Source organism: Melanotaenia boesemani, chromosome 14 (assembly GCF_017639745.1).
Source record: "Melanotaenia boesemani isolate fMelBoe1 chromosome 14, fMelBoe1.pri, whole genome shotgun sequence".
Lineage (NCBI taxonomy): Eukaryota > Metazoa > Chordata > Actinopteri > Atheriniformes > Melanotaeniidae > Melanotaenia > Melanotaenia boesemani.
Genome location: NC_055695.1, coordinates 29,308,511 through 29,373,995, shown reverse-complemented (window position 1 = coordinate 29,373,995; position 65,485 = coordinate 29,308,511). Strand labels below are relative to the sequence as shown.

Genomic DNA, 65,485 nt, shown 5'->3' with positions numbered 1-65,485 from the left:
GAACTCCATTGTCTTTTTTGTCTTTGAGCCTTAAGTTTACACTTCTTTAACTAATGACTGCAGTAAACCTTAAAACCACTGGGGGTCGCTGTAAGCACATAAAGCATCGATCACACACTGAGGACTAGATCTCCTTATTCTCCTAATCATGGTATTTCTGAGGGATAATCTTTCTAATTCTATTGCACTTCTTTTGTTTGAGAGCTATTATAAATGACTTTACGAGATTTCACTAACAAAATAAGAGTAGTTTCTAAAGTTTATGTGGTCACAGATTAAACAAACCAGAAGAGTTAAAATCACCTGAGCAGCGGTGACCTTCACAACGTCTCCACAAAGACAGGAGCTGCTGCTACAGGTAACAATGGTACGTTATTACTCTTGTCAAGGAATTATAATTAAATTAGGAAATAAAAGTAATCCAGTATTTTTCAATTAAAAGGGCTTATATGATAAACAAATAAATAAATAAGAAAATAATAATAATTATTAAAATGAAAGACTCTTTAAAAGTGTCATCATACCCTGAAAAAAAAGGAAACAAACGAACTAACTAACTAACTAACTAACTAACTAACTAACTAACTAACTAACTAACTAACTAACTAACTAACTAACATTTTTGTTTGATTAAAAAGCTTGTGGGGTGACACTGAATAATAATAGATTATAAAGGTTTTGAATGAATGATAAATAAATAATAAAATAAATAAAAATAAATTTGTTTTACATAGCAAAAATATATTTTAAAAAGTAATTTTTTTTCTTTAAATGAATAAAGCTCTTAAGCTGGATGTGTACTAAAATAAAATAAAATTCAAAGATTTAAATGAGTGAACAAATAAATAAATAAATAAAAGAAGATTACAAAAAGCATATATATACTGTATATATATACATGCTTTTTGTAATGTACATGAAAAAGCTCTAACGCTTTACACACTGCAGCTTCTTTCCAGCTTCAAATTGAAATCTTTCTCTAATAATCAGGTGGAGACCAAGCACGAGGCTAATGGTCAGTTGAATTCTGGACACAGATTTAGCCGAAGCCTGGAAACACAAAACCACATCAAAATGTTGATTTGCATCAGCTGGTAATGGTAAAAGTAATGTGCTTTACCACAAAGCTCATCATCCAAACAGCTTTTCACTTAGATAATGCCAAGAAAAGAAAAGAAAAGAAAAAAAAAAAGGAAAAAGGGATCTAAAATCATTAATGGGTGAGGAATGATTGAAAACGTCCGGCCACCACTTTAACAGTAGTTTCCAGTTTACTAACAAATTAAAACCAAAACACATAATATCTGCTGAGTGCTTTCCACTGAATCTTTAATATGATTAACATCCTCATAATGTCCTGATATAAGTATGTCTAACTCTGATAGCATCATGGTGCATTTCATGACCTTCAAGGTATAAATTACCCTCAGAGTGTGATCCAGCTGCTTGGTTCAGGACAGGACATGGGAGGTTGCATGTAGGACAGAGTCGTAGTTTGGATGGGAAGAGTATTTTATCACAGCAGTTAAGTGATTCCTGGAAGATTGCCATACTGTGAACAGAGACAGGGGTCACCAAGGCAATAAAGACTGAGCTGAACACACACATCTTTGGTTCTTCTTTACATCTGGCATCCCCCAGAGTTCATCTGCCCAGCACTGGAATTTGTTTATATGAGGTGTTTTTAAAGGATCAATTTCCTAGCTGTGCTGTATCCATCCTAGTGGCTCTGGGAATGACAATAATGGACAATGATCCCAAGATTCAGCACTCCCAGAGGATGAATACTTGATGTCAGTAAATGTCAGATGTATGTGGTCCTCATGAGATGAACACACATTATCATACAAACTCTAGATGTCATCTTCTACTCGAGTTGAAAGCCGAGGAAGGAGGTGAGACGTAAGCAACCATTTAAATATATGGTCTGGGTGGTGCATATATAAAAAGGTAAGCTAGGGCAATCACTGAAAATGTTTGATCACCTCAGAGTTTTAATGTGGATCTTTGAACATCTGAGAAAAACTGGCAGGTTGACCTCAGTGCTTGTATAGGGTGTCGATGTTAAGAAAGGCCGATCCAATATAAACTTTAAAAGTAAGCAACAGAATCTTAAAATCCATCTGGAAATTGACAGAAAGCAAATGAAGGAATGCTGGAGTTATATGTTCAAGCTTTTTCAAGCCACATAAAAGATTTATCCAGACTGATCAGGTCCACCTTCTAGTACCAGGTTGGACCTCTTTTTTCCTCCAGAACTGCCTTAATTCATAGTGTCATAGGTTCAACAAGGTGTTGGAAACATTCCTCAGAGGTTTTGCTCCATACTGACATGACAGCATCACACAGTTGCTGCAGGTTTGTCGGCTGCATCCATGATGAGAATCTCCTGTTCCACCACATCCCAAAGCTGCTCTACTGGACTGAGATCTGGTGGCTGTGGAGGCCGTTTGAGTCCAGTGAACTCATCGTCATGTTCTAGAAAGCAGGTGGAGATGATCTGAGCTTCTTACCACCAGCAGACTGAAGCATTCATCAAATCAAATCATCAAATCAAACTTTATTTATTAAGCACTTTTCATACCAAAGGCAACACAAAGTGCTTTACATGATAAAAAAAATCAAGCATATTAAAATAAAACAAGCCTTCATATAACATAAGAGATAACAGATAACATAGCTTTTAAAAAAAAACAAACCACACACTCATTAAAGTGTCTTTCACACACAGTCACACCCCCCCCCAAAAAACACAAACATGACTCCCTAATTTCTGTCTTCAAACTGAATGCAGGTATAAAAGTGCTAAATATAATAAACATCTGGCCTGATGCTGCTGTGAAGAAACAATACCCAAGGCAGGATGGATCCATGTTTTCATGATGTTTCTGTAATAAAAGACAGAAACAGTTTCCATCACACTCGTACCCTGAATTGTAGCCTTTTTCTGATCATCTGCAGGGACAGGTCTGAGCGGCACAAAATCTTTCAGAACTATTGATTGTTTAGGACCCAATTCCTTTACATGATATGGACCGCTGTTGTTTAGAGCTTTATGAAATTTTATTTGACTTAAAAAACACCAACAAGGAGAGTGATAACGTTGATTTGACATGTGAAATACTTCAGTTTCCTCGATCAGCCATCAGTCAGGTGAACATAAGAGCTAAAATTGCTTGTCTGTGTTTGTCTATCTGTGTTATCTGTGGAGTGTAAGTCTCTGCTGGCTGGCTTCCTGTGTCAATGGGAAGTTAGACTGAAAAAGTGCAATAACACTTTGTCTGAGCCACACCTCACTTTGGAGCAGAAAGGAGTAAAACAGATGGCCTTGGCTCAGGAAAAAAAAAGCCTTTATTAGTTTTTTGGAATCAAAAGCATTACATTGCATTTTGGAAGAGAGGTTTATACAAACACTTCCCATAATGCAGAGCTTTATCTGCTTCACTGGACCGGGTTATTTACGAGGCAGCTTTGGAAATTGAAAATATCCTGATTTAAGCTTGTTAAAACAGTGGTTCATCAGCCAGGTCAGGCTGGCCTTAATGACCAGAATAAATGAAGCTTCCTTTGATAAAACCCAAATGAAACTCTACTAGCTTCTGCAGAATTAGTCTCCTGTCTTTCTTTGGACTGTAGGTCATCCAAAAAGTAATTACAGAAAATGAGAGAAGACTGTCAGGAATCCTTCATTTCAGCAGCGGAGGCTGTTTAATGATACCATCAATCTTTTACATCACTGCTCATAACACACAATGGAACTTGCCTACAGGAGCACCACACAGGTCACATGTTGAGACTGAAGCTGTGCACAAAGTAACACTCTTGTGCGAGTACACAAGAAGGTGCAGAAACAAAAAAAGAAAAGCTGATCAGTTTGTCTGGTTAACTTTCTGGCCTTCAAATTGATGAATAGAGCATCAGTGCGAGGACAGAGGAGTCATCATTATCTCTATCTTTGCATGAGGTGGCAGCAGTGGTCAGTAATCTAAAGGCAAAGAAAAGCTGACTGAGTGGCTGTCCCACCAACACACACACACACACTCACACACCCCAGTCTACCCCCTAAACACACCCTAGTACCTCCCCCTACGATCCCCTGAAACCCCCTTCATACCCTTCATACCACTCCTCCTGACCCCAGGCCATACCCTGGGTTGCGGGGCAACAACCAGATATCAGTGAATGCACTAACCCACCTTGTGGCAGCACACCCGGGCATGCCCAGAACCACTGGCACCGACTGACTCCTCTGTAAAGTGTCTTGTGACCAATGCAGCACCAAACATGATTTCATCTACAAGAATTCTTCAAAATCTGCATTCATGTACACTGCATACATTCATGTAGAAATCGTGTTATTAACACACTACACTTACATCAATCAGACACAAATCTGGGCTAAATGTAACATACTCCAGATCAAGCACCACAGCCAAAGAGAAGCTTGCAGTAACAGATGGGACAGCCAACCCTGAAAGCACTTTTCCAGTCAGTTTGACCCCTCAAAGTGCTTTACATTACATGTCACATTCACACCCCCATAGGCACATCGGGAGGCACCGTGGGGTTAAATGTCTTGCCCAAGGACACTTTGACATGTAGTCAGTAGAAGCCAGGAATCGATCCATTGACTTTCCTGGTGGAAGACAACTGCTCTTCCTCCTGAGCTACAACTTATCAATGAGGTATCAAAACGTTGGAACAGCACATATCAAATGCTGGCAAGGCTAAATGATGAGAAGGAACCAGTGTAGGTATCTCTTGCCCCACTACAAACAGACATAACTCCACTGACTGCTGATGAGTTTACCATCATAGGAGAAGCACTTCTTGTGTTTGCTCCTTTTCATCAAGCTACTGTGGAGGTGTCTGAGGAGAAGAGAGTTTCAGGATCAAAGGCCATCACCACGATGAAAATGCTTTATCATGCACTTGAGTGTGCACATTAAATTTGCACACACAGGCAGCAATCCACCTCCATGAATGTCTTAGACCTGCGTGAAGTTGGCCCCCCACCCCACGCAAAACTCAGCGGAAATGGTCTCTGTGAAAATTTTCATTTGTGCTGCTAGTTGAAAGAGAGATATCTAGTTAGTTTAATCACTTTAATATTTTTACTAATTTGCATCCAACATTATTGAGGACTTTATTTATCCCTCAGTAGAGGAAATTAAATATTGACGTCATACTCTTGTATGAGTTATAGTAAACTATGGTAAATACTATTAAATATTAAACATTGATTTATATTTCATATAGCTTAGAAAATACATGTAAGAGGCTTGATTTGGTTGCAGGTAAGGCCTAAATAAACTTGAATGGTTTTGAATTTATTGACATAATTCTGTCATGTATATGCCATCAACAACTTTAAGTAGTTATAACCTAGTATTCTTGTTAATCTGTTAAGAATCTAGTGCAGTCAAATGAAAGAATGAAACATCCAAAGTTACACATTTTGACAATTTTTAGTCATATGGGTGTATTATACTAAAAATATGTGAATCCCCAAGAAAATGTAATTGCTTTGTCTTTGCCTTCATTAGATGAACCTTTTTTGCATTATGCTAAGTTACTGCATCTAAATAAGAATAATGTAGCTCTATAAAGTCAGCATTGTATAAACTGAGAGTATTACCTCATTTTACTTACCTTTAAATCTTTTGAGAACCAGTAAAAACTGATCTGCTGTTTAAGGCTAAGGGAAAAATAGCTAAGGTTGCAGTGACTTTCCGTTATTAAATGTTAGGGCTGACAAGTAAACTACAAGTAAACTGCTGAGCCATAAACTGGTTTTATGCCACAAACTTCAGGTCTTTCGGCACAAAAAGAGACACAAACATTTATCAGATTTTTTCAACAAACTTTATTGAATACTGGATTAAAACAAGGAAGAAGCTGGATGATGAAATTGTCGATGGCTATCATCCAAACATTATTCTAAAAACACACTACAACATACTTCTCTGTAAAGTGAATTATTTGTCCAGTTTTCTGTATGAAATGTTGCAAATCGGATGAATCACAAACAAGCATTTTCGTGGGGTTGCATTAACGGTTTGACCTTTTAAAATATTATTTAGCCTTTAGAAACCAAAGCGGCACAAACCAACATTTTTATATTGGTGTTAAGCGTTTATTATTAGTGCAGCTGGAATGGTGGGCTTGAGTAATTAGTCTGAGAAAACGCTGTCTGAACACAAGATGCTGTTTGTTGCCAGTTGGCATCACCGTCACAACAGAACATGATTCGTCTAAACAAGTGATACAACCTCATGAAAATGCTCGTTCATGATTTGTCCGATGGGCCACAGCCTGGACCTTCTTCACAACAGATATCAGTACCCACTTCAGGCATGTTATTCAGTATGATCAGTTTTTGTGTGCATTTGGTTGCTTGCAAATCTTGTACTGATTTGTAATTGATGACTAAAACTAAAATGACAATTTGTTCTTTTTTTTAGATAACCTGTGGCAGCAGCTGCATGAGGGCGTTGGCAGGCAGACCACCAATGCCACAGACAATTCAATTTTTGAGTTCCAAAGATACCCGGCAGAGAGCAACACTGCAAGATCCCAGGACCCTTTAAAATATTTGGAATACCAAAGGCACACATACTTAAACCTCTTCCAGCTGTCCGTACAGTTTTTCTGCTAACCAGCCTCATCAGCTAGCTTCTGCAGCCGAGGATTTGAGCCGCACTTCCTCTGGTCCCTCCCCTAGACACCTGTTTGCCATTGGTGACCCTACCAGGGGCATGAGCCCCCGACAACATAGCTGCTAGGATCATCAGGACACGCAAACTCCTCCACCACGGTAAGGTGGCGGCTCAAGGAGGAGTAATTGTTATATTTTATTTGTAAATTTAATGTTTGTTTTATTTATATGTGTGTGATGGTGTGTATATAAACATTTTCTTATTTTTTGTGAAAATGTAATTATTTTGTTGAGTTTTTTGTATTATTTTAATTCATACACGTTGTATGTATGTTTAGTCTTTTTGTTGGAGATTTTCATTGAGGCTTTGTTGTGCTTTAACTTTGTTTTTAGTTCATACAGCCACCAAAAATGGCTGTGAACCAGTTATTTTTCCTACTTGCTTGTTTTTGCCTGGTACTCTCGTTGTTTTATTTGCGCATTTTGGCAAGAAAAATGCTTACTGGAGTTTTTATCAGCTCAGGCTCAGAGTATTCATTCCCCCTTCTCTGTCTGCTTTCCTCTAACAATCTCTTTACGCTCCCCAAGTCACGTTGTAAACTTTTCACTTTCGCTCTATAAGCCAGGCAGCGTTGATGAAGTTTCCGGGTTTCCTCAGTTTGATCTCGTAGCTGCTTTTTAAGATCTTTGATCATACACTCGTATTTAATCTCCTGGATTTTGAGCTCTTTCTGCATTTCTTTAGTCTTAAGTTTCTCACTGGTTAACATGTCTTCTGCCTTCGTCTTCTCAGGGCTGAAGGAGTCTTGTTTTTCTTGCAGGGTGGAGTTAGCACTTTCTAAATTTTTATTGGCCTTCTCCACCTCTTTTTCCAGAAGTTTACCTTTCTCTCTCAGGTTGGTACATTCCTGAATCAATTTGATCTTCTTATCAACGTTATGTTGTAAGTCTTTGACTTTGCTTCTTAAAGTCAGGTTTTCTTGTTGAACTTCCAGGTATTTGGCACGATCATCACGTTGAACTTGTTGCTGCTTTTCTAACGTTTTCATTAAAGCGTCAAGTTTACGCTCTTGGTCTTTGAGCTCTCTGTGCATTCTCTTTGTCTTAATTTCCTCGCTGTGTAACACGTCCTTCATCTTGTTTTTGTCAAGGCTGACGGAGTCTAATTTTTTTCGTAGGTTGGAGTTAGCACTTTCTAAATTTTTGTTGGCCTTCTCCTCTTTTTCCAGAAGTTTAACTTTCTCTCTCAGGTTGGTACATTCCTGAATCAATTTGTTGTTCTTATCAACGTTATGTTGTAAGTCTTTGACTTTGCTTCTTAAAGTCAGGTTTTCTTGTTGAACTTCCAGGTATTTGGCACGATCATCACGTTGAACTTGTTGCTGCTTTTCTAACGTTTTCATTAAAGCATCAAGTTTACGCTCTTGGTCTTTGAGCTCTCTCTGCATTTTCTTTGTCTTAATTTCCTCGCTGTGTAACACGTCCTTCATCTTGTTTTTGTCAAGGCTGACGGAGTCTAATTTTTTTCGTAGGTTGGAGTTAGCACTTTCTAACGAGGAAATCTTTTGGTGGAGGCGTTCATTTTCTTTCCTCTGGTGGTCATCCTTACCTATTTGGAACTTTTTCAGAAATGTATTGGTGACATGAAGTTCTTCTTCCAGAAGTTTAACTTTCTCTCTGAGGATGGTACATTCTTGTGACAATGTGTTGTTCACTGCCAAGTTACACCGTACATCTTCCACTTCCCTTTGTAAAGACCGGTTTTCTTGCAGAACTGCCTGGTGGTCCAGACAAGCAGCCTTCCAGTCTTGTATCTCGTCCTCTAACTTCTGAATGTGTCTTTGCAAGTCTTCTTTAGATTCGTTATTTTGACGTTTCTGGTCATCAAGCTCATCCTGCAATTTTATCCTTTTAATTTCTACATCCTGGAAATTGTCCCTTATCTGGTTGTAATCTAAGGTGACATTGTCCAAGTCTGTCTTGAGCATGAAGTTGACGTGTTCCAGAGTGGCAATCTTCCTGAGATGTTCATTCTCTTCTAGCTGGTAAACCGGAACGTTTTCCTGTGTAATTTCTCCGTCAGTCTGAGTTTGCTGAGGCTTTCTCTCAGGTTCCAGCTTTTTTAATTCCTCCTGCAGGCAGATGGGATCATTAGTTTGCGTAGCCTTACTGCAGCCTTGCACAGTCAGACGCAAAATGCTATCTAAATTATTTCCATTAATACAAATGTTATCTCCAGATTCAGCCTCTGAAATCTGTGAACTAGTCCGCAGCTTCAAAGCTTGTTCCTTAAGTTCCACACTTTGCTTTATCGCTGCTTCTTTGCCATAATTTAGTTGCTTAAAGGTTAAAACGTCATCTTTGCTCTGCTGACTTGCCTCAAAATTCATTTCTGCAGATGCTTCAAGATCATTTTGCAAACATCCAATATTCGTATGCAGGCTCAGGTTCTCCTCTTCAAGCATTTTGGCCTGGTTTTGTTTATAATCCAGTTTCTGTATTAAGGACAAACATTTTTGATCTAATCCATTGTTGTCAAGGCCAGCTCCCTCATTTTTATTTTCTAATCTGATGTCGTTCTGATGATATATTTCTTTGATGATCTTTTCCAGATCCTTAATCATATTCTTCTGCCGTGCATTCTCTGTGAACAGTTCTTTATTTTCCATAAATAATGTTTTGATCGTGTCAATGCAATCTTTTGAATTCTTGCAAAGCGCATTGACAAATTCATGAAGTTTCAGAATGCCATAATGTACGGTATCCATCTTCTCACAAAGTGCGTTGTGTTTTTCTTCAAGTGCCTGAATTTCTATTGAATGCATGTTTAAATACTTGTCAAATCAAAGTCTACGATTGATTGAACCTCTTTCTTCAGCTCTGTCTTAAGACTAAATGGCGAAAAAAGCTGACAGCTATTTATATCACACTGTTTGGAAACGCCCACTGCTTTGATACGCCATACTGCTTTAATGCGTCACTTATTCGAGAACGTCATGATGACGCCAGACTATGTTAGTCTGGACGAACTACACTTATAATCACCACAATTCCCATGAGCACCTTCGCCATGACGTGTCATACGTCCACTGGTTTGCGTGCTCGCTGTAGCCACGTGTGATTGTTTACGTGCGACCGGCTGCCTGAACAGCTTGCAGCTAAAAGACGGACCGAATCTAAACAAATGAAGTGACAGATAGGAGAAAATCCATAAAAGCTGCAGTGGTTTGACTGTAAACAACGAGGCCGTTGCAAGAAACACAGGAGGCAGCGCTCGCGGAATCCAGAGTTTGTACGGTGTTCAGGTAAACTGTATTTCTAACTGACTGGTAAGTTTAGGAACCTAACACAACAAACAAGTCCATTCATTGCCTCACCGCGTAGTTTTATAAATGAACACAACCTTAACGCGGTTTTAATAGAATTTTACACAGTGTAAGGAAATTCGTTTCTGTCGCAGTCCATATTTTCCAACATGTAGATTAATGAAACTTCCGCCGGTCAGAGCGGGACCTGAACGCCTCCAGATGCATGTGTCCCGTAGAGATGGGATTTATGGCTCTTTGAAGGGAGCCAGATCTTGAGGAACCGTTCCTTTCAAAGAGCCATTCAAAAGACCGGCTCGTTCTCACAATATCTTACAAAATTTCACAATATATATGAATCACAAACAATCAAAATATGTACCTATATAAAATCTACTATACAAGATTAAATAATTATAGGAAAAATATAGAAAAAAAAGGATAAACCGTGGCGTGTGTGTATACGTGTGTACGTGTGACAGTGTGAAAGATTTCATCAGGTGTTTTTATTCTTATGTTTTTAATCATGTAAAGAACTTTGTGTTGCCTATGGCATGAAAGGCTCTTTATAAATAAAGTTCGATTTGATTTGTTTTCGTGAAGGCAGTGTAAAAAACTTGTATATAAAAAGAATAGCTCACATATGAATGGCTCACAGCTGTGAATCGGTTCCCATCGTTCATTTAAAAGAGACTTGATAAGCTAACATTTACTTTATCTGACAAAGAACAACAAACTACAATGCTGATACGTTTTATTATGCTGTTTTGATTGTGATGAAGGTTTAAAGAAACACATTCTGGTGAGGGTGAAATGTCACCAGACTCTGGTGAGGAGTAATTCACCGTTTCTAGTTCTTGTTAGCGCTTTGATGCGATGTAGTTTGATCTAAGTTGTTTGTGGGATCACGTAAGAGGAAAGGAACTGTTAACTTTTGTAATTGCTCAGTAGAAAATGACTCTGTTCACAGTGTAGTGAAGAAGGTAATCTGATATGTAGTAAGTGAGGCAGCTGGGAGTAGTTCCTAAACCTGCAGGCTGATAGCTTGATGGATTTGCTCCTTTCTGCTGGGTTAGTTAGCATTGTTAGCTTTGGCTAATGATAACATTCTAATGTTTTTACTAGTTTATTACTAGACAACTATATCTCATTTACTGTTTTGTTGGTACATTTGTGTTTCCGTTAGATATTAATCAGTGCTTTAAGTGAAACAAAATAAGTGGTGGTACTCCCTTAATGACTTGCTGTCAGTTTGTCATACAATACAAAACATGGGTGATACTTATATGTAGATCTATAAATCGATCTATAGATCAATAGTTTTATTGCATTGAAATGACAAAGAACAAACTAACAAAGCAAGTTCTACATCAAATACACATTTGCCAAATTCAAAGTGCCATGGAGACACTTTTATTAACTATAAGCCACATGGCATTAAAATGGACATTAAAAATAAAACTGAAAAGTAAATACATAAAGTAAAAGTTTCTTAAAAACATAAAGAAGTGATAAGCTTAAACATGTTGAAAGTCAAATTGGTAATCAGATAATATGAATTGTAATACAGAAGTGTGTGAAATTCAAAATGGCCTGAACTTGAGGGCAACAAAAACAAGCGGAGTCCACTTCCATCACACAGCAGGGATAGATATATAGATGGAAAGGAGATGGCAATGGCTGAAAGAAGAAGCAAAAATAAGCAGGAAAACATTAGCTACTAATATGAGGAAATTTCATTAATCGGGAATGTATAAGTCCATTTTTAGTACTTTAAATAACTGTATGCTGCGTGACGTCGTACAGCAAGCATTGTGTGTCAAAACAAAATATTTCTTTTGAGGCAACTTTTTTTACTTTTAAATCACCAAATACAAGCTGTAAACTGTGGTGAGGTCGGAGGAGGGTATACTGACTGCTGAGGAGAGCTGATAAAAGTCCTGGTATGCTAAGGGATAACATTTGAAAGTGCCGGTACTGCGTACCGGTGCATACCGGCCCACTTAAAGCATTGATATTAATGTGACTGAGCATTTGCAGTAAGCAGGCTGGGGTCCGAGGCCAAACTAAAACCTGCTTTCAGGGACAAACAGTTCTGAGAAAGTAGAGAAAAAGCTGCCATTGTTCTGTGTTTTCACCTGGTTCGTCTTCCCTGCAAGGAGTTTAAGGTCAGGGAATAAAAACTGAGCTCACGCTGCTTTCAGGTGTTTGATGAGTGTATGGCATCAAAATTAAAACACTTTAAGTTTGTTCGGCCTTGCAATTATTTTTTTTTATTTTAATTATATTTATTTCTCTCTGGACATTTGTCAAAGAGAAAAAAATGAACTGTAAATGTTGCTGCCGGCAGGACGAGTGTCCGCTGGAGACGGCCTGGACGTGGCGGCTGGATTTCCCGCCTCCTTTCCTTGGTAAAGTGAAATCATCGGAGAACTGGCTGAACGTCTCTGCTGGTCACCGCTCCAGTCAAACAGATTGAGGAACTGAGAGAGTTTTATTTAAGGATCACTTCCAAGTTATTCTGCATATGGTGTTTTTGTTCATGTTTTCCTAATCAATGCCCATGAAAGCAATTAACATGATCTAATCACTAGAAACTAGAATCTGGATCAAACTAGCAGTGATGAAAACTCAATATTCTGCAGAACAGTTTTAGACTTTAAATAGTTTGGACAGAGCTGGAAATGTACACCTGTCTTTTTCTAAACGAATAATTTTTCTACACGTAAAACATTTACAGATCAGTTCCATCTTAACATAGAAGCCCTTCTTTTCCATCACATTAACAACTCTCATCCACTGACTGGATGTCCAGGCAAAGTTTCTGCTTTGGTTCTCCCCTGAAGATTTTAAAATGTCCTCCCAAAGTGTCTGGTTGGACATGTCCTGCTCCCAACCTTCATAGGTCTTCTTCTCAATGATGCTTCACAGGTTCTTAGGGCTGAGGTCATGGGGATGGTGGTGACCACATCATGAGTTTTTCTCACTTTATATTCAGCAAAGATTCAGTGATATTTTTGCAGCTTGGGATAACTCGTTTTCTTCACTGCAGAAGAAACAGTTCTTATATCATGGCAGAAAATCCAATCCAGTTTATTTATAAAGCACCTTTAAAACAACCATCTTACCAAAGTGCCGTAAAGTCACCTGATATAGCTAGAGTAAACAATAAAACTTAAAATTCACGGTAAGAATCTATTAGTAGAATTCATCTACAGTACCACTGAAAAGTTTGCACACTTTCCCACGGCATGTGTCCAAACCTTTGACTTGTAGCATTTGTACATCAGTACAAGCAAATGTTTACCACACAACAACAGTAAACAGTCAGATATTAGAAAAAGCTGCTGAGAACACGTCTGCTTTTAAAAGCACTGTAAAACCAGGCAGAAAAGTCTGGTTGAGGACCCGTCACTGCAGCAGCCACATCCAGTCTGAGTCTCATCGCTGGGCCATACCAGCTGCTCCGCGGATCTCTGGGACCAGGGAGGGATGCAAGGCTGAAGAGGCTGACCAGCAGGGCGGAGCAAGGCCATCTTCACATTTAGAAGCTACAAGGAGAATTTTAAAACAAAACCTACATCACTCAGGATCAAACATTTGTACCGAGCACAGACGTGTTTGCAGGATCTTCAAGTTGAGCTAAAAGTCTTTGAAAATAGGGAATGTGATCACCTAATATATTTAAAATATTTAAATTGGATTAATTAGTTGATCAGCTTCTCTGACTAAGAAGCGGTGTGTGGTTTACAGCAGTTTGACCATAATCAATCAGTTACTGGATAGACTCCATTCATGTGAGCAGCTTTCTGTGCAGTTGGACCAAGTAACAGACATTTTCAGTGCGCTGTCGCTGGGAATGGATATTTTGGAGGACTCTTTGTTTTGCAAGGAGGTACCAGGCAGGACAACAAGGAAGGAAATATTTAAGCTTCTGGATGTTTTTATGACTGAAGCGAGACTTGACTGGGAAAATGTGTGGTCATTTGTACTGATGGTGCCGCGGCAATGGCCGGCTGCAGGAGTGGAGTTGCTGTGTGGAAAAAATTTGCCAATCCAAGGATTATACACACACACAAACTGGAACCAGTTTGCTTAAAAAGCAAACACACAACGAGGGGTGTGTACAATATCAGCTCTGTCATTAGACAAGTCGCCCTGCAGATGCAAAGTAGTGTTGTCTCTTTGCGATAGACTGCTCTTTTTTTTTTTTTTATGAAAAAGTGTAAATATGTAAATAGTTTCTGTTGTGTGTTTCAGTGTCAACATTTTTTTCTCCTGAAAGCCAAGATTTAAGAGAATGATGTTGCAAATGAGAAAAGGTTTGGTCACTGTTGATCTCTGTGTTATTTCTACAAAGTTCTGTTAGTAATAAATTCTGTTGTTCCGGTTAGTATATCTGTTGATACATTCATTTTACACCATTTTAGCCTCATAATCTGACAACTGAGGCTGTCCTGGAAACATCATGTGTCATGTAGTTTTAATGCTAGCTTCAGTTAGTGAATGCAAAGTTGCACTTCCCTCTCCCTCATCCCTTTATCCAACCTCTCTCTGTTTGCCCTTTCATCTGTTTATCATCCCTCTTCCCCTTTGTCTTTTCCATTCCCATCCCTCCGTTTGTTATTAATCCTTCTAGCTCCCTTCGTCTTCAGGTTGCATCTGGGAGGGGAAGGGGGGGAATAAAAGTTGGCTTGCTGACATCCACTGCCTGTCACCTCAGTGTAAATGCAGAAGACCCAGGGTTCAGAGTCTTTTAGCTTCTTCTTCATAAATTACATGTGATATTTTATGTTCCAATTTTTCAATGAACAGTAAGATTGGAAAAATGACAAAACATCAATAACAACCAAAACAAGCAGAAAGGAAAAAAGAGAGGCTAAAGAGAGGCTTCTAGGCCACTTCATGCCACTGCCAAGAGTTTTGAATCTGCTCTTCAAGTTCATGTTATTATAACATCTCCTTGAGCCATCAGGTTGAGTTTGTGGACTTTCATTAAGAGGAATGAGTTTATAAGCTTCACCATTCCTCGCAGCAGAGTGGTTTCATGTGCTGTGGTAGTTCAGGGATCTATGAAGATAGTCTTCATAGATCCCTGAACTACCTAGTGATGGTGTTGGTTGGTCCCGGTGGTGCTGAATGTCTCTAGGATAGACTGTACCTCAGAGAAGATTGCAGACTTGGGACTTCATTTATATGGTGTAGGTACAAAAACCAGCTTACGCCAAATATAGTCAAGCTTTTGAGATTTATAAAAAACAATCTTGGCAGAAGAATGTTCCTACCTCCATGCAAATTCTGACCCAAGCGTACACACAAAGTCTGGGAAAACAGGCAACTGTAACAAAGGGCTGCACGTTATGACCAAAATAATAATCACAATTATTTTGATCAATATTGTAATCACGATTAATAATCACGATCATTCACTGTGTTTTGAAAAACATGTACTTTTATTGCACCAATTATAAACACACTATGTATTTAAGCAACAATTTTTAGTGAAAAATTCAACTTTAAATTAGAATAGATTATAAATAATGCAAAAAAAAAAGCATTTACCATTAATTTTTTAGAAGTTAATGTAAATTATGGGGCTACAAAAGATGCTAAGTTAAGAGCCAATCAAGCCGGTGTTCTGTCAGTTTAGCATACGCATCAGAGTAGCATACATTACTTTAATGCGCATGCAGGTTAAGGTTAGGGTTAGGGTTAAGGTTAGGGTTAGGGTTAGGTGCAGTTAGTTTGCACTATGCGTATGCTGATCTGACAATGTATGCTAAACTGACAGAACACCGGCTCTCTGAAAAGAGCCGAACATCCCATCACTAGTACGGTTGTAATGGATGCTACCATCTTCATTAATAAACATTGATATCTGACGGTAAGCCAGTGCGGGATCAGCCAGCAGCAGCTATGTACGTTTCATTTTCAGCCTGGTCATGAAACAGAGGCGATCATCTCCTGCTCTGAATGCAGCTCTGCCACGTGAGGAAAAGCCTCTTCTGAGTGCTTTGGACGGGATAGGGGTTGGCACAGCACCCAGTCCTCGTTGAAGAGTAAACTACACGCTCTTTTACGTCAGTCTCCAAAAGTCTCCAATATCACCCGAAAAAGTTGCTAGATATGTCGCTAGTCGCATTTTTGAAAATAAGTCGCCAGAGGCGATGGAAAACTCACTAAATATACCGACAAAGTCCCTAAGTTGGCATCACAACTAGCTGCCGACTGTAAAAGGTGTGCGCCCTTGTTCTTTAGGCAGCTTAATGAAGCCTTGGCCTTGCGCTTGCCCCCTGGTGGTTGGCGGACTACTGGTTGAGAACGTGTGTGATCAGAGATGCATGCCGCAGAGTTGCATTTAAATATCGCTGACGATCAGGTTAATTTAATTGTGGCCACCAAAATCGTGATCACGATCAAAATCCGATTAATTGTGCAGCCCAGCTGCGACACCAACGGTACGAAATAAAATCAAAGAAATGTTGACGTGGAGGAGTCTGCTGCAAACATTTACCAGTCAGTAAAATAAAATGCGAAAAGTAATCTTTGGTCATTTATTCCGAGATGCAGCAGAGTGGGACAGACTGGAGGCTGGAGCATCTAGATGTGATGCAACGCTTTTGAAACACACAAGAGGTGGATTTCCTTTTATTTATTTATTTTTACACAATCTTTTTGTAATTGTTGTCCCAATTTCCATCAAGACTGTCTTCATTTCCCACAATTTCTTGGCCGCATTGTTAATAGTGGTGATTGTGCCCCTCTGCACCTGCAGGACTTCTCTGAGGACACCATGGTGCTGCGTGGAGTCTCTGGCCTCATCCTCTCCAATCACAACTGCAGCACCGCCGACCCAGTTGGGACACCCAGGAACTATAAAGAAATATTATTTAACAAAAAATATAACAATATATGTTTTAACAATATGTTTTATAACATTAAAACATTAAATTAAAACAAAAGACTTCATTACCAGCATCATTACTTTTCCTTCCGGAGCCATCATGGAAATGATGTGATGAATATTAATTATAGGCATTCACCTGACCTTTTATAGCCACCACGTGGGCGTGGGAAGGCGTTCCCTTACATGCACACACTTTAGAGTTGATTCTGATTTATAAACAGAAACAGGCGTAGGATGTGCGTGCGCACGCTTTTATAAATCCGAAAGTTGAAGTGCGCCACATTTCCTTTATGCGCCGCAGATGACAACTGTAGTTTGCTATGCACAATGTTATGAGCGAGGCCCCTGGTGTTGTATAATGTGAGAATGAACCAAAATGAGGTTCACCAAGGTGTGTTTTTTTTAGTGTAATCTATGTAAAACTTTGTTCTGAATGAACCTGAGAGATGACAGAACAGTGTTGAATCTGAGTTTAAAAAGCTCCTTTTGTTTGTGATTCTTAAGCTCAGCATTTAAGGAACTTTCAGTTTCAGGCTCCCAAAACACTGCTTCCATGTGAATGAAACGTCCTAATGATAAAAATAAAAAAAGGAGAAGTAAAAAATTTTTTAAGTGAATACACCACTTGTTTCTGTGACCTTCATTTTAACAATCACCCAGTCACCTAACATGTCTTGTGCTCTTCGGGGAACCCAGGTTGGGAACCAATGCTCTGTTGGACTGAGATCTGGTGACTGGAGGCCATTGTCCAGTGAACTCATCGTCATGTTCTAGAAAGCAGTTGGAGATGATCTGAGCTTTGTGACATGGTGCATTATTCTGCTGGAAGTAGCATCAGAAGATGCTACACTGTGGTCATAAAGGGATGGACATGGTCAGCAACAATATTCAGGTAGGCTGTGCTGGTTAAACCAGACCATGTTGGTACCAAGAAAATATCCCCCACACCATTACACCACCAGCAGCCTGAAGTGTTGATCGAAGGCAGGATGGATCCATGTTTTCACGTTTCCACCAAATTCTGAGCCTAACATCTGAATGTGGAGCTGAAATGGAGACTCACCAGACCAGCAACGTTTCTCCATCTTCTATTGTCCAGTGTTGGTGAGTGTGTGTGAATTGTAGCCTCAGTTTCCTGTTCTTAGCTGGCAGGAGGCACCCGGTGTGTCTTCTGCTGCTGTAGCCCATCTGCTTCAAGGTTGGACGTGTTGTGTGTTCAGAGATGCTGTTCTGCAGACCTTGGTTGGAACCAGTGCTTACTGGACTTCCTGTTGTCTTTCTATCATCTCCAACCAGTCTGCCCATTCTGCTCTGGCCTCTGACATCAACAAGACATTTTGGTCCGACAACTGCTGCTCACTGGATATTTTCTCTTCTTCAGACCATTCTCTGTAAACCCTAGAGATGGTTGTGTGTGAAAATCCCAGTAAATACTCAGACCAACAACCATGCCACTAGGGCTGGGCAATATGTCGAGACTTTCAAATATATCAAGACTTATAGAAGACAAGGGAATATCGTTTATATCGAGATAGCTTGTTTTGAGTTAAAAGCATCTTTTCTTTTGCATTTTGGACAGCTGTATTTTTATTATAGTCATTGAAAAGTATTTTTAATTTATTTTGTTTTAGGAGCATTTAATTTAATATAAAGGTACTTTAATTTCAGTTAGCTGTTTTAATGCACATGTGCTGCTGATCCTTAATAAAAGTGTATTTAGCACTGAAGGCTTTAAACTAGAGCTGTCTCTTTGGTTACTTGACAAAAAAATATATATATCAAGATACATATCGTATACCATGATTCAGGTAAAAAATATCGAGGTATAAGATTTGGTTCACATCGCCCAGCCCTACATGCCACATTTAAAGTCACTTAAATCTCATTTCTTTCTCATTCCGATGTTCAGTTTGAACTTGATCTTCACCATGTCTACACGACTAGATGTGCTGAGTTGCTGCTATGTGATTGGCTGGTTAGATATTCGTTTTATTAAGTTAATAAAACATACCCTATAAAGTGGCCAGTGAGTGTTTATACAATCTAGCAGACCCCAAAATATCTCAGACACTTGAAGATCAGAACCAACATTTGCTGTGTTTATAACTACTGTTTATATCAAGGTAAGTTATCCTTTAGTTTATCCACTAGCCTTCTAATTAATCATAATCGTCTTTGCAAACCAATGTCCAAAAGGCTAAAACCACAAAAGAAGAATATAATCCTCTTCAAAGAAACAGATAAAAGAAAAACTAATACTTTATTATATTTTTGCTTTATCTTGTTCACAAGCAGCCATGTACAGCAAATTTCCAATTATTCCAAAGGTCAGCGACTTGATATGAAATACTGTAATTCTGAACATAATTTGGTCATCGCTGGAGCTCTTCAGCATGTCGTGTCTTCTAGCTCCATACAAAAACCAGACAACAGCTTCAAACAGTATAGTTCAAGGGCGAAAAGCAGAAAACTCCCTCTGTATGCAACAATTACAGTAAAACTGCAAAACATACAGCGGGTCGAAGAGCCAAGAAAAAAATAAAAGCTCAGACACAAAATAATTATGGCAATGAGTAGTGCAATGAGAAAGAAGTTAAAGTGGATATGCTGGAATGTAGCATTGATCACACTTAAGCTTCATTCTGGCACACTGAGTGTGACAGCGAGAGTACAGAACAAACAGATCTGATGAAACAAAGTGAACAGACTGAGTCTGAATCTGAACAACGTGCCAGATAAACGCTGTATGCAACGAGAAAGAAGGAAAAAAAAAAAGGAAGAAAGAAACCACAAAGCATGTAGCCTCATAAATATTTACACAAACATGATACAGATTCAGCATCATTAGTAGATTAGCAATTTCGTATCCAGTGTTAAGGCACATACTACTGCTTACAAAATATAGAAATATATAAGATCTTTGGTATATGTTTTGCATTTTACAAAAAACAACATAATAGACAGTCTGTCAATGCTTATCATAAAACTGTAGCATCTTTCCAATTTCCCAGACTTGGTTTGTGCACAGGACAAAAAAAAAAGATTGTTTGTGAAAGTAGGAAAATAATAATGCCTCCCATTCTTTGCATACTGTGTCTGTCATCGGAACTAAAAATACTTAAAAGTGCAAATTTACATTTTAAAGCAAGATCTTTTACATTTGGAAAGACCTTTCAGCACTGAGGATTTGGTTGACAGCTGAACAGTGACAGAGAGAAAATAGACTGGCTTAGCATAAACTCACAACATGAAGTAAACGGCTGACAGGACCTTCAAGTAAATCTGTTTCTTACGCATGATGGTAGCATGTTGTCAACTCCCTGTGCAATGCTTAAAGAAAAAGTTTGACAGGTCTGAAAAAAAGCACTCATCTGCTTTCTTAGACAGCTGAGTTTTACAAAACCTGATAAATGTTGGCAAAATAAGCTAACCAGATGAAACTTAGCTTAGCTTGGACCAAGAACAAAATCTGCCAACCAGAGGCTCCAAATCTTACTAATTAGCATATCTCATTTGTTAACAGTGACACCGTTTTTGCTGGATTAGATTTAGTTGCCCTGTGACAGAGCTAGCTGGTAGCCTGGTAAACTGCTATTGTGGGGGGGCAACTAGCACTACAGCTGTGGTCCATTGCTGTTTTCTTAATTGAAAACTATTCTGCTCTGTGGAAAAGTACGTATTAAGCCCACACAATATTTTTGTACACAAGTGCACCAACAATTCTGAGGCAGAATTTCTTCCATTTCTACCCTCACTTTGCTAAGCTAAGCTAAGCTAAGCTAAGCTAAGCTAAGCTAAGCTATCTGTCTACTTTTGTACTGAGTAACACTCTGTTAAAATATATTTTAATGTTTAAAATGAATCAAATACCAGAAAACGACTCAGAACTAAGATTGGGGACCAGCTGGGTCTTATTTAAGGGTACAAAAAAAATGCTGTCCAGCACCTCTAAAGCTAATTAGCATGATGGTACAGTGTGTTTGTGCTAAGGGTGTCAGATTCAGACTAAGTCTGCAGCGACTTTTAACAGTTTACTAATTGTTAGGAGTTAATCTTAAGTTTTTTATTTTTATATTTATTTATTTTATTGAATTTCCCTTTGGGATTAATAAAGTATTTTTCATTCATTCATTCATTCATTAAGTTGTTAAAACAAACTAAACAAAAACAACTAAGATAAAAAACAACTTCTTTTGGTGATCATTGAGAGGCCCTACATGGCTTTTATTAGTGTTCGATTATCTGGTAAACACAAAGCCAAGCTCTAGATTTTTGTTCAGATAAAACAAAAGCGATACAATATTTAATGAAATTTTGAGATTTTGGACATTTTAAAGACTTGGATTTGTCCAATTCCAGTCTGATACAGGGATGTCAACTGTGTTGATCTGGTTATCTCAGTTCTTGGTAAGACTGATGATAAATGCCCAATAATATTTCAATTTATAATGTAAAACTCAACATTGCTAAAAAAATAAGATCCAGCAAATCAATACACACACTGACAAACCTCTTTACACATTTGAGAGGATATTAGACATAATGCATAACAGCTCCAGTAGTAACCATCACCTTTAAAACCCAGTTTTAACACTCCAACAACCATAAAACTAAAGTTTGTCCACAGACACAAACACACACAAACAAAGCAAGATTCCTGGTAGACCTCAAGCGCAAAAAGACAGAAATGAAAACGTCATTATTCTGTGTAAAGTTAACAACTCAGACAAACATTCAGTGGAATGTAATGATTAAAACAGAGTAAAACAAATGTGATCCAGCAACAAGGCCAACAAGACTGCTGAGACAATACCACGATCATCTGCATGGCCGTTTAAACTTCAGGATAATCTGCACAGAAGTCCTTGCGCTGAAAACAGAAAACTTCTCTTGGTGGGAGTAAAACCAGCAGTGATTTGAGGCCACGGGGGTGTCTTGACCCAGGCCTTAATGCCCCTTACAGGCTGAGCTAAAAGAACAAATATATCAGAGAGAAAACAAACTCCCAAATTACTTAGCAGTGGAATGTCTCTTCTCTGGTCAGCTTTAAATTAAACCTGATCCAAGTACTGAGATGCATCTTTGTGGAATCTAAATTTCCCAAAAAGAGAAACACAAAAAGAGAGAGAGAGATATTCCAGTTCTTCCATTTCCCAAATGTCAAAAATATTTTTACTTTAGCTTCATGTCAAAAATATAAAGTACCTTTTTGCATATTTATAAAATAATCTCCTTGAAAAATACAATAAAATTAGATAAAAATGGAAAAACTATCGTGCAAATTGGAGTACGAGTAGCATACTTTAAGACATCACAAAGCGGTGTGCAGCGACTTCTCTGCATCTTGCTCAGTCTTGTGTGCTGGCTGAACCACGTTCTCAGATTTGAGTCCTTCCTCTGAGCTCCTTGTAAATTTGACATACTGCGATGCTCCGTCAGGGGGCAAGTTCAGCAGGATGCCGTCTATCTGTGCGGTAAGAGGTGTGGAGGTGGTCCAGCTGGTCAGACTCAGCTCTGACAACTCTAAAGTCTTATTAAGGCACTCTGAGTCTTTGGCAGGAGGAGGCTGCAGCTCTCCTGAGAGCGTGGGAGCGTCTTTGGCGTAGGGAAGAGTGTCTGATTCTGTAATAGCTAACGTGTGGAGATCTGAGAGGCACTTTGGACTGTGTGTGGGTGCCGGCGGGCTTCTTCTGCCCTTCTCTTCATCTGTTTGTAAGGCCAGATCCTGTTTGGCTGGTGATGCCTTGCAGCCAGGGATGCTCCTCTGGTCTGTTTTATTGCAACCTTCGGGTGAGATCTTGGTGAGGGACAAGAAGGCAGGCTTGGGGCTGATCGGTGACCCCATCTTGACTCTGCTCAGGCTGAGGATGTTCCTGCGGGTGTCGGCGGGGAGTTTATCCAACTGCCTTCCCACTTGCACTGGGTTTGGAAACATTGTGCCCTGGCACGCCCTGTAAAAATATCTGGAAAATAAACCAGAACCAGACATCAGGAAACTACTCCAATGATAAAAGCCAGGCTCTTGAAATAAACATGGTGTTGATAGCAGAACACAAAAAACACAGTACAAAAATATTTGAGAAACTGAGTTCTAATTAATCTACAATTTGAACAGGAGAGTACCGGGGCAGCAGGGCAGCTACAGGTGTGATGGTGCACAGCAAGTAGAAGAGAGGGTCCTGCAGCAGCCTCTGCATGGTCCAGTATGGGTTGGACGGGGAGTAGCAGGTGGGACAGGAGGAGTTGTACAACAGACCCACACTGAAGAATAAGCCTATACTGAAGGCTATAGACAGCCAGTTAATCCAGGTCTACGGGGAGGAAAACACAGACAAGAAACCCTTTACTCTAGTTAAATGTAGACATCAGTCATACAAATGAAATTCCATGTTATTCCAGGTCCATTAAAAGATTTATCTGCTTCAAAGCAAACACCATATTTTAATTGAAAACTTGAAACTACTGATTTGAACCACTAACTCGTTTAGGAAATATTGATTATGGTAATGAATCAAGTGAAAATAAATTTTCTCAGAAACCTGTACACAATCTGACGGGTTTCACAGTAAATGCAGGTTTATATTTGAGAAGCAATGGCTACATTGATCTTTTATATACTATGCTACAAAGATCACCAGGACTCATTTACTAATGTCTTCCTATGAATCTTCTTAAATTCGTTCTTAAGTTGTATTTCAAATGTTTTTAAGAAAACCATCTGTTAGATTCACGAACGTGTTTGTAGACTGATAAATTGTTTGTATCTTTCCTCTTCATTGAATACCAGATGTTTGCAAATTGAAAGGATGTGCCAACTGCCTCTACTTTCCTAGTATACACTGGAAAATGCCCATTAAAGTGACGTGACTGAAGATGCATGTTTACATGCACCCAAAAATCTGATCATTACCTGATTTCTGGAGTTTTCATATTAAGTGTCATGTAGAGAGCAAACTCTGAATACATTTTATTAGATGATAGTTATCTGATTATAAGAAATTGGATTTACACCCCTAGAGTTCTCAGAAGTAGTCTGATATCTATATGCATGTAGGCCAATATATTTTTTACTTAGTTTTTTTTTTTACATCTGTGCATATGCAAAAAAAAGAAAAAAAAAACTGCATCGCTTCCATCTTTAGAACTTCTTTGTTAAAAAATAAGTCTGACGCTGTCACAATGTGATAGGAACACAAACAAAAAGATGGCATGCAGCAGCAGCAAGTCAGGGTGTAAAATAAGTACAGCGTTCACATTTAGTCTAAACTGCAGCTTGTTAGCTCCTACATTAGCAGCTAATGCTAACACCATGACCACCGCTATGGTCAGCAAACACTGGATATTTTGTAAATAACAGGAAGTTAGTAACTATGTACATATTCCAAAACAAATCAGATAAAGGACTAGAAAATGGGAGATAAGAATTTTTCTATATCAGATTATTACGATAATCTGATAACTACCAGATATTGATATTTATCTTCATGTAAACGGGCTCATTTAATGATCAGCCATGTGAATATTGAAGCATAAGGAGAGATGTTTCAATATTAAGGACATTTTCCCCAAACTTTTTAAGACAGTTTTAAAATGAGCATCATAAATTTATATGTGCATCATTGATGAACTTTTTTACCAGTACAAAGAGTCATATGAGGATTAGTCTTGTTTTAGCATTCTCTCATACAGCTCATATGGTGCTCCCTAAAGACGGCTAATTCAGTAAAAACCAGTTTATATAGTTTTTTTTTGTGGTGTGTTTTAGGCAGCCTAGACAACTGTTATTTCCACATTTTAATCCTGCCCTTTTCTCCCTTTTTCCCCCTCTTCCTCTATCTCCCTGTCAGGTTCGGCACTGACATATAAAGACTAAAGAAAATAAGATTACAATAAAAATAATAAAAATATCAAGGGCAGCCATGTATATAACATGTCTCCCTTGGTAGAGCAAATCTGTCAAGCAAAATATGGCACACAGACCACCGTTCTGTATGTTAGGATGCTGGACAGGACAGGGTTAAAAAAGAAACAGTCAGACGTTGTCTCTTGTCTCATCACTTGCTCCTTTATTTTTGCTCTCCTCTCTCTTCCTCCGATCATGTCAACTTGGGTTTCTTGACTGGATCAGCCACGGTACATATTGAAAATGGCCAGTGTGTTGATATCCAGTTGCTGGCATGTGACGTGGTGCCATAAAGTAAAATGTAGTGGTCATGCGATGCTCCGAAAAAAAATATTTGGCTGGAAAAAAAATATTTGTGAAATGCAGTTTCCTCCTCAGGACGCTTCAGGGCAACGACAACTCCAGGAATGTACTTACGGAATGTCAGTGTGACATCAAAATGAGTCAAAAACAAGTTTAAGGTCAGAAACTTAAGTAGCGTTGCTTTAAGAATGCAAGATAAATGTATTTGAGATGGATGATGATTTTTTTATATAGTCATTCAGTGAAAAGAAACAACTATCATTTAAATATGCGACCATGTTGTTTTAACCATTTCAGAGTCTAACATCCAACAGTCGGAGTGATTTTAAGTAATATTTCTGAATTGAAATATTCCTGTCCTGTCCAGCATGGTGGCAGCAGAATGATGGTCTGGCTGCTGTGTTGTGCTGAACAAATTTGCTTTTCCAAGGGGAGCTTTATGGATACAAGACTTCTTTTTATAATTTTATTTATTTATTTTTAAATCTTATTTATTTTGAATTATGAAATTTACATAATCTTGGTGGACCTGACCAGAGGGGACAGAAAAAAAAGGAGAACAGGGCATGGGAACGTGACGCCATGCCACTAGCCCCGCAGTGGCTGACGGGAAAACTAGTGAGGTGCCGTGAGTGCCATGGGGAGAACTTGTTGCATAGTGGGTTGCAATGCAAACGACTGACAGAAGGAAAAATTGTAGGAAAACTTTTCCTACATGGAAAAAAAATTAACGGAGTCTTGTGTCGGAAATAACGAGGAGGAGGCAGATGGCGTGGATATTCGCCGTGAGACACACGGACATAAATTTTTCTGATATCCCAAGCTGGTTGAAAATGTGTACCATGTTAGATCAGGTAGACGGACAAATAGAGGGTTTGGAAACTGTACACGAGACTTCAAAGACTTAAAATTTCTTAACTGAGCCTCAGTAAAGGTGCTCACACCACAGACCAGATACACAAAAATGTAAGGAAAAGTCAGAGGAGGTAAGGCATCGAGGTCTCAGGTTAACTGATGTTTAATTTGGATAATTTATTCCAATCGATGCGATCTTTTTTGTATAGCGTCCCCTCGCCTCGGGAAGAAGCTTGTCCCTAGAGCGCACATTTAGTTAGTTTCTAACTTTCAACATTATGGTTGTTTAAATACTTCAATCTGCAATGGTCAGGTTTTTTTCTGTGGGCTCAGAATTGTATTTTTTACATTCCAGAACACACTGCACTGTGACGTCGGTTCCCATTGCCCTATAGTGAAGTACAAAGTATAAAAAAGAAAGAGGAGACAAAGATACAACAGATAGAAGGCAACAACCCTTCAATACAACCTAACACCAACCAACTGCTAAAGCAGTACAGACACACAACAGAATTTCCTCCAGCTTTTACAGGTAAACTAAGCTGAGAATCACCAGGAGTTCCTAAAATAAATAACCTAACCAACAACAACAACAAAAAAAAAAACAAAAAACAAAAAAAAAAAACAAACAAACATTTGTCTTGACAACAACTAAAGTACCAGAAACACACACAAGTGTACAAATGCTACCAGGCCTCTATGGAGGCCAGAGGCAGACTGGGGCAGCCCAGAGACCCGGGCAATCAGCAGCCATCCCAGAGCACCAACCCCAGCCACCCCACCACGAAGACGACCCCGGACTCACCCAGAAGGTGGCAGAAGAAGGCCCCAGCTAGAGCCCCCCCACGGTCACAGGGCACAGGCCCCAATGGGCCGAGACTGGGCCCCAAGAGCCCAGAGGCGAGAACTGCCATTTAAACGTAAGCATTTGGCCACCGTTGATCTTTTTAGAGCTGGAAGAAACCTTTTCCCTTTTCCCTGTGGTTCCACATTTCAGCCAGTGACCAAGACCAGTGTATACATGCAGTGTATGAATGAATTAGTTCGCAACAAGCATGGAAATGTGAACAGTGAAGCCTACTTGCCATTTATAATTCAAGTAGGTGTTTTCCTCTCTGTACATATAGAAAATAGCTAAAATAGATGTCTGTTATATTGTTATCTGAACAGAGCTAATGGATAAATCTGTGGAGCATTGTCCCGACTCACATAATTAATGGCAGCTGTTGTATGAGCGGCTGGTGAATGTGGCACCTGCCAGGTGAGCATTGTTTACCTTTGGTCAATACTACTCTCCATAAAAACTCCCCCTGCACAAGAAGCAAGCATGTCCAGGAGAGTTGTTAATGAGAAAAAAATTCTGTCAGGCTGAATTTAAAGCATTGAAAAATGCAAGGAAATGAAAAACTATAGATGAATTCAGATTAAAATCAAGGCAAAATGACACATAAGCTGCTATTACCCATGTTTTGGTCTCAACACCCAAATGCACCAGAATGGTGAATAAAGCGATGGTGGTGATGGGAGTTCCCCATGTAAACAGATCCACGTCTGAGTCAGCGTAGGCCTGGGGGGGGGGAGGGAGGGAGGACATCAGGGTTAAAAGAGGGAGATGATGAAGAGTAAATACAAAACATCAACAAAAACTGAGCGTGATGATGGAAACTAAAAGCAGACTCACAAAGTAAGGAATGAAGAAGCAGACCAGGCTTTGGTAAAAGGAATCGATCATGTTCATCCAGAACATATATGGCTTATATTCCTGCAAGACAAATCCAGACATCTCGAGTAAGGCATCTCATATTTAATAAATCTAAAGCTGAACTGTGAAATTAATAATTAGGTGTTTCATTCAACAAAGATATCAATGTTCATATTACCAGGATAAAGGGAACCAAATCTAATATTTTTCATGGCTTATGCTTTATTTATACTAATATTTATATACATATATTAATAATTTCCCCGAGATTAATAAAATATACTATTTTTTATTTCCATTTTAAACATCTTTAGTTATTTATGATGCAAACAAAATGCATTTGTGCCGTTTTAACGTGAATTTGTGTTCAAACGAAAGACAGATATTAAAGTCTTACTCAACAATACATGGTCCTTTTATTATTATTTTTTAGATGTCTATAATCTTGTCTAACCATTAAAAGCCATCATCTAATAATAGAGCTGGACTGGCTAGATTATCTGTAGTGGTGCTTGTAATGCATAAATGGCAATATCGGCATGGAAACCTGTTCACAGTTACATCATTACATCATCATGTGGCTGGTCTGAGAAATGTTCCAAAAATAGTTCATGCAAGAAGTTTTGCTGCTGAGATTTGTGTGCAGATTTTAAAAAGGCTAAACCATTTAAATATGGAAAGCTTATTGATGCTGTTTTAGTTCTAATAAAATACAGAGTGAAGCTGAAGCCGTGTAGTGGCAAAGCTCCAAACCAGGACTATTCAATTCAATCCTACGAGGGACGCAATCCAGCAGGTTTTCAACCAAGCGGAAATCTCGGCCGGTAAAATGTGAAGCCTATGTGCAATTCCCCCCTCATCCTCTAGGGGCTGGCTCAAAAACAGAGTCAATCCCCATAGACTCCCATGTTAAAAGACCAAATTTACAGCAGAAATAAACATGTTTAAAGCCTGGTAAAAAATCATTTTAGGATTAAAAGGTCAAGTTTACCTTCATGATAACTGTGAGGGGGGTGAATTTTTTTCTAACTCATCCGTTTGGATGTTATTTAATCTTGAAATTTGGCATAATTAAGGGCGTGTCCTTTTGATTGACAGGAATCCAATATCCGCAGAAGGGAGAGTGCAGCACAAACGCGGTTTTTAGCCGGTTAACAGCGCACCTTAGCTTTAGCCCGCCTACCTCCATTACCTGGTTAGCTACCGTTAGCTCAGTTAGCTCGGGTGTCAATCATCCACCCCCAACTTCACAGTTCCCTCTCAGCTCCACCTCTCTGCCCATTTTTGGACTTCCCAGGAATGACGGCACGCGTGACGCTGCCAAGATGGCAACGGTGGGAATCGCCTAATGAGCTTCAATTCACTCCGAGGCAACCTTACATGCATGGTTTTGGACGGTGGGAGGAAGCTGGAGTACCCAAGCTTAAAATATTGTTAAAAACAAATACTTAAAAAAACATAAAAAAAACAAAACCAAAAATTTTCTGAAAATAAAAAAGCCACATACCAACTCTCAAAATATGGTTTAGAAGGAAAAAAACAACTGTAAAACCAGTCCCGTTTCACTGCAAGACCAAAAAGCTTCATTACATTAAACATGTTCAGGAAATTGTTTCGCTTTCAGCTGTTAATGGAGAAAACTGCTTATTAAAAAAAGATTAAGGCAGTAAAAATAATTTGGACATTGGACAGCGTGGACCTCAGAGTTCTGGCCGTTGACGTAAAGCTGAGGTAGTTGCTGAAGAGTCTCTTCGGACACGTCTTTGTCCAGAGTGCCAGTGATGAGTTGTGGGAAGGCAGAGAACATCAGGTTGAAGAAGATGAGATACCACTGGTCAATCATGGCAGAACCAGAGAACCCACAGTAGAACTGATACCAGAAGATGAGGGCCACAAACATCTGGGGGAACCAAAGTGATGGATTCACATGAGAAGACAGAACTTAGAACTCATTCTCCTTTGAGAGAGAAGCTAAAAGAAAGTGACTTACAGCATTTTTGTAGAAAAAATACAGGATCATGTTTGCCAGTCGAGAGTAACACCAGTGTCCGTGGACCAGTAGGAGCTTCTGGAGATACCGGAAACGTGGGAGAGCAAAGTCGCTCGCCATCACCGCCTGCAAAACAACCCACATTCAGTCTCGACCCTCCTCATCCCACTTTCAGCATTTACGAGCAACAGACGACATCAGGAAGAAAACCAGTTGGAAATGACAGTCCCCGCTCCACTCGCCTGCTGCTTTTCATTGGTGTAATCTTTCCAGAGCAATAACCCTTAAACCAGTTGTCTACCTTTAGGCATTCGCAGCTAAACCAGCAGGAGTGTTGGTCTTATCCATCAACCCCCCTGCCCCCCCGTAACGAGTCCCATGGTGGGACTTTAAAGGGCGCTGCTAAACCATTATGACACCTCTCAACTGTCAACATTAAGAGAAACAGCGGACGCCTCGATCGGCTCCTGCCGAGCTTTAATAATGTCGTCCTAACGACTACAAGGGGAGCGCACACCCCGAGGAAAGGTGTGTAATTATAACTGTAAAATAGTACTTCTCAGCAAAGCATCAGATCCCGAGGACTGACCACTGCCTCAAAAAGAGCTAATTTGATTAACAGTTATTAATCTAGTCCCAAAATTAAGGACAGGATACAGGGGCTGTAACAGATGCGAAGCCTCCCCAGGAAGTTAATTGGGAATCTCCACTATCTGCGTGAGTTCACCGCTCTGGAACAGGATGCTACAGGAAGAGCACAGGGGAGGAAGGACGACTCTGGCTATTACATTTTTTTTAGCTGTATATGTCAGACTCCACCTTGGCTGTGACCTTAGAGCAGAAAGAGAAGCTGGTGTTGGTGGAGTCTAACCTAAAGCCCCCTATAAAAAGAGCCTGCAGGACACAGGACAGGCCTCCTGAGTCAGCGGAACACACACTACACTATTTATAGACTAAAACTTTCACTTAAAAGTAATGAAAAGCCATTAACTACACCACAATGCCAGCCCCCTCCCCGTTACCCTCATCTTCTACCTCATAGCTCCTTAACAACATCTTTTTATGATCTGTTGTAAATCGAACCTCGGTGTTAGTCTGCCTCGCCCATGTACCCCCTTACCTGCATGCCCTCCTGTCCCGAAATCCCCACACCAACGTCTGCTACCTGGATCATGCTGACGTCGTTGGCCCCGTCACCTGTGATTAGAAGAGGAAACAATGAACTGGGATTGTTTAAAATATCCATTAACAAGGTCTGTTGTGGTAAAATCATTTGGTTTTTATCATCTAGTGTCATCTCCCACTAACATGTTTGTTTTAACGTGGCTTGCAGCAGTTTTATAACATCTTCTAATTCACTGTGAGAAAACAGACTTTTCTCATGGCACACTGACTTGTCGCAGGTGGAAACTGTCCCGAGTGGTACACTGGTTCATACCAAAAACAGTTTATTTATGTTATAATATGAATTTGTCTTTTACCTTAAACACTAGTTTAAACAGCTTAAATAAGACTGGGAATGTGGTGCAGTGGGACCAGTTAACCTAACTAATGTCTTTGACCATGCATGCCCATAGAGAACCCATTCAGATACAGAGAGAACAAACACAGAAAGGCCAATGTTCTAACCCCTCCCCAGCCGAGGCTCGAACCCGCAACCTTCTTGCTGTGAGGCTGTGTTGCTAACTACGCCACCGTGCAGCATCTTAAATAGATAATTATTATTATTATGGCTCTGGAGGTCTTTATGACCTAGTTGCTGAACAGGGAAGGAGGTCAGAGACAGAGGGAGTGACCTGCAGCAAAGACTCCAGGTTGGGGTTCAGACCTGCGGCAGAGGAGGAGGAGCTATAGTTTCTGTGCGTGAGCTGCCTTATAGTAACTTTTGCAGTTTCTCCAACAAGTAGTTTTATCAATACGGTCCAAAGTTTAGTTTTTTTTTCTTCCAAGAATCTTCTCCAGGACATCCTCCAGCTGCAGCTCAAACACTCGTGGTGAGCGAGTTTGATGGAAGCTGCTCTCGCTTCTTTTGTTTAGAGCCGTCTTTTGTTCATTTGTTTCAGGATCGTATTTGTGTTTTGCCTCTCAATTTGATTCGACACTTGTACAAGTGTTTAATATTTTTTACATTTGTTTTTAAGCAAATCTGTTTTCTAAATGTAATTTTGTTTCTGAATGTGTTTTTAAATGTAAATGTGTTTTGGACTTCTCAGCCACCATAAATAAGTCTTCCTGTCATACTTTCCCACTTTAACACAGAATGAAAACAAAGCAACACAGATGTTTTTTAACTTTTTGTTACATGTGGAAGTCTGATCTGACGATATGGTTCAGATGTAATGTTTTATGGAAAGTGACGAACTTCCAGTCTTTAATACAGCATTTAATTTTGGAATTAACATCTCTCGTTTTCCTAGCACCTTGTTGTACCCTATGCTGCTTTTCCGCGGGTCTTGATGCTGCAGAGTTGCCAGGTCTGCTGCTGTAACCCTAATAGTTATTAAAAACAGACGCCCGATATGACACTTGACATAATGTGGGTGTAACTCATTAATCAGACTTTGCATTGCAACATGTAAACAGGAAAAAGCAACATCCTGTCTGCATCTCATGTGGACAAAGTGTCTTTAGAGAAAAGTCAGGAGTCACACTATTACTGTTCATATACACATGACCAAAGATGAGCAGTGAAGCTCCTCCGGATTCCTCCTGCTGTTATGTTGGGATGAGCTGTCTTGGAAATTAAAAGTGGAGAGAGGTGCACCATTCATCACACACACCCTCTGCAGTGACCGCTTACATTAAACTGTGTTATTCTTTGTAATTACACACTGTGGCTTAATGAAGCTGGAGGATAGCAGAGGTGACACAGGGATGTCCATGACTTATTACCATCTTCACTGTTTTCCCATTTATTTGATCCTGCTGCACTCAGGAGAGTTCCTCCTGTGCAAGCCAAGCAAATTTTTTGTTGTCATTGCTCTGTTTGCAGCAAGAAACACTGCAGCTGCTCACATCACTTTCATTTCACACCTCTGTGGGAAAACAGGAGGATAAATTTCTCATGTTTATCAGTATGTGAGCCTCATCACTCCAACACCAGCACACCAGACCTGTCACATCTTGTCTGCCTCTAAAGCAAATTCTTATCTATAATTGGAATATTAATGCTAATCTTTGGCTTTTTATTATAGCAGGTAGTACCAGGGTTAACAAGTTTATCTGAGCATAAATAAGTAAAACATGCTAAAAAAAAAGGTAATAACCAGGTAATAATACAACAGAAGTGTTTAGATAATACAACCCCAATTCCAGAAAATGTGAATAAAAACTGAATGCAATAATTTGTAAATCTCATCAACCCTTATTTTATTTCCAGTAGAACATAAACAACATATCAGATGTTGAAACTGAGACATTTTACCATTTCATGGAAAATATGAGCTCATTTTGAGATCATATGAATAAAGGAGTCCTGTTGTGACTGTTGCATTGAGTCTTTTAACAAGAGTAGGTGAGACAATAGAACTGGACTGGTGGCTTATAGTTGTGTGCCGGTCTATAAAATAATAAGCTTTGAGGAGTGTGTGTGTGTAAACACGTGCGTGCAGTATAAGTGGAGATGGCCCAGGTGATGAGGTGACTGGCTTTTTTTTTCCCAGTTCGGACCTGGGAAGGCCTTGTAGATTTCAGACAATGCTGAACCACATCCTGAATCCATCACAGCAGCATGGCTTCACAGGAGAAGAGTCCGGCTGCTAAACTGGTCTGCCTGCAGTTCAGACCTTTCACCAACACAAAACATCTGGAGCATCATGGAAGCAAAAATCCAGCAACCAGGACTATAGAGCAGCTAGAATCCTGCATCATACCAGAACGGGACATTCCTCCCCTAAAACTCCAGCAACTGGTCTCACTTCCCAGACGTTTTCAGACAGTTGTTAAAAGAAGAGGGGATGCTACACATTGCTAAACATCACCTTGGAACTACTAAAATTTACATGTACTTAACACAAAAAGCCCAAAGATCTGATTTTAAAAAACATATTCTACATTTCTGTGCATGTTTCCTTTCGTAAAAAGCTGATGAAGTGTGAACTGCTGAGACCCTCACAGCACTACACCAATTAACCCTGCAAAGGTCGATGCAAACCACTCATAAATATTCATGTACAGTGTCCATTGAGTCTGGATTTATTTATTGTGTGGAACGTCAAGGAATTTCCCCCCAGAAAAAGAAACCTTTAAATGACCAGATGAGACATTTAACTACTGTACAGTTTGTTCAGAATGGATTAAAAAACCTCACAACTAAGTTTCAGAGGCTGACAGCTGCATCTGTGTTACTGAATTTACCAATACTGCTGTTTTATTAGCTCCAGTAACTAAATAAAGAAATCCAGATGTTCAGGTGAGTCAGATTTTCCTCCATCTGCCACTTTAGCTGTCCCAGACATCGCCTGCAACATTTCAGCCTTGCAGTGCTAAAACTAAACAAACCACAATTTTCCAAACGCCTGGGAAAGTGGAGATGAGCCGGCGCCTGGTGCTAAACCTTTCAATAACCGCTCAGTAATCAATCACAGATTGGGATTTGAGCTGTTTTTTTTAAATCATTGCTAGGGAGGGACTGCAGAAAAGCAACACACTTCAACAGGAATGAAAATAAACCCGGATCAATGGGAAAAGCAGCCTTCAGTCACAGCTCTACTGTATCCATGGCAGTCTGATGTTCAGAGTTTCCGAATAGTTGCAGCAAATCTCCCACAAGGCCTGTTTTTACCGATATTAGCCACTGGGAGTCGTATAGGGTCAGATTCTGCTTCTTGATACTGGATACAGGACTTTTGAGTCGTCTTCATGGTGATAATTTATCCTGTCAGCAGCTGTGTCTGAGAATTTGGGCTTGTTCTTATCCATTTAGATGCTGCTGGATTTTTACAAGCAATTATTTTAATGTGAAATGCTTTAGCAACATTTCTTCCACCATCAGCATCTACTAACAAGATCTTAGCATCACATTGTGTTTGTATTTTGAACATGTTTCATTTCAGTGATCTTTAAATCTTACCTATGGCCAGAGTCATGACTTTCAGCTTGTTCCGCACCAGTTTGACCACCATGCTCTTCTGCAGTGGTGTGGAGCGGCAGCACAGTACAGAGCGGCAGCTTCGGGCAATGGCTAGAAACTTATCCTCCAAGTTTTTATCCAGAGCGTAAGCCAAGGTCCGACCATCAATTACCAAGCCCAGCCGGTGCACCAAGAGGGGCGAGGTAAGGGAGGATGAAGAGGACGGAGATGAGGAAGGATAGATCTCAAAGGGTGCCAAGCTAGTGTTAGCAGAAGGGTCTCCGGAGCTGCAGAGGAATTTGGCCTGGATGTAGTGTGAGCTCTCCTCCAGCAACAATGCACACGCCTCCTGGTTGAGACAGAGAAGCAGAGGGGGTGGGAGTTGAGAATCAGGGCACAGTGAGGTTTAAGAAAACTGCTTGACCTGCTTCGCATCTGGTAGCCAGGTGCTTTAACAGCACCGAACTGCTTTTATTGAAGAATCAAGAGATGCACATAGAGATTTTATCACATTAAAGGTGCAGCTGGATTGAGCTTTGTGAAATTTAAAATAAATCTAAAATCTCTATTTACCCCTCCAGTAGATGACTCAACCATTATGTTTATTTATATTTAAATCACTGAAAGGGAGGGACTGCACATTTAGGCCCCTTCTCATGTACCAGAGTGGAAAACAAATCATATTTCACTGGTAAAAAAATATTTTGGCAACCCATTGGCTGCTGTTAACCATTTACACCTCTATCTACCAATCACAGTCCAGATAGTAAAGTGATAATGCCCAAATTCACCATAGAAACATCAATAATGTTCCAGAAAGAAGTGAACCCAAAGCTTGTATGTAGGATGAGGAGTGCACACTTCACAGTAAACCTTTTTCTAAGCGACAGATACCTCTCTGATTCATTTCAAACTCACAGTCACAGAAGAAAACATTAGCAGACTAATGGAATAAAAAAAAAATTCTTCATGCTTTTTGAAGTGATTTGTTGCTACTTCTTAGTTGCTAGGTCCCACAGTGATGAGACAGGCATCTTTGTAATCAGCAGAGACTTGTTTGTGCAGTTCGCTTGAAATGGACAAATGAGCAGAAGCTCTAAAGTGAATGTGGCTGTTTTCGTGTTTCTGTTAATTCCCACATAACTGCCTGGGCTTTGAACTGTGTTTGGTTTGGATGCCAATGCCTGGTAGAGTCTTTTGGCCGAGTTTCTCCCTGTGAGTTTTTTTTTATGCTACATGTTAGCATTGATGGTTCCTAGCATATTAAAATATTGTGTTGCAGGGAGTGCTAGCACGGAAGTACGTAAAAAAAAAAAAAAAAGAGCTCAACTCCCATTGTGAATTGTATGGAAAATAACTCATGTTTTTGTATATTTTGCCATAAAAAATGACATCACGTAATTAAATTGGCATTTAAGAGGATTAAGACTGAAGTTGATGAGCACTTTGACACTTTTTTGTCCTTTAATGACCAGAAAGATTTGTAAATAGAAATGACCCACAAGGGTTAAACAGCTGTTCAATCAGACACTGTTAAGCCAAAGAAAATAAAAGATGCTCAATTATGAAAACACCCTCTCCTTTTACACTTGCATTTAAATTAGTCAAACTTTACTGTTCAATATGTAAATACTGAAGTACACAGAGTGCTGTGTAAAAGCCGGAAGCCTCTTGTTTCTTTATATTTTGTCAGCCTGAATTTTTTTGTAATCTTTTCAAAGGGATCTTGAACAATAGCTCTTCAGGCTCTCTGGAGGTGCTTCAAAGTTTGCTTTAGATGTGGTCTTTTTGATTTATTTTTTAGTCCAGTCTTTGTTCCTGAACATTTTTAAAAGGGAAGGTTTTTTCTTTTTATTGGTTAAGCCATCATCACTAACCTATGACCCACTGAAGTATAAAAAAGGAACTTAAAGCATGAAGCCGTGTTGTGTCCACACACAACAAAGATCCAGTTTTAAATTATATTTTTAGGTGGAAAACTAGATTTCCCATTTATTTAGTTGTGTCACCAAAAACATGTAAAAATATACTGTTTGACAGATATTAGAAGGTAATTCTTAAACTATAACTATTATTAAACTAAGTGTATTGAGGGTTAAAAAGGATTATAGATAACATCATAATTTAAGTTGTATAAGATGTATTAAATGAATTATTTAAACCTACATATTTTTATAACAACCAGAATATATTCAGTTATCAATTTATCAAATGAAATATGATAATATTTGATTTCAGTATCAAAATATTAGAATAATAAATATTTAATTAATATCTAAGGCTGCACTGTGGTGTAGCGGTTACCACTGCAACCTCACAACAAGAAGGTCGCTGGAACAGGCTGTATTCTATCGTGGTGCTCTGAATTACTGTTGGGTCATTGATGTTGCCAGGCAACTAGCAGACCCTAGGAGGCCACAATGTTGAGCCAAAAGTCAGTTGGTGCTCTCAAAGCTCCAACACGTTATGAAGCTCCACGTCTACAGTCCAGGCTGGACTGATATCACGAGGATGTGGGCGTGGATGCTTACATGAGAGTCGGCGTTGAGCGTTAGGATCTCCTCGTCAGGGTCCAGCAGCTTGCAGGCGTACGCGATGTTGACCGCAGTTTCCTGTTTGTCGCCTGTCAGCACCCATATCTGTAAACCGGCGTTCCGCAATGATGCTATGGTTTCTGGAACGCCATCTTGCAGCCGGTCTTCGATGCCGGTCGCTCCTGTGGACAAAAAATTATGTTAATGAAAGACACTCCAACATTATGGTATACAAATTTATCTGCGAGGAGGAGGAATAAAAGATGAAGTTTATTACCTAAAAGGTGGAGGTTTGTCTCCAACCTTAAGGCTGACTGAAACAGCAGCTCCTCTCTTCCCTGAATGGCTGTCTCCGCCTCTAAGTGCCGCTGCAGCCAGCAGGCGTATTCCTCTTTGCTCAGAATCTGACACATAAACACAAAAGTTTACATACACATACACTTAAAGCAATATGTGTTTGAGTATGGGGGGGGGGGGCACTGAAAAGCAGAGCGGCCTCTCCCTCTACGGTGGAGGAGGACGACAGAATGTGAGACCTTGATGAGGTGTTTTATCACTTGGCTTCTGCGATGGGCTCTGTACAAGCAGGAATATAATGATCCGGCCTGTGAGAGCATAAATTAGCAGCCTGGGAAAGAGGCGCAGATTGCAGCTGAGTCACGAAGAATGTCACTTTTGGAAGGGCTGCTCCGTGCGATCATCTGTGCCGGGCTGCAAACACATCCTGCCAAAAAAAGCTACTGAAACGCCCAGCACTCTCCATCAAGCTCTGAAGCAGTTTAATGAGGGAAGGCACTTCAAAAGGTTCATTGATGGCTGCTTGCTCACCTTTTTTGCAATGCACAGCGTGCGGAGGCCATCTGCAGCATACAGGTTTAGGTAGTTCTGGGTCCTGCAGACAATCTTTTTCTGGCGTTTCCCTTTAGAGCTGCCTAGACACAAACACAGGTAAGGTTAGAGGAATGAATATTAACCCTTTAAGTACCCTAAAATGCATGACGAGTGGTATTTTCCATCGTTGGTGATGCCATAGTACTTAAAAGGGTTCAATACTCTTGCTTCAACATTTCATTACCAAACTGCTAAAGACTTTAACAGGCACAAGGAAGCCATCTGTCCTCACACCTAAATTAACCACGTACACTACGTCTTCAGATTACTTATCGAGCTGCATCGGTTCCAAACTGGTAGGTGATAAAGAATTTCCATCTCATCTTCAAACATAAACATAATGATCTAACTAAATTATTTTAACCCTCATGCATCATTAAGGACATTTCTGTTCATTTGGCCTAGTTTTCTTCCTAGAATAGAATAGAACTTTGTCATTGCAACAAGAAGTGCAATGACATTACTAAATTACTGTTGATCTGGACATCAGTTTGGCTGGATTAGTGCAGTTAGTTTGCAAGGAAGACTCTTGACAAATTTTGGAATTCAACTTTAACACTTTCTTTGGTGGATAATTTCTTTATTAAACAATACTTCTTGGCAATAAATCTCCTGTTTATTTCTCTTTTGTTGCCTGATTACCAGAATCCGTTTCAGCGGTCGGTTGAATTGTAGGGTCACAGTATGAAGAAGACGTGGAGAATGCTATGCTGACTACTGCACCACTAGGGTAGCAGCTTTGGTGGAAGCACTGTGATGGTGTTGAGAGGCATCTTCCTCACTGGAAAAACAAGGCTTGTCATCATTGGAGGAAATCTCACTGCAGAGAGATGTGGAGAAGAGATTTTGCAACCAGTGGTAATCCCATATCTCCACAGCCTGTTGTGGCTGTGGATGGCACTTTAACATGATACTGAGGTTGCTCCCATCACAAGAATATTTCATTTCTCTCTGCAGCTTTCGACCTTTTCTACTGACTTAAAAACAGCCATGATCTTTAAAAGATGGCCCTAATTACTATTGCATATCTATATTGCCATGTTTAGCTAAAGTCCTGATGAAAAAACAACTAAGCCATTTCTTTCTCTCAAATCACATTTTGTCTGGTCTGCAAACTGGTTTACAGGTTGGACATGGGTGTATGACAGCCATCATGAAGGTCCTTGATGAGATTATGTCAGCAATAGACAGCAGGTCTGCATAGCTGTTATTAAAAACATAATAATGCATTCTGTGATATCCGGTTTTCATTTATTCATTTTAACTATTTGCAACTAAAATCAGCCATTTCCTCATTATAAGCTGATGCATTCAATTTGATTGTTTTTGTGCTTGTATTATTGAGCTTAACAGTCATACATACTGTCTTTAAATAAATCAATTTGCACTTCAAAGAGGTTACTGTGGAGAAGAAGAAGAAAAAAACAGTCAAGTGCATAAATTTACTGTTTAAGCAGCTTTTTTACTTGAGAGTAATAAACTAAGCTGATGCGTGAGGGTTAATATAACTGAATATTATATGTAGTTTAAGATGTAAAGTATTGTGTGCTGTCTCTGTTACAATTATTACATAACAGTCTGAATTCAGTCATTTGAGATTAGCTGACAGCCGTAGTCTTCCCTCTGGTGCAGCATCTTGGTCATCTCTCTGGAAGGACGGCTAACAAACACACCAAGTTTACAGCTGTCCTGACACAGATGCACGAGCCAACACTGACTGCCAGCCATGTAATCTCACTAATAACACCAAAGCTTGGCAGGCGCAGCCACACAAACCCTGCCACGCAGGATTACTTTTACTGATGGGAACAAATAAACTACAGACTTTAAATAACCCAAAATTTTAAAATCCAATTATTTTAATCAAAGCAGTGAACCTCCAAAGAAAACTTTATCCTCCTTATTTATTAAGATTCTGACAGTTTTTCAACGTTACATTTAAAGGATGGCTGCAAGATGAGCCATTTGATACATCAAGTTGTTGCGTGATGGTGGAGGTCGCAAACACGAATGCATGTTATCTTTGTGGTCATGGCTCAAAAAGTTTGCTCTAACTTAAGCCCCGAGGGTCTCCAGTTTACCAGCAGCACCTCCACATGTAGTGTTATTAGGCTGACAGTGTTGTAAAAAAAATTGATTCTTAGATACTAATTGATTTTAAAATTTATCATCTTGTTAGATATTAGTTTGCACAGGTATCGATACTTAAATGCCACTTTGGTTCACGGAAAAAAACAGCTGCCTCTCCCCATTTTAAACAGGTACTGGAGCGGGCAGCCCCGCCCCTACAGCATCTCCCAGGAGGACCCATTATCAGTTGTTAGACCTCTGACCTCGGCACTTTTTTTAGGCGACTAGCTACAAATTTAGTGACTTTTTCTGGTGTTATTGGAGACTTTGAGGCTGACGTGAAAACAGTTTGTTAGAACATGGTTTACTCTTCTCAATGAGTTGTGGGTCATACCGCAAGCCCCTCCCCCTACAGAAGTGCTCACACGAGGCTCGAGCTGCAGGAAGAGCAGGAGACGTTCTATAACCTCCATAACCAGCCCGAAATTTAAATGTGTGTGCTACTGGTTAATCACACCCTGGCTTCCAGTCAGATATTAATGCCTTTAATGTAGACTGTAGACAAAAACATTTTAAAAGCTAGTCTTTTTAAATGTTTTTAATTAATTATTCCAGTTTTAAAAAGTAAATCTTAACTAGTTTGTTCTGTTGTTTACTTGATCTCATCTCAAGTATTATTGAGGAAAAAGACACTTGTGTGTGAGCCAACAGTCTGAGAACACTCGAGACTGCAACTCTGCATGAACTAAAAAGAGTTTTAAAATAATTTTACATTGTTAATGAGTTTTCTTATATTTACTTCTATATTTTTGTTGTATTGTTTTATATCGTGTTATTTATTATTATTAAAATAATAATTTTGTTTCCCCTCCTCTATCGTATCAAAAGTAGTATCGAGTATCAAGCACCATCCTTAGTATCGGTATCAAGTTTGAAATTTTAGTATCGTGACAACCCTACAAGCTGATACTCAACAACTCCGTCACTGCCTCATAAGGAGCCATTAAGAAGGTTTGTGTTGCCAGGCTCCAACTCAGACTGCTTTCACCCAGTGGTAAGCAAAGCAGGGAGTTTCTTTTTTTTTTTTTTTTTTTTTTTTAACTTGTCCTGTCCAGCATCATAGCAAGCAAAATGATAATCTGGTTGCTGTATCGTGCTGAACAAATTTGCTCTGCCAAGGGGAGGCCTATGGGTAAGGCTCCTCTTGATAATGTGATTAATTTATTTATTTATTTACTTTGAATCACGGAATCTATGTAATCTTGCTGGACCTGACCGGAGGGGACAGAAAAAGATGGAAAATAGCAAAAAAAGAGCAAAAGGGAAAGAAGAAAGGAGACAAAAAGATCACAGACAGAAGGAAAACGACCCTACAATCCACACCATCACCAGACAACAAACTGTTACACCTGTACATGAACACACCAGAAAATTTCCTACAACTTTTACAAAAGCAGAAACACACACAGAAAAGAAAACAAAAAAAAAAAACAAAAAAAAAAAAAACAAAAACAAAAAAAAAAACAGGGCTGCCAGTCATTAAGAGTTTTTAAATAATAACCAAATCAAATCAAAAAGACATAACAGCAACCAGATACTAACTCACAGGAAAAATACAAATTTTTTTTTTTTTCTCCTCTTTTTCCTTTTTTAATAATTATCGCTTAATATTAAAAACCCACTAGACAACTCAGTGACTGTGTCAGCATGCAGAGCATGAGAAACAAGGAGTGATCAGTGATGAAGAGTGGTGAGTGAGATCATGCAAATGCGACCTCGCCTCCACGGAGGCCAGAGGCAGACCAGGGCCTGGGCCGGGCCCTCAGCAGCAGACCCGGAGCACCAACCCATGCCACCCCACCACAAAGACAACTCCAGCCCCACCCGAAGGGCAGCAGAGGAGAGCCCCAGCAAGAGCCCCCCACGGTCCCGGGGCACAGGCCCCAGTGGGCCAAGATCAGCAGCCGCCGGCCCCGCCAGGGACCGGCCCACCCAGGGCAGCCCAAGCGAAGGGCCCAGGACCCCGGGAGCCCAGAGGCGGCCGCCCCACCCCCCAAAGGCAGAGGGCCCGCAACATGCCTAGGAGGACCAGGCCCCCCCAGACAGCCACCCGGCGTAGGCCAGCACACACCCCGATGTTCCAGCCGCACACCCCGGGAACCAGGGTGCTATCGGCAAGCAGGGAGTTTCAAGCATTAAGACACAGCCCGTGGGTCATTAAACCTTCTGAGGTGTGGGAGGTGTCGGGGGTGCAGGCGAGAGCCGTCCCAATGGAGCCTGCCTCTTCCGGAGAGCAGCACCAGTCTGGATTATAAGTCAGTGACAAGCTTCTACATTTTGGCTGCATGATCCGTGATTCTTGTACAATCTTCAAGATGGGAGACCAGTTTAATAAATCATTTTGTACTTCCCCGATCCCTTAAAGACGAGGATGGGAATGTGAGCTGAAAAACATGCAAAACAAGATGGAAGTACTTTTCTGCATCAAGGTTAACAAGTCTCCATTCAGCGTAGGAGGGAGGAGTTATCTGTAGACTCTACAAAGCTCCATTTCTTCAATTTCTATGAGGCTGAGCTGCCTTGTCATGATGGACTTTCTGCTTCTAATGAACAGGAGGGGCCTCTAACCAGGCATGTGAAATAAATTAATTACCCACATCTTTTACAGAAAATTTCAGATTAATCTCATAGCAAAATCACAGCCAGGATATAAAGAAGCAACAAATTCAAAAAACACTTTGGAGATTAAGAAATGCACAAGAATGTCAGAGATACCACCATACTGCTGCAAATAGACACTGAACCAAGCAAAACTCTGAAATAACTGAAGAGGTGAACCTAATCAGCCAATCACATGGCAGCATTTAGTCATGTCGACATGATCCGGACGACTTGATGAAGTTCACACTGGCCACGGTTACATGGTGTTTTTTAATTCAGAATTCAATTATTCAGAATTCAATAATTCGAAATTAAAGTATGTTCCTTCATGTTTAAATGGAAATGGTAATTCCGAACTGAGGTTTACATAGCAAATGCGTTTAATTGCCTTTATTAAATTGTGACTTAGATCTGGGGGTTGGGAAGGGTTCTGATTGGACACGGGGCGGACGTGACGTATTTACGTCTACTGGAAGAAAATAAACTCCAGTTCCTGCTTCTTTTTGTTTCCTAAAACATGGATGCCACATAATAAAAATCATTTTTACTCTGTTTTTGATTCTAGTTTTGAAGCAGCAGCTTGACTCTAGCATACTACGTCACTTTCGTCAAATGAGGAGGAGAAGGGAGCTGGACAATTTCAAGATCGTGACAGGAGAAGGGAACGAGCATGCACAGAATGACCGGAATTAATTTAAAGCAAATGAACGTATGCAAGATCGAGGAATTTTTTTATTCGGATTTAAAATCAGAATAAACCAGCCACTTTGGACTTAGGTTTAATTTGGAATGGCCATTTTCATTCAGAATTAGGTGTTTACAAGGTCATTGTAAAGAGGATTTAATTTTTATTCTGAATTAAAGGGGAATTAAAACGCTTCAGTGAACATGGCCACTGAGCATCAGAATGAGGAAGAAAAGAGATTTAAGTGGCTTTGAACGTAGCATGGTTGTTGGTCTGAGTATTTCAGAAACTTCTGATCTACTGGGATTTCCACACACAACCATCTCTAGGGTTCACAGAGAAACTCAGATTTCAAACAATACTCGTTACAATTCATATTACTTCCTTAAGACAACCAGCCATCTCTGTTCGGGAAGCCACACCACACAAGGAAACTCGGTTACAGTTTTCTCGTAAAAACATGCCTTTGCCACAAAAATGTATATCAAGCTAAAAAAACAACAACAAAAAAACTTGTCATTTTGTTAAACATGATAGTTGTGATTCAAAGCAGTTTAAAATAAAACAGAAGCTGCTGCTGCACTTTTTTTTTACTGCTAGGCAACGATTAAAATCTTCAATTGCGATTAATCGAAATGTGATTAATTGCATCGCAATGTTAATTAATTAATGCGTTAATGCATTCTTTGGCTGGTAAAGAGCTGCTCAGTCCTTATACACTAGATGTTAAAGCACGGAGGAAAATTTTATTACTAAGATATATCAGACTCCTCTAAACACTAATTAGCCCACTGCTTTTCTTTTTTTTTATAGTCACTGTTAATGTGACTGTGCAGTTCAGACTCATGCTAGCATTCAGCATTTGTGTGCTTGGAAAACTAACGGCTTGCTACGCATTGGATATTAAGACATGCGCTCTCGTCTTAGAAGAAGGAAAACGTTTTCTTTTCAGAAACAGGCCAAGGACAGCGCTGAGTTTAGCAGCTCTAAAAAACATGCTGTGGTACATGTTTACCTCAGAGGTAAGAATGAGGGTTCATGTCTACAGGTGGCTGAGACATTTTAGTACCTGGGCAGGCATCCACACTGAGCACACAGTGTAATACTTTTATTTATGTTTTTTTTTTATCCAAAGCTGAAGCAACTGAAGCTGTAAACACCAGAGTCATATCTGTAAATCCACCACACTGACATGTTTAATAACACAACTTTTTGCAGTGGTTTTACTGGTGTGCTAAACTTTTAAAATTGGGTACACCAGAAAAAAAATGTAGGTGCACCCTAATTTTCACAGCATCTTATTTCAACACATTTTAAGGTCTGCTGATTGATCAGTGACCACAGACCTTAAATTTAAATTATTGTGAACCAGAATGAGGTTTAAGAAAATGTTTCTTTATTTGAAGCACGAATGTTCAATGGGGGGGAAAAAAGCACCATTTTTGAAAATAAAGTGCCAGCTTCACTGAACTGAATGAAACTGAACATTTCAAACTTTAAAATGGATCATGAGGCTGCTTCTGGAAAATTTCCCTCCCCTGAATTTGCATTCAATGAAATCTTTTTCACAGGAATTATCAACATAAACTGGAAATCTAGCGTTACAGAGGTAAAAATTCATTCAACTTTCATTCTGTTTTTTTCTTTTTTATTCAGCTTAAACACTGTGAAAAATGTACGGGTGCAGCTTAAACAAAATCCAGGGTCAATGGCAGAAAAATGTCATATATAATTTAAAACTGTGTTTCTACTGGTATCTAATGTCTTCACTAAAATAACATGCCCTTTAAAAGGACCATAAAAGAAGACAGTACACCTGTACACTATGGTTGTAGGGTTTTCAATAATATAGAGGGGCAACATTTTTTTATTCTTTTAATCAAAGTCAGAACTCCACAAAATAACATCTAACAGTACAACATGTATATATATATATATATATATATGTATGTATAAAATAAGAAAAGACATTAACAGTTTAAAATAAATGCATTATTTTAGATTATTAGTTATTTGAGAGATTTTTGAGTGTACTTTTCAAGATAATACTTGAGATGAGATCAAGTAAACAATAAAACTAACTAGTTATGACTTCTTCGTCTTAAAACTAAATAAATTAAAAACCATTTAAAAAGGTTAGCTTTGAGGACTGGAGTTATATGATCCACTTTCCTGGTCTTAAAAAAGCTTAGCTTTTTAAATATTTTTGTCAGCAGTCTGTATTAAAATGCATTAATATCTGGCTGCAAGGCAGGGCGTGATCAGCTTTTAGCAGCTTCGTGCATTTCATTTTCAGGCTGGTTATGGAGCAGAACGACTCCTGCTCTTCCTGCAGCTCGACGACGAGGCTCTTCTAGATAGGGAAGGGGCCTGAGGTAGCATCTGCGACTCATTGAGTAAACATTACATGTTTTCACATCAGTCTAATAGTCTCCAAAACACCAGAAAAAGTTTAAGAGAGGTCTAGAAATTCTCTAATTATAGTGACAAGTTGCTAAGTTGGCAGCAGTGTAAACAATGGGTCCTTCAGGTAGAAGCTGTAGGGAGGGGCTGGCCCGCTCCAGTGCCTGTTTAAAATGGGTAGAGGCATGAACAAGCAGACATCAAAGTGGAATTCAAGTATCAATACCTGTGCTAATTAATATCTAAATAGATACTAAATTTTAGAATAAATTTGGATCTGACAATAATTTTTTTAGACGACAGTAATGTACACAACGTTGCAGTAGTTCAGTGTTTCCCCTAGGTCAGGGGTCCTCGAGAGCTACTATCCTGCAACTTTAGGTGCATGCCTGCTCCAACACAACTGTATCAAATTCTGGAATTCCTTCATTGATTGATGCCACAGGGGGGAATTGTCATGCGTGATATAGAGAATGGAGGATTAAAATGAACTTGAACTTCTTGGGAGAGCAGAGGTTGCCGTTGCAGTTCTACCACGCTGTGCAGAGTGCAGACGACCAGAGCAGTGGTGTTTGTAAAAACTACGTGAAAATGTTTTTTTTTTTTTTTTTTATAAATGCAGGAAAGTGCGGGTGTTGAACCCTCTCACCAGTAAAGTGTGGGTGTTACAGCATCCTTGTCTCCCACGGGTGTGCATGCGTAGAGCCAGTCATATTTCTCTATATTGCCTCTAGACACCTCCATGTCTCGTCATTAGGGCTGCAACTAATGACTATTCTGATAGTCGATTAGTCACCGACTATTAAAACGACTAGTCGACCAATCGGATTATGTATCTCATGATTATTGTAAATGGATCTTATTTCACTTTCAGCTTTGAAATCTTGCATAAGGTTATTATGTAAGTCCGACGTGCCTCCACTTTAAATGTTCGAGCATTGCAGACGTACTTCCGTGGTACACAAGGGCCGCTTTACAAATCTCACATGTATTTAATTTATTTTGTAAGTTTAACGTGAAGTTATCCCAGACTTTTAACGTTCTCCGCCGCCGTTCTCTTCCCCAGTCCGCCGCCATATTTTCCCCTGGCGGACTTTACTGCGCATGTGCAACTCTCAGCAGAGATTAAAAAAGAAGACGATGTCTCACTCTGTATTTTTTTCCCCCTCTTTGCACATGTGCATTGTGCAACTCTCAGCAGAGATAAAATTAGAAGATGATGTCTCACTCGGTAGTTTTTTTTTTATTTATTCTTTTGCTGACAATAGTCGACGGCTAAATTCGTTGTCGACTATTTTTATTGTCGACTATTGTCAGCAACGTCGACTAATCGTTGCAGCCCTACTCGTCATAAATGAAAGATGCTGCGCATGCATTAAATGCGCTAAAAAGTAGTTACACCTGTTAACGCATTTTTGACAGCCTTAGTTAAAACTAAATATTCCACATTTTACAAATGATTCCAGTCAAATCTGCCAATTTCATCTGTATTTCTGTGTCACAACAATTGCTGGTTCTGTTGGTGTCTGCATATTTACCCCAGATTCATGACCACTAGGGATGAAAACAAGACTACATGGATATGTTGAAACTGCATTTGTCTTAGCAGAAAAACTTTATGCAAGTTTTCTTTACCCTGAAATGATATCTGACGTGATTGTGTTGTTCTTTGTGGTATTTAAGCCCTAATGCATAATTTTAAAGTAGCACACAAAGGAGTGTATAATTGCGAATCAGAGAATCAGAGGATAAGCTCCGCCCATTCTCTTCATTTTAATCAGTGCCATTCTTTCCTAAGCTTGGGTAAGGAAGGAATGAACGCAGAATACACAGACAGACATTCTGGGAGACAAAGTCCTACACCTAGACCTAAAAAATATTAGATTGACCAGTACAACCAATACAAAAGTTTGTGGCATGTATGACCATAGTGGTGACACTGAGTAAGCCAGTGTCCCATGTGAAGACAACAACAAATCTCAGCCATCGGTTTTTGGTACATGATATCACATGTTACATGCCAAAGAAGTCAAATAAATTAGCATTTTCCTACCTGCATCAGGGGGTTTGATGAGATCCATGATGACAGAATCTGCTCCTTTTGTATAGACAGTGATCTGATCCGTAAGAGGGTGCCTCACCACCACAGACATGCGCTTCCTGGTGGAATCAAAGCCCAGTGTGTGCAGCAGCTCAAAGCTTAGTTTCCCCAAGTGAGGCAGCTCCACGGTCACCTGGTCAGGGAGGCGCCCAACAAGGGAGCACTTGTAGGCTCTGGCAGCATAGACCAAAGCTGCTTCGTCGGGTGACTCAGCCTCGTAGCGCAGCTCTCCTTCCTCAAGGTTCCAGGAAGTCTTCCCATCGTAGCAGGGTGGGACGGGACTAAAGGAGGGCTCCAGACCTCCGGAGGGCTGCTCCTCGTTCAATTTGGTGAGTGTGCTCTCTGCTGAAGGTGAGGAAAGCATGCTGGAGCATCCTTTGTTAGAGGAACGGTTAAGGCTGGAGGAGCTGCTGCTGTTGGAGCCTGAGGTTAGGCGGCTGGGGGTGAAGCGTTTGATGAAGTCTTCAATGGTCTTGACTGGGGACTTCATCTCAAACCTCATCCGGACCTAAAGGAAAATGTAAAGGTAGTCAGTCATATATAAAAAAATTACCAATTGTGATGCATATACAAAGAACACAGCTGCTTCCTGAGCTAAACTATCAAAATTTTGGTATTTAACCAGTACCTACTGACCCTAATTCATGGTCTTAGAGAGGGCTGGAGCCTATCCCTGCAGGTGTCAGGCAAGATACACCCTGGACAAGTCACCAATATAGACAAACAATCAATCACATTCACGTCAAAGGAGAATTTAGAAACACCATTTAATCTCAACTGCAGGTTACTGGGCTATGAGAGGATACCAGAGTACCTGGAGAGAACCCACACATGCGCAGAAAGAAGATGCAAACTCCTCACACATAGACCCCAGCTGAGGTTTTAATCAGGAATCTTTTACTGTGAGGTGACCGTGCCAACCACAACACCACTGTAGAGCTGCAACTAATGACTATTCTGATGGTCGATTAGTCACCGACTATTAAAACGACTAGTCGACCAATCGGATTATGTATCTTATGATTATTATAAATGGATCTTATTTCACTTTCAGCTTTGAAATTTTGCATAAGGTTGTTAAGTCCAACATGCCTCCTCTTTAAATGTTCGAGCATTGCAGACGTACTTCCGTGGTACACAAGGTCCGCTTTACAAATCCCACATGTATTTAATTTATTTTGTAAGTTTAACGTGAAGTTATCCCAGACTTTTAACGTTCTCCGCCACCGTTTTCTTTCCTAGTCCGCCACCATATTTTTCCCCTGGCAGACTTCACAGCGCATGTGCAACTCTCTGCAGAGATTAAAAAAGAAGACGATGTCTCACTCTGTATTTTTTTCCCCCTCTTTGCACATGTGCATTGTGCAACTCTCAGCAGAGGTAAAATTAGAAGATGATGTCTCACTCGGTAGTTTTTTTTTTATTTATTCTTTTGCCGACAATAGTCGACGGCTAAATTCGTTGTCGACTATTTTTATTGTCGACTATTGTCAACAACGTCGACTAATCGTTGCAGCCCTACTCATCACAAATGAAAGATGCTGCGCCATATATATATATATATATATATATATATATATATATATATATATATATATATATATATATCATATCCTCTAGAGGTGCGGTTACGCTGTTCTCACAGTACCACAGACGGTGGAGGTTTTAAACCTATCCACCTTGGTACCTGGTTTCAGACATGATCGGTTTCATGGAGGGTAATCACTGGCTTTGTGGGGATGAAAGAGTGGTTTGCTAAAATACTTCTGCGGTTTTACTGCAATTCAGCGTTATGGGGACGGCCCCCTTCGTGTATCTAAACAGAAATCAGGAAGACTAATAAAATCTATGTATTCATGTTTCTAAAAAACATGAATCATTAAGTCACGAGTCAAGGGATGCAATATGGAGAAATCCCATGTTTTCTGTGTTTGGATGTGAAGTCCCAAACAAGCCCAAACTTGCCACATTATAATTTCTTTTATAATAATTTCTACCTGATTTTAACTTCATACTGCATTTGCTGCACTGCAGATGTGGAAAGATTACACCCTTTTGCTCTTTCTACTTTGGTATTATTATCACATCTCAACATTCAATTAACGTAAGAAAGAAATGAGTTAATAATGTTCTACATGTACTTGTTTGTTTTATATCCCAACTATTTGATTTTTTTCTTTTATCATTTTGAAGTTGGAAATTATAATTTCTAGTTAGTTATTTTGAATGAACCTTGAGTATGATACCAATCTGTGTCTGTGAAATATTGTTAATATAGGACTCAAGCTTATAAAAATAACAGACCATGTTGTAACCTTGGAGTGTTAATAGTCTCAGATCTGGCTTTCAACAGACACATCAAGCTGTCATAAAGGCAGCTTTTTACCCACAAAATTAAAAGTTTAGTCTCCCAGAAAGACCAAGAGAAACTCATCCATGCATTCAACTCCAGTAGACTGGATTACTGTAACGAATGAAAGACGAATGAAAGATCTGCAGCTCATCCAGATGCTGCTGCTTTTTAACCAGGACTAAGAGATCTGAACACATCACACCAGAGACGCAGTGTGACAGAGGAATTATGACACCAGTTTGAGATGGCGCTATTAACCATCCAGCAGTCGTTATGATCTGTGGTGCACCTTCAATACGTGGCTGAAAGAAGGATCTGCAGGCAGAGACAAAATTCAATCAAACAATTTGATGTTTAGTTTGAGATTTCTGGCTATTTACTGTGCTTTCTCATGTCTTAATAACATGCTCTTATAAGTCTTCTAAGGTTCAGCAGACCTAAGAAATATCCAAGGAAGAGAGAGATGGAGTAGAGATGAGTGGATCTCTAAAATGATCTACTTACATAGAGGTGTAAATCAGAGGAAGAAAAAGGTGCTTCTTTGTTGCTCTGTTATTTTCACAGACTATGCTCACTAAGACCTAAAGAAACTATATACACTTTAGAAGTGAAAGCTTATCCTGAATTAACAAACAAAAAACAATTATCTTTAACAAAGGCAGCAGTTATATCTGATTTAAATTAGTCAAGCCAGCTAACGCGCTGGTTGTGCTGAACCTGCGCCGTAGCAGACCCCTCTGACTTTTCTTCTTTATATAAATCACTATGAGATACATGAGCATGATGCTTCCATGGTGGTTTGATTTACACCCTCAGAAATGAGCAGCAGCCTCACAGACTGATTGTGAAGTCTTAAAAAGACAAGTGCTAAAATAAAATGTTTCATACAGAAAGAAGCGCATTAATCAGCATGAAGACAAAAACCATCTCTAATAGAGACGTCACGATTATTCAATTACACAATTATTAAGGTATTAAACACCATGTTTAATTAATCTTAAAGATTCCTCAGTATAGTCACTTTACATAATTTTCATGTCAGAACCATAACTGCATTAGATAATGTTGACTCTGCAGCCATGATAATGTTGGTTTTGGTGGTTTTGGTTCACCACTGTGACCCAAAATCAGCTTCTTTTGCTGAGATAATGCAGATTTTTTATATACGAGTAATGAGTTTGTTGTCTATGAGTTACTGAAAAAGAAAGTGTTAATTCTCTCTACACATTAATTTGACCCTAATTAAAACCTGAAGACCTGAGCAGTGTTCATTTGATTTTACACATTTATAGAGTTGGGAAATTAATGAGCGCATAACAATTGTGATATTTGTAAAATCTTTGACAATAATCGTACCAAGAAAATGTGTTATCCTGACATCACTGGTCTCTAATGTCCTCATTCAAATAAAAAATATTACCCTAAAATTGAGCACAATGTGTTATTTCATTTAGTACGAAGCTGCCTTCACTCACCTCTAGTGTCAGCCCTGAATCAACTGATTGTAATAACAAACAACCAGTTGCTCAGTTAGCAAGTGCTCGCCATCTTTACACACACGCACACACAGATGATATGCTCCCTCACAGTCAATCGCTAGCAGTTTTCAGTCATGTGACCTGACTGAGGCACAGAAAGGACAGCAAACACTGGACTGAGGCAAAGCAGAAAACTGTTCTGTGGTCACATGGAAGAAAATGTGAACTAGTTTCTGGATGGACGCCGTGTCCTGCAGACTAAAGAGGAAAGGAAGCATCCAGCTTGTTATCAGTGGTGAAAGACTGCATCTCTGATGGTTTCGGGGTACATTAGTGCCTATGGCGTGGGCAGCTTCCACATCTGTGAAGCTCCATCAATGCTGAAAAGTACATGGAGGTTTTAGAGCAACATCTGCTCCCATCCAGACAACGTTTCTTTCAGGGAAGGTCTTGCAGATTTCAGCAAGACGATGCTGAACCACATCCTGCATCCATCACAGCAGCATGGCTTCACAGGAGAAGAGTCCGGCTGCTGAACTGGCCTGCCTGCAGTCCAGACCTCTTACCAGTAGAAAACATTTAGAGCACTGAAAGCAAAAATTCAGCAACCAAGATCCAGAATCCTCCATCAGACCAGAATGGGACATTCCACTCCTAAAACTCCAGCAACTGGTCTCCTCCCTTCCCAGATGTTTAGAGACAGATGTTAAAAGAAGAGGGGATGCTACACGATGCTGAACATACCCCTGGAACTACTTTTTATGGGCGTGTTGCTGCCTTCTGATTCACAATGAGGAGTTTCAACCTCTGGTACGTTGTTTGTGTTCTATTGAGAATTAGCTTTGAAAAATCATTGCTTTCTGCTTTTATTTACATTTTACACAACGTCCCAACTTTTTGGGATTTGGGGTTGTAAATGATATCTTGTGAACAGGAACATTGACCCATCAAGACTGATTCCATCAGCAAAATACTAGTTTTTACTCCAAAACATTAGCATCCCCTTATCAGTCCTTTGCTTCTTATCTCTCCATTTTTTTAGAAAGACATAGAAGCCACTACACACTTTCAAAAACCTTCTAAAATACAACAAAGTGTCCATTTGCACGTAGCTTTTATTGTTTTGGTGAATATATCTTTGATGTGCTAGGTCCAACCACTGCTGTGTATCCGTGTTTTGTTATTCCTCTCGTGTGATGTGGGGTGTGGTTGTCCTGTTCAGAGGTAATATCCTCTCCACGCTACATTTACAGTGTGTACCAGCCCGTCCTGCCTCTCAGAAGGACAGATCAGTTCAGATTAAATTGTACACGGTGACACATTATTTATGTAAGTTTGTGTTTCCCCTTGAAGGTTATCTGATCAGTAGGAGGGAAATGTAAATAAGTACAAAAATAACTGGGTTTTGATACATTCGGTCTCCAGTTTTTTCTCTTTTTTTGTTTTGCTCTTGTTCTTTGTGCCATTTTTTATTATGATTCCCTGATGGCTAGCCTGGTACCTGAAGGATTTATATGTTTCTATTCATGAGAACCGTGACACCCGCTGTCAGGAGCCCTCGCAGTGACTCACCCCTGTTTGCTATTGTATTGCACCTCCCTTCATCTGTTCTGGAGTCTGTGGTTCCAGAGCCGGCCTTTCATTTTCAAAATAATTTCTAACACTTGATTTATTATTAAATCTATTTTTAAATCCAAATCCAAGTTTCAGTAAAGATTAGCAAAAGCAGCATCTATACTTTATGATCCATTTGACATTAATGTCCCACCAATGGTGCTCCCTATAAAGAAGCAAAACCCAAATCCCAAAAGGTTTTCTGTTGCTGGACCTTGTTCACATGTAGCTTCTTCTTTGCATGACAGAGCTTTAACCTGCATGTGTGGATTTCAGGGTGAACTGTGTTCACAGACAGTAATTTCTGAAAGTCTTCCTAAGCCATGCAGTGATTTCCAGTAAAGAATCACATCTGGTTTTAATGCAATGCTGCCTGTGAGCCATAAGATCACCAGCATCCAGTCTGACCTTTTGGTTTTGGCCCACACACACACAGATTTCTCCAGATTCTCTGATTCTGTTGATATTATAGACTGTAGATGGTGGGATCTTCAACGTCATCACAATATTATGCCTAGGAACATTTTATTTGAAATTGTTTCAGAATTTTTAGACAATATGTTCAGGTTGAAGAACCTCTGTCCATCTTTATATCTAAGAGACTCTGCCTCTCTGAAATGCTCCTTTTATACCCAGTCATGTTACTGACCACTTGCCAATTAACCTAATTACTTGTCAAATGTGCAATTTGTACCAGTTACATTTCCAGCCTTTTGTTGCCCTTGTTCTAACTTTTTAGGGATGTGTTGCTACAATCAGACTCAAAATGAGCTCATAATTTCCATGAAATGGTAAAATGTCTTAGTTTTACCATCTGATATGTTATTTCCTACCGGAAAGATTTTTAAATCACTGCATTCTGTTTTTATTCATGTTTCACACAACGTCCCAACATTTTTGGAATTGGGGTTGTAATACCAAATAAAGGTATAATTTCTCCTAAAACATTTTTTTCTCTATTTAGTGGGAATCATAAATCATAATATAGGATGCAGTGAACAAAAGGCTGCATTCTGTTGACTTCAGCACAGCAGCAGCCAGTCACTGAAATGCTGTCAGCTCTATATTACAACATGAGCTTCTTCCTGTGTTGAGCAGACGTATCTATTACAGTAATTAAATGCAACGCTTGCTTTACCTGCCGTTTAAACACAGCTGCTGACACAGCCACACAAATACAATAACAGAAGATGCATTGCAAGAAAGGTAATGAAGCAGTTGTACCTTGTGTCTGGGCTGGTTGGGGGAAGACACCACCACTGTGTTACAGATGGTGAGAGCGATAAAGAAGTCAATGATATCTGAGAGGTCAGAGGGCAGCTGTGACATGGGCTGTCTATGGAAGCGTATAAAGTCCATCTGACTGCTGCATTCGTTGACTTTATCAAGGAGCTGAGGGTCGGGGGTGATATCTTTTTCCTGTAGGAAAAAATAGGGTTTTATTAGAGGACAGCAGATAATATGAGAAGGTGGACGGCTGGACCGTGAGGTAAACCTGACCATAGGGCTGCTGAAAGCCGTGTGTTTAGATAGGATGCTGGCTCGCTTGGCTTCAGCTCTGCTGCCTGTCCGGCGGTGGGACTTGGTGCTCTGGGAACGCAGCACTACACGGGTGCTTTGGTGGCTGGTCACACTGTCCCGCCTGGGCAGGGTGCCACCATGTGACATACATTCCTCCTCCTCAGAATCCATTTCCTGATACATTGCAAGTCTTTTGGCTTTATAACACACATAGACACAGAAACCATTAACAATTAAAACGCAAGGAATTTCTTCAGAGGAATGTATTAGCACTGGCTGGCTTGTCTCACCGTTGGCGTCATGGGAGTACTCCACCCCTGCTACGGTGCAACGTCTGAACACCATCTTGTTTTCTGTCAGCGTGCCCGTCTTGTCAGAGAAGATGTATTGCATTTGGCCCAGATCCTCTGTGATATTAAGTGCTCTGCATTGGAGGTGAGAGTCCGTCTCCTCGTCGTACAGATCCATGTCCTGATGGATGAAGTACACCTGACAGATCTTGACTATTTCAATTGACACAAAGAGGGAGATGGGTATCAGCACCTGAGAGAGGAGAGAAAGAATTTTATAAAAAAAAAAGGTCCAGCTGGTTATCGCTAGAACAGGCAAGTAATGGAGTGGTTTAAACATTACACTTAAAGTAAGATAACAAAGTGAACAGGTTTAAGTTTAAATAGGTCAAAGTAACAAGCTAACAAAGTTAGCAAAATAATTTAAATGGTTTAGATAACATTAATATAATAGCTAGCTAAACTTCTAGCTTAAACAAGTGGTAAAAATAAAGAACTGAGATTCATAGAAATGACTTAGTTAGCTCTAATCTAAAGATAAATGCTTTAAAACAGTTCATAAAAGGTTAAAAATTTAAATATAAATCATTAATAGATAGAAAACTTTGTGAAAAGAGAGTTAAATATGAAGCTAGCTAACCACTGAAACCACTGAAACAGTTTGCTCTGCATGAGCCTTAAGCTAACAGATAAATGGTTCAAACAAATATTTTAAACCCAATAGGTTTTACTTCATAGATAAACATAAGAAACAGAAACAAGATAAATGGTTAAGAAGCTGAAAGTGATGCATGCGTGGGTTGCAAAGATGGAGGGTACTTAAGTTCAAGCCTAACAGAAAGAAGTAAAATTTTAAGCTTTTTAGTTCACATCTGAGACCTTAATGTTAAGCAGTGATTTACAGGTCTACTGTGCATTAGTTTGATTTTTTTTTTTAAATGTTGGTGTACTTTATAGAGGGACATTTCCAGGCTACATTTCTGTTTGGAGAAATGAGTCATAATTTTTGGAAGGGTAGTTAAATCTGCACTCTGCTCGCCCTCACTGAATGCCAGCATCTGTGTGTTTACTTCACTGGAAATACAGTAAGTGGTGTCTTCAGTGACTTTTCAGTGATTTTAAAAGCTGCCTTATTTCAGTACTGAGCTGCAGAGTCTGACAAAGGACATGTTGACATTTCCGCGGACAAGCTAACCTGTCAGCAAACAGATCAACATGTCAACAAGTGTCGCTTTCCCCTTCTTTTCCATCTTGTATTGTAGAAGCGATTTGCAGCGCGAACATAATTTCTCACTGCAGTTTGAGACTAAAAAGAAAGATTTAGAGGTCACATGCCCCTGGTGCTGCAGTAAGTACTGTGAATGAAATGATTTACAGCACTTCTTGCGCATAGTGTAGGAGAACATTTAAAACTTACTGATACAACACTCGGTTTCATCTTTATCTGCACTTTTGATGTTTCTTTTTTGAAGTTTATGTGTATTGTGTACCTGTAGGACGATGATCATAGTGAGGAAAAGATAAATAGCCGACATGATGGGTGATAACTCTGTCCCTTCTGGACCAAGAACATCAAACACGGGTCTCTTATCGCCATACTGAAACAGCCACAGCCCATGACCTGGAACAGCAACACCACAAGGTCAACCCCTACAAGCATTGCAATGAGAGCACAGAAATAAAAGAACAGACTCTGCAAAAAAATACAAGAACTACAAGAAGACTCATTAAATTTAGCATGGTTCTCCAAACAATTTGTACTATCACATACCAACAGCAGCAAACAGGCACATAACCAGCAGGATGATGACACACCAGAACACATCTACATTCATCTGTCTCTCCAGCTTACTGCGCTTGTAACGCGGGCCGTTGTTATTCAGCATGGCTTTGGTCTCATGACCTGCAGAGATACATAGCTTGTTAGTCAGATGTCTGATGCGGAGTGTGACACATGACAACACTGGTATTGTGGGAGCTGACCTGCGTAAATGACTATTCCAACTGCCTCCTCTGTGTTGCGGATGGTGCAGCCTCGCAGCAGCAGGTTTTCTTTGTAAAGTGCATCTCTTCTGCCGCTTCGATGGATTCTGTCAGGATGGGAGATGCGTAAAAAATGACTGCGAGTGCCGGCACAATGATGGTGGAAACACTCTGGTGAGAAATAATGACGCTCTGAGTATCTATTTATATACTAGAGCTTAAAGATGGCATCATTTTATGCATCTGAGCACTTCAATCAATCACACGCTGAAGCACCATGGTTACCCTTCACACCCTTCCCCTGACCAGAGGCCCTTATCTCAGCACAAATTCACACTGATACAGAACAAGTGGTCGTGCTGCCGCCTCACTCAAACCCCCTCAGGCTTAGACTCAATCAGGCAAATCACTGCCTCATCGCTGACCCTCAATCTTCACTCGAAACCAGTCAGTTTAAAGCTTGTCAGGCTCATCCAGAGAGGAAGTGTTGTACAACGATGGGACTCAGCTCTTAGCCAACCAGCCCACCATGGATGTTTAAATCCCTTTTAGGAAATGCCGTTTAGCTAAAAGCAAGATGTATGCTAAGCTGTATTAAACCAGAAGCCAATGATGTCAGTGTAAATCCCATTATTAAAGAAAGGATTGTGTGTGTACAACAGTCCTGCCACCTTAAGTCTCAATCAACCCTGTTGTAGAGTCAAGCAACTGTCAGCATGTTTACCAACAGGAATGTTCATCCTTTGGCCTTTGTCAGCAAGCCAGCTGACACATCACCACCATTATAGATTAATAAGAGTGTCCCTGAGCTCAGAGCAGTTCTTGCACAACTCATCCGAGTGCACAGCTCGCACTGTGCGAGAAATTGATAACGCCCTCTGAGACGCAGAGTGCCTTCTCTTCCAGACACGGAGCGAGATTAGACTTGGTGTCACTGGCCTCTATGTAATAAAGCTCTGCTGAGCCAAGGCACCGTGCCCTGGGCTCCACTGTAGCCGGGCAACTGAATACCTGCAGCATCTGGTCTCCTTCTGAGCAGAGAATACATGTCATAACCGCTCAAGTGCTGGTTGGCAGTGAGCGGCTGCTTTACAGAGAGCTCAAAGGAAGCTTCTCATCCTCTATTAAACCAGAAACCAACTTAACAAAAAAAGGACAGTAAGGCTAGCCTGACTTTGTCCAAACAAAAAAGAATCCACACTTTAGGAACTCTTAAGCTCTCATTACCAGATTTCACTCCTTGTTTTTGCATTATATATCTTAAACATCATAGTTAGATAAAATTGTTTTGCAGGAATTTTTCATGGTATGTTAGAAGAATGTGTGAGCTATCAGCACAATTATTAACTGTTTAAAGGCAACATGACAGTTTTATTTTTTTTTTGACTTGTAGTTGCCAACAGGAGGATAGGAGGATAACACAAATATCTAATCAGCCAATCACTTGGCAGCAACTCAACACATTTAGTCATGTCGACGTGGTGAAGACGACTTGCTGAAGTTCAAACTGAGCATCAGAATGAGGAAGGATGGGGATTTAAGTGACATTAAACGTGGCATGGTTGCTGGTCTGAGTATTTCAGAAAGTGCTGATCTACTGGGCTACCATATTCTGATGCTACTTCCAGCAGCATAATGCACCATGTCACAAAGCTCAGATCATCTCCACCTGCTTTCTAGAACATGACAATAAGTTCACTGGACTCCAACGGCCTCCACAGCCTCCAGATCTCAGTCCAGTAGAGCAGCTTTGGGATGTGGTGGAACGGGAGATTCTCATCACGGATGCAGCCGACAAACCTGCAGCAACTGTGTGATGCTGTCATGTCAATATGGAGCAAAGTTAAAGCAGTTCTGAATCAGTCCCAGCAAGGTGGACCTAATAATGTGGCCGTTAAATGGATGGCATTCTAAAGAGGATTTCTGCTATGATATCACTTACGTTCAAAAAACAGCTTTAAAAAAAACTTCTAGAGGAATTTCTATCGTAAAAATGATTAAATTAAAATCTCAACTGAGAAAAAAAGTTTTTAAACTTTGATTAATCCATGTCAGAGAGGCCTTGATGATCCTTAAAGTCAGCAGGATTACTCAGTCAGCAATTAGCTGAAATGCTAATAAATGTTATAAATGAAGGATATGAGTCCCTGCTTGGAACTCTGTTGGTTTCCTTCCTTCCTTCCTCTGGTCTTTCAACATATTTACTGGACCCAACAAATGTGTGTTGGACATTTATAAACAAAGAGGAAAGGGAGAGTGAACACACATATTTATCAACTCTCAGAAAGCTCGAGGAACTGCAGCTTCATTTGTCAAGTTGAACATTTCCAGATTTGCCTCACTCTGGTCATGAAAAAGCACATACATCTTCAAACTGTGCAAACCAAAAAAAGCTTCTCAACCACCACATGAGGACAAATCACAACACTGAGTCAGAAATACGGTTTAAGTACAACTTAAGTACAAGCTGGAGACTCCTGCCCTCTAAACAAACCACAGATTCATTTTATTTCTAGGATGAAGCATAAGATTATTTAAAATGCCACTAAAATTACGGTGAAATGAACCCTTAATGTGTACCAACAAATTAATGACAACATGGTTTGGTGTGGTGGGCAGCTGTCACTCGCAGTGAGCGATACTCACATGTAGCCTCTGAACCTGTTCAGGTCATTGTTGGGTTTTTCACATTCAATTATGCTGTTGTACTTTAATGGGTCGAAGTCGCAGTCCTGCCAACAGAAAACAAACAGCTGATTACTGAGGATTCATGATATCCTTCAAACCTACTGAAGGTTTGGTGCAGTATGCTAACAGTTGTGCATCTTCCCTTTGTGTTGCTGCCTCAGTTTCTTTATTACTGTACATTGCTACTGTTTTATCATTAAATTACTTTTTATAAGTCAGATAATTATGTCCCTTTTAACTCCTTTGAACTTTAACTCCCTTTTATGTATAATTATTTCAGAAATCAATCTGAATGTCCTGAATATGACAAATATAAATATGTAAACAATAACGTTATTTCCAACTTGAGAACTTTTTTGTTCCACTGCCGGAAAATCAAGAAACATCACAACTATACATTAAATACATCGTATGACACATCATGGTTAATTTCAACACACCTACTAACAGGTGTTTCATATTTAGCAAACTCTTATAAAAAAAATCTGAAATCTCTGCCCGCATCATCAGGAAAATATGATTTATGGCAGGATTTCTAGATCCTTGTGTGGCTAATTATAAGAAGGCTCATCTTCTACCAGTACTTATTTTACTACTTGAAATGTTATTTCTTATTTAATCTACGAGAACCTAAGTTTCCACCAAAGACATGAGGGTTTACATTAGATACCAGAGGAAACAGGAAGTCGGGAACTATTTTCAGACATTCCTACAAATGCTTATTTAACATTGATCGTTGTACTTTAATCAAGCCCCAGACCTGGGGGTGATGCAGAGAGGAGCATCTTTCTCACCAAGTCGAAGAAGCTGCGGACCACCTGCCTCTGCTTGAGGTTGGTCTCTCCATCCAGTGTGGCGGTCTCAATGTGGCAGAGGCGGTCTGGATCACTGGAGCTCAGCAGCAGGACGTCGGCGGGGAGGATCTCATTACATCGCAGCCGGATGAAGTCTCCAACCCTCACCTCTTTCCAGTACTTCTCCACATATCGTTTCTCCACTCTGCCAGAACAATAAAAGGAAAGTAATTTATAAAGTCAGATTCTACCCTGCCATTCTTCAAACTGGAACATGACTTCTCTGTTCTGGGCAGACCCCACTTCAACCTCAGCTACTGATGTCCAAAGATGCTCATGAACAGATAATAAGTCTCTCACTTCTATGGATTTGGTTAGCAAAGGCAGTGTCACACTGCAACCACATACGTGGAGTTTGAGACTCGACACTCAAAAAGCAGGTCTTAAATCTGATTTTTTTTTTTTTTTTTATGCTGATATTCAGTTGTTTTGCATGCATTGTTTACATTATAATTTACATGCATCAGACTCCAGTGTGGACAGTCTACGGCCCTGAAGTGACCCGTATGTGAAGAAGACGTGACGTCATGCGCATCATGCTGTCTTTACTTGTCCCGAGTCCTCCGGTGCAGAATTGTGGCGTCTTTCTCACGTCAGTTATGTAAAAGTCAGATGAAATTCAGGCTTTGAAACACATCAGATATGTATCTGATTTACATATGAACGTCGTCTAAATCTGACTTGAAAAAACAGATTTGTGCAGCTCAGACTGTGGAGAAAGAAAAAAAAAAATCATATTTCAGTCACATATGGGCAAAAAAGTCAAATTCGGGCCACTAAAATCAGGAATCGACAAAACAAGAATATTTCTTTGTTTTAACCACATGACAATGGATCAATATGATGATAATAAATAAGATGTGATGCATTTAAAGCTAAGGAGTCTGAATTTAGCTGCAACCAGAATCTGAACGAGATCAACAATTAATCGAAATTCTAGCTGTAATCTGCAGCAGAAAGGCAGCTCCAGAAAGGAGCTCATCCAGTTTGATCACTTCTTCATCTTTTTAAAAGCCATTGTCCAAAAAAAGTTTTCTTTATGATTCTGATATCAGCTCGTATAATAATTTTCTTCACCTTATGTGACAGAAAACTGAACCAAGAGGACATGGACTATAAGAACACCAACCCCCCTGCCCCTATAAATAAACAAGAAATGTTGTATTTTGTCAACTGCCAGTTTAAAAATGAAAAAGTAAGTCAGGTACTACTCCTTCTTCAAAATATGTATGCCTTATATTAGCCACTTTTGTATTGTTTTAGGGTGTCAGTACTGAAGTTAAAGTACTTGTACAAAGATAAACCTTGTTTTAAAATAGGCTAATCCGATAGCTAATGGGGAAAAAAGGTGCCATTACTAGTAAACTTTCACAATATGAAGCAAATATAAGTTAGCATGTGTTCATGCAACTCAAGACCTCTAATGTGAATGTTTCAAAGCTCGATGCACAGAAGGTTTCTGGTGGATGTTGTTCATTAAAAAAGTGAATTATCAACACAGATGAGTCATCTTATTCAATATATCTGTGTATGAAGTATGCAGTCTAGGAGTTTCTCAGGTCACCAGCTCACCAGGATGAGAAAAGCTAGAGATGTTAAGCACAATATTACCACAGCAAAAGAAAATTTAATTATGTCCAACCTTGACACAACAACAACTTGGGTCAAAACTTTATAAAGACTGTAGAGCCACTAAACACTGAGCCTTTTGATGGCTGTGAATTATGCTCTGTGCGTGGACGACAGTGCTGCTTTTCATTAGCAAAGTACAGTCTGTGCACACATACTCAGGAAAAATAGGAACAGGTCACCAGGTTAGATTCTTACTCATAATCAATGATAAATGTGTACAATCAGGTGAGAACACGCAGGTTTCACATCTCCCTGCCAGACAGGTGGGGAGGGATCTATTATTTTAGGAATCCAAATATTGCTCGAAATTTAACTCTGAGGCCTTAGATGTTCAGTTTCCTCTGACACTGTTTCAACATGATTATCTGACTAAATGGGGACAGCTGGCTTCATGCATGAAGGCCAGTTTGCAAGGAAGTAGAGCAAATGTCTTAACTGATTTTTTTTCTTAGTTTTTCCACATCAGCTGATGTGAGTGTGCAAGATGCATTCAAGCAGAACAGTTCGTACCATTCAAGGAAAGAAAATAAATCAGCACACAAAGTTTACACAGCAGCTGAACCCTGCAGGCTGCCAGCTCGACTTTTTCTTAGGCCCGGCTTACCTACTGTAGACCAGACAATCCATGTGATTGATTTCTTTATCCGACCTGTGTCTCCTGTAGTCTTCCCACAGGTCTTTAATGGCAGTTACAGACAAGATGAAAATCACAGGAGTCAGAGCAAGTTCTGGCTGAAAAGTGTTGACAATCGGGACGAAATTCAGCAAAGCGATGAAGACGAAGTAGACGTTAGCAAAACGATGAAACTGTTCAAACAAGTTTTTTGGCAGGAATGACAGCACAGTGTACTTGGTCGTCTTAATTTTGTTGTTTGCATAGTGTCGGTTTGGGTTTTCCTCTCCTTTGGCGTTGTCGTAGAGTATGTTTGCGTGGACAGTCCTGGTTTTGTTCTCTTTGGTTTTCTTCTTCCTTTGCCTTTTGGCTTTTGAGGCTTTGGCCATCCCGGCGTCTTCGCTCTCTCGCGCCATAGACGGACCCTGCTTTTAAACTTTTCCAGAGTTAACGTTTTCGCGTCCTCTCATGCCCCCCAAAAAATAAATTAAAAAAGACATTACGAAAATGCTGGTTATGTTATCATCATTTTAACGGGTGAAGAGCTTCTTTGGCATTAAGTCACACAAACGCTTCCTTTTTATCCATGTCGACTCCTTTTCCTGGTAGTCAGAAGAAAACTTTTGCGTGTTTAGCCTCTTTTTCCCCCTACTGTTAGGAAGGATGCTGAGATAGGGAGGAATCGCCTGGATTTCCCGCAGCTGGAGGAGCGATCTGTAAAGTATATGGATGGGATTCTCCCTGTCGCCTCGTGAAGTGGGACTGCTTGTAGATCAGCGGCAGCGCGCAGGCTGTGCACAAACAGGACGTTGGTCAGCGAATCAGGGGTCGCACTATTCTGGAAATCTGACCCTCTGGCCCCTCCTCGATCCAACCTGTTTTTTTTCTCTTTTTTCCTGTCTCTAAGTGCCACGCGGTATTCTTGCGTTTTCATCGGCCCTAAGGAAGCAGCTGAAAAGTGTGTCTAATGAATAACAAATCAGCTTGGTGGGGCAGAATAAATGAGTTATTTCACATAAAATTGTACAACCTCAATTCCAAAAAAAGTTGGGACACTGTGGAAAATGTGAATAAAAACTAAATACAGTGATCCCATATTTCCCAAACAGAACATGAACAACATAAATGTTGAAAATGATACATTTTACCATTTAATGGAAAATATTAGCTCATTTTGAAATTTAATGGGAGCAATACATCTAAAAGGAAGTTGGAACAGGGTAAACAAAAAGCTTTAAAATTAACTGGCACAAATCAGAAACAACTAGGGGAGTTTGAAAACTAACTAGGTTAACTGGCAACAGGTCAGTAACATGGCTGGATATAAAAGGAGCATTTCAGAGAGGCAGCGTCTCACAGAGCAGAGGTTAACCAGTGTGCTACAAACTGTGGCTAAAAATTGTGGAACAATTTTAGAAAAATGTTCCTCAGCATAAAATTGTGAAGACTTTGAAGATCCCACCATCTACAGTGTATAATATTATTAAAAGATTAAGAGAATAAGGAGGAATCTCTGTGTGCATGAGACAAGAATGAAGGTCAACAATGGTAAACATTCATGTTTTAACCGTTGTGCGATGTGCTGTGGCCATCACATTCAACATGAGCATTTTTTTGCATTAAATCGTAAAATGCCTCTGTTTAAATATCTGATATGTTGTTTATGTTCTTTTAACAATAAATATGTGTTAATGAGATTTGCAAATGATTGCATTCTGTTTTTATTTACATTTTACACAGCTCCCTAACTACAATTGATCTGGGTTCTTATATAATGTTTTTTTAGAATTAGTTGCCAACTATCAAAAATTTATAAGGAATTTAATAATGGTGTAAATATTGTTTAATCTATTGTTACACATAAAATTGTTTAAGCATAAAAAATATTGTTCTATTAGTTCAATAATAATAAGAAGAACTTAATTTCATTTAATACAACTGAAATGGGACAATAATAAGAAATCAGGAATTTCTTGGCGAAATTATAAATTTTCTATAAGAAATCAGTTCATTCTAAAGTATTTTCTTGATCCCAATATTTTCATCTTGTATTCTTGGATTTAATTCTCTAAATTTGATACCTTATTAATGTTCTTCTCCTTAGTGGATGAGCACCGGGGCAAGTCTAGAGAATATTTGATTGGGTGGGGCACATTGAGAGTCAAGTGTGGCATATGTAAGTGATAATTTTAAAAAGACAAAAAGGTATTTAACTGTAAGGACCAAAAAAATTAAAGCAAATAGTCAATTGTGAGTTTTCATTAATGATTGGTTTATTTTAGGATTATCCTGTATTTAATCAGCAGTTTTGTTAGCGTTCATTCAGCATGCCGGTCCAATTACATAGTCGTGGTTTTAGAACTTTTACACCCTCTTCAAGCAATTTAAACTGTCTGGATGGACAAATATTATTATCCACG

At 39.7% G+C, this 65,485-nt stretch overlaps 1 protein-coding gene and 1 long non-coding RNA gene across 2 annotated transcripts; one reads left to right on the top strand and one right to left on the bottom strand.

Moving 5' to 3' along the window:
• Positions 1-18,772: 18,772 nt before the first annotated feature.
• Positions 18,773-43,032, top strand: LOC121653423. The gene is made up of 3 exons (XR_006012786.1): positions 18,773-18,866; positions 29,663-29,668; positions 43,020-43,032. It is a non-coding gene; the product is annotated as an uncharacterized LOC121653423 (long non-coding RNA).
• Positions 21,160-63,866, bottom strand: atp10a (ATPase phospholipid transporting 10A). Its single transcript, XM_042006844.1, has 21 exons — positions 63,057-63,866; positions 60,761-60,965; positions 59,925-60,010; positions 57,279-57,385; positions 57,067-57,198; positions 56,786-56,916; positions 55,296-55,548; positions 54,985-55,202; positions 54,709-54,903; positions 47,992-48,547; positions 38,057-38,160; positions 37,506-37,632; positions 37,226-37,410; positions 34,695-35,043; positions 30,744-30,820; positions 29,624-29,749; positions 29,333-29,533; positions 27,613-27,693; positions 27,394-27,498; positions 22,994-23,181; positions 21,160-22,833 (listed from the first exon to the last, which is right to left on the bottom strand). The coding sequence occupies exons 1-21, from the start codon at positions 63,479-63,481 to the stop codon at positions 22,182-22,184; spliced, it is 4,503 nt and encodes a 1,500-aa protein (XP_041862778.1). The 5' UTR covers positions 63,482-63,866; the 3' UTR covers positions 21,160-22,181.
• Between the last annotated feature and the right edge of the window lie 1,619 nt (positions 63,867-65,485).

Coding starts and splice junctions, on each gene's coding strand:
- atp10a (XM_042006844.1), bottom strand. CDS start 63,481: ATGGCGCGAGAGAGCGAAGACGCCGGGATGGCCAAAGCCTCAAAAGCC. Junction 54,904..54,984: donor CGGCTTTCAGCAGCCCTATG/GTCAGGTTTACC, acceptor TTTTTCCTACAG/GAAAAAGATATCACCCCCGA. Junction 29,750..30,743: donor CGGGACAGGAGGGCATGCAG/GTAAGGGGGTAC, acceptor GTTGTTTTGCAG/GCGGTGATGGCGAGCGACTT.